The sequence below is a fragment of the Monodon monoceros genome, unplaced genomic scaffold, assembly GCF_005190385.1.
Source record: "Monodon monoceros isolate NGI ecotype Baffin Bay Population unplaced genomic scaffold, NGI_Narwhal_1 Super_Scaffold_5, whole genome shotgun sequence".
Taxonomy (NCBI): domain Eukaryota; kingdom Metazoa; phylum Chordata; class Mammalia; order Artiodactyla; family Monodontidae; genus Monodon; species Monodon monoceros.
Window position 1 is genome coordinate 43,104,041 of NW_021703782.1, and position 60,948 is coordinate 43,164,988.

General features: G+C 40.1%; 2 protein-coding genes across 3 annotated transcripts; both read left to right on the forward strand.

Annotated features, from left to right (window-relative positions):
- The first annotated feature begins 22,496 nt into the window (after window positions 1-22,496).
- Window positions 22,497-25,683, forward strand: CDKN2B (cyclin dependent kinase inhibitor 2B). Its single transcript, XM_029203372.1, has 2 exons — window positions 22,497-22,664; window positions 25,345-25,683. Exons 1-2 carry the CDS (start codon window positions 22,530-22,532, stop codon window positions 25,603-25,605), a joined length of 396 nt encoding a protein of 131 aa, XP_029059205.1. The 5' UTR covers window positions 22,497-22,529; the 3' UTR covers window positions 25,606-25,683.
- A 10,890-nt stretch (window positions 25,684-36,573) lies between these two features.
- On the forward strand, window positions 36,574-60,704 carry LOC114884304 (cyclin-dependent kinase inhibitor 2A-like). Of its 2 annotated transcripts, none has more exons than XM_029203210.1 (3): window positions 36,574-36,763; window positions 57,918-58,224; window positions 60,496-60,704. In XM_029203210.1, the coding sequence occupies exons 2-3, from the start codon at window positions 57,921-57,923 to the stop codon at window positions 60,519-60,521; spliced, it is 330 nt and encodes a 109-aa protein (XP_029059043.1). In that variant the 5' UTR covers window positions 36,574-36,763; window positions 57,918-57,920; the 3' UTR covers window positions 60,522-60,704. The 2 variants fall into 2 exon arrangements, with proteins under 2 accessions (XP_029059043.1, XP_029059044.1); XM_029203211.1 differs by lacking the exon at window positions 36,574-36,763 and adding an exon at window positions 54,543-54,671.
- The last annotated feature ends 244 nt before the right edge of the window (window positions 60,705-60,948 follow it).

The window sequence follows — 60,948 nt, forward strand, 5'->3', positions numbered from 1 at the left end:
AGTTTTTAATTAAAAATTTTTTTGAGTGTTTGGATTAGTTATTTTACCTACCAAAAAAAAATTTTGTCTTAAAGTATTGTCTTAAAGTGCAGTGTGTAAAGACTTTTAATATTATCCTTAAATATTACTAGGTTGTTTTAGACCCTTTCTCTGGAGCCACTTTTGCAATCTTTATCTTCATTAATGTTTAAAGCCTTCAATCTAATTAGCCAGTGCACACTATAATTTCAAGTCAAAAAGATAAAAGTGAACTTTGACCCAATTTCTGTTATTAAATGGATATCTTGCCTTCATACCAGCCCAAAGCACATTTGTTATCATTTGTCTTTAGTCTTCATTATAAGAAAGGCAAAAGAAAAGGAGAGGAGGGAAAAAAGCTCAAGAAAAAAGAGAAAGGAACTGACCATCTTTTCGATAGTGGGAAGTGAAAGTCATCTGTTAAATGTAGCCCCTACGTTTATGATAAGTCAACATCCCAGGCCCCATTCTGTGGCTTCTGCCTTACTGTACAATTCTCTCCTCTCACAAAACATTCTCTTTGAGTAAGTTCATGTCTACAATGACTCAAGACCTTCAGATGTGATCATAGCCTTCTTTCCTTCTAGGGAAATTCATAAAGATATAGAACTAGAGTCTCACTTTCATGAACCAAATTCACCTCTAGAAATGAGGCTGCATGCCACAAAGAGAAGGCCAGTACAGTATGTGGGACTCAGCCCAGCAGCTCAAATCAGCCAGTGAGGTTTCACAAAGAAGAAAAAGGCAAATACACAGAGAAGCAGCCACTACATTGATGCCCATGTTACACAAGTGGAACAGGTACATCCACCCTCTCCTGGTGCCAGAGCCCAAGCCAGACACACCCAGACTCTCCCACTCACAGGGCCACCAGGGCTGGTCTGAATTCAGTCAATAGAAGCTTATAGCATGGGGAGAGGTGAGAGCTGTGTTTGATGCCAATCAACATATGCATGGTTACCCAACAAGGAAAATGAAGAAAAGCAACACCTGTACCCGTTTCTATTAAATTCTTTTCAGAGTCCTTTTCAAAGGACTTGAGGTAGAGAAATTAGAACTAAGAGAGAATGGTATTAGCTCAGTAAGTATGAAATAAGCACCAACCCTCTCTAAAGCAACTTTCCAATTCCAGGAGAAGAATTTTCAATGATGAGCCAGCAAAACACAGTTCCAACTGCCCTCAGTAGCACTTATTGGTTTGCTGTAAATACATTAGACTGCTGAAACAACTGAAAAAAACTAAAAACTTAAAATAATAATACTGTGATGATGATAATAATAATTGTAGTTACTATTTATTAAGCACTTATTAGGCACCAGTTTGCTGTATTTAGCTACGCAGCTTAATCTTCATAACAGTCTGTGAAGTAGGTTTTATTGTTCCCATTTTACAGATAAGGAAGCTCCATCAAATGTAAATTAAATATCTTTCCCAAGAATACTAGCTAGAGTTAAAGAGCCATACTCGAACTCCACCTGAACTGTTTCCACTTATACCAGGGGTCAGCAAACTATGACCCTTGTGTCCAATCTATCCTGCTGCCTGTTTTTGTAAATAAAGTTGTACTGGAATGCAGACATTCTCATTCATTTATGTATTATCTATGGTTGCTTTGGTGCTATAACAGCAGAATTGAGTGACAGAAACCATATGGCCCACAAAGGGTAAAGAGTTTACTATCTGGCCCTTTAGAGAAAAAGTTTGCCACCTTCTGCAATGCATTATGCCATTAAGATTTTTTAAAAGGTTGAGTACAATAAATACTTTCAGAGAATTATGAAATTCTAAGAAAGGGGAGTACACTGCAATCAATTTCGTTGTTAGGGCATTCTGCCTGTGCATAGATCTTTCTTCCACTCCTTAAAAACTCCACTAGGGAAAGAATATTTGTTTCAAATGTTAGAATCTGAATTTTATCAGGTAATCCCAGTCCTGCTTCCAGCTCCTTCTCACTTTAAGTTCTCACAGGACATCTCATCAAACTAGGCACCTAAGAGAGAAAGAGAGGAAGTAACACAATGAAAAAATAGTGCTATAGTTTCAGGGAACTTCCATTCCATTCTCAGACCCTGACTGCCTGCCACAGGGGGACTCCGAAGGAACAGCATGCCAAATTGCAGGGTTTACTTAGCTTAGGCTTGTCAGATTGGTGCACCTGGGTGGATGAATTTATAGACTAGGATAATAGAATTTTAATATGGAAGGCACATTAGCTAATAACCAACTGAGATGATAGAGTTTATCAACTTGAAAAACAAAAACCCAGCAAAGCTGGGTAACTTGTCCAAGATTAAAAACATATCAACAGAGAAAAGGCCTCTCTTATCCATTCTACCACACATTCGACAGGATCTATCGAATCCTATTCACCAGTGTCCATATATTCACTAATTTCATGTCCTTTATCAAGGCCACAACTTCGATGGAAAGAGCACCTTTGGGGAATCAGGCAGACTTGTGTCCAAGCCCTGACTTTGTCGCTTACTACTTGTGTAAATTTAGGAAAATCAGTAAACCACTTTAAGCCTTAGTTTTATATAAGTAAAACATAGTTTATTGTTCCCTAACTTTAGAGAAGATAAACTGAGATAGCACATTCAATGCCTAACAATGTATCTGGCACATAGTAGGAACTTTCTCAGTAGATGGAAAACACTAGTATCGTTCTTACAAGATGAGTAAAACTGCATCACCTCAGTCTCCTTTTGGACCAAGGTCAGTAGGTATTAGCATTTGGACCAGGTAGCATCTCACTGTTCAAGTATAGATGATAACCTGCTAGCTGGTAGAGGTAAAGAATGCACCTGAGAAAGCTAACTTTTACGTTTCTAATCAAGACTTGTACCAGTTGCATATAATTGTTATTATATGTATAATTTATAGACAACCTTGTTTTTAATTACAAGGTTTTTATTGGAGAGACAGGTTTTGGGGTGAGTCTGCCATCTGACTTGCCAGCACTTGTTGGAAGTTTTTACGTTATTCATTTACTTGTGTGTGTATGTGTGTGTGTTTAGGAGTGCTATTATTAAATTTTGCTGGCATATAGTGAGGAATCTGTGATTCAAATTCATCCATATATACACCTCCCCTACAACCCACTCTATCCCTTCACATACTGCACCCCTCCCCCATTTATCAAGGTCTAGGTTCAGATTATTTTCAAGGTCGTATACAGATAGGCTCACTTGGAATGGTCCTTGCCTAATTCTCTTTAGCTACTTTTACATGTGAGATAGTAGCAAACACTGCTTAAAATTAAAAATCTTTTCAGTATGATGATGTAAAGCATGCATGTTATTTCTTCATGCTCAGTGTTGTGAATTTTGTAGAAAGAGTACCTGCAGAAAAAAACATCTTCCCATTGAAGTCAGCAAGTGGTACTGATAGATAAGTGCTATAAACTGCCTACAGAGGAAAAGAGAAAACATAATTATACAAAGCCCACAAGGAATAAAGACACCCTCACAAATAGAAAAATGAAAACAAAATAGAATGGACAGCAATGAAGCAACTCCATGATGACTAAATAATACCAACAGCCAAACCTTTGTTAAGTACCTCCTACATATGTACATGAAGCTTATATATGAAGACCAGGGCAGGACATTGTGGAAAAGTATACATGATAATGTTTTGCAGATGGAGGAGTTCTCTTTTGTGTTGTTATTGTCTTTAAGTTTCTAACTGCTCTATTAATTAAAAGCATAGGAAAGAGTAGAAGAAATGAAGAGAAAGAGGGATAGGAGGAAAGAATGGGAGAATGAGAAAGAAAAAGTGTCCAATGTTAGATATCACTGTCCATTAGAACTGCAAGCACTTGGGGCCCATGCACAGCCATGATCACTTGATCCCACCTCACTGAATCACTTCTTAAAATGACCACTGTGGACTTATGTTATATGTTTCTGAATAACAAATTAAATCACCTCCCTCCTAAAAATGAATGGCTTACAATGCCTGTGGGTCAGGATTCTGAGGTTGGTGTAACCAGGTCCTCTGCTTCACAGTCTCTCACCAGGCTGCAGTGAAAGTGTCCATCAGGGTTGGGGTCTCATCTGAAGGCTCACCTAGGGAAGGAGCTGCTTCCAAGTTAACACACATGATTGTTGGCAGGATTCATTTCCTTGAGGGACGTTGAACTAAGGGCTTCAGTTCCCTGCCAGCTTTGGCTGGAGACTGCGCCCAGCTCCTCTCTCCTATGGCAGCTTTGCTTCATCAGAATCAGCAAGAGAGAGAGTCTTCTAGCAAGATAGAAGTGATAATCTTTTGTAAACTAATCAGGGAAGTGATACCTCCTCTAAGTTGCCACATTCTATGGGCTAGAAGTACTAAGTTACTCAAGTGGAGGGGATTACACAGGCATGAATCCTAGGAGGTTGAGCTAATCAAGAGCTATCTGAGAAAATGCCGACCACAACTTGGCAATCTACTCTCAGTATTTTTGTTTGCTAATTTTTTTTTCTCTCTGATCGCTATTCAAATTACCACAAAAATTCCAAAACAGTCATGGCTAAATAAACAAAACTTTGCCTTTGGTTCTAAGTTTGTGTTCCTTAGAAGAGGTAGTAGTACATTAGAAGCATTAGGTTGATATAGAGAAAGCATGAGTACAGGCCCAGGCCCAGGCCCAGTTCTGGCTGTAAAATTTTATCCATGAACCTGATTTTCTCATCTTTGAAATGAGAATAATTATACCTTCTCTGTTTGCCGCATATAACTGTTATGAGGACCAAGGAAGATCACATGTGTCAATGTTTTCCAAAGTACAGTAACATAGCACTGGAGGTGCTTGAGATGATTATAGGTGGTACCTGGACTATAGGAGGAAATTTTTTCAAGTATTTGTTTTTAGAGTACATTAGGAAAAACATAACTTGCACAGCAAACCCATGATTTTACAGCTAATGTTGCTTAAATAAGACTTAAATGAAGTTGGGGAAAAGGTGAGTCAACTTGAAAAATATTAAGAAAATAATGTAATAGATAGTCTAAGAATAGGGCAAACATTGTGAAAGTGGTATACAAATGACTGCATAAATTTTAACATGCTCAATAAATGCATCAAATCTTATTCATTAACTTATGCCCCATGATTCTGGTTTAAGAAGGTAACTAGATATATTCTTTGTTACTAATGGAGCAAACCTAACTACACCTGATAAAAGAGACCACTGCTTGAAAATCCAATGCTAAATTTTTTGACTACAAATAATCCATCACCTTTTTTATTAATAAAACATTTGTTCCCTGTGCATTTTCTTTTCCTAGCAATGTATTAATAATAACTTCCATTTATTAGGAGCTTACTGTATGCTAAAACGTGCGTAAAAAATTTCAGTTAATACGTGTCCTATGAGGAAGATTGTATTATCATGTCTTTTGAATGAGGAAACTGAAGCTTAAAGAGATTAAACAACTTGGCCAAAATAACTCAGGAAGAAAATAGCAAAGCTAGAATTTAAACTCAGGTCTACCTATAGCTCCAAAGCCTGTTTTAATTCTACTCTGCCAGTAATGTCTTAAAGGATTGAACTTCTACTCACTATGCCCACACCTCATGTTTTTTTGACTTCTTACACTTTTACATTTCAGCATCCCAATTTTTTTTTCCTCTGGAATGTGGGAAAATATATCAACACCAGGGCATTCAAAACAAGGTCAAAGAACGAGTTTTGTTTTTTTTGTTTTTGCCAAATACCCAGACAGGACATACACATTAAACAGAATAAAAGAAGCAGTTGCTTCCTGGCCCAAACTCTTTCACCCAACTCACTCCAAAGGGTAGAGGAGCAAACAGAAAGATAAAGTTCAGGCACTTCCTAGGGCTCCTTCCAGGCAGGGATGTTGGTACTCACCACTTCCTCTGTATGTCCTTTCAACCAAGGACAAGTCTACAAACAAAGAAGAAGCACATTACCCATGGGCTCCAAACACCTAGTGAGCTATTTAACTGCAAAGAAGTCTTTCCTCAAGAAAAGACAGCATCTGCCTTTTGCTTTTTCAGTATGACATGTAAGTTCTGACTAAAACCAGATTTTCCAGGTAATAAGGGTAACTAAAATGTGTTTAATTCTCTTTTCAAGAAGAGCTTTGAGCTTTATGTCTTTAGATCAAGAAAAATAGACTTGAAAAACTACTTTGAGAAAACTGATTACTAAAGTTACAGCTCATGAACCAGTGGCAATTAGAATTCAGGAGATTACATAGAGTGGAAGGTCCTAGATGGGAAATATTACTTTCTATACTCAGATTATCCACTATCCATTTTGCAATAGGAAGCAAGTTTTTGCTTATTTGAATCATGGGGTATTAATACCACAATATTCAGACCTTAGTGATCACATACAAGGTAAAATGTACTTGTAAAAAGACAAAGTCAGAAGTAAATACATGAAAATGGAAAATTCTAAGTAAATATTTGAAAACAGGCCATTGAAATATTCTCTAATAATATACAGATTAAATTTAGAAGAGATGTCTTCCCATTGCTCTTCTCTGCCCTCATAGCCCTGGAAGATGACCACCACTAGCAGTAGGTGTGTGCCTCAGTGGCACATACCATACTGACTACCACAGTCTTGTGGGTTGGCGTATACACCAGATGAGAGGTGCCATCATAGCATGGCCACCAACATTCTCTATTCTCTGAATCCTTTAAAGAGTCCTGGCCAGTGTTCCTGCAGAACATCCAACAATCTGGATTGGTTAGACTGTCTCCTCTGTGATTAGATTCACATCAAACATTCCATCAAAAACACCACGTAGATGAACCTCAAACTGTACTAACAAAGTATACATCAAAATCAGTAACATTGTTTTATAAACATTATCTAATACTTCACTGTTAAATTTCAAGTGCTAATTTGAGATTAGGGTGCCAAATTTAAAATCCTAAAATTGCCTTTATATTGCTTATGTTTCTGCTATCTCTTTACGTGAATTTGTTTTGAAACTTTCATTTCAACACTGCCTTGATTATAACCACAACAAACACAATTTGAGACTAGAGTGTCAAAATTAAAATCCAAAAACTGCCATCATAGTGATACTGAATTTTGGCTTATGAGAATTTTTTTTTAAACTTTCATTTCAACTATGCCTTGGTTTATAACTGTATCTAGTTCTTCAACACTGAATTATGAGTACTCATTTAATATGGGAATAGCAAAATTAGAAACCCAAACCCAACATGCCTTATTCTGGTACCTAGGTCTGTTTCTTGAAGCTTTTATTTTAACTCTACCAAGGTTTCTCTAAGATGAATAATAATTTTGCCTTCTGTTTATGATTTTTGTGGAAATGGTTTTATTATTGATTCACTCATATAACAAAAATTAGTTTTAAAGTCTTTATATGATATGAGTATTGATTTCTCATAAGCCAGACCTTGTATGTTTGAGGGTGGAGTATAAAATATGAAGTATATTCAATTTTAAAATAACCTCTCTTAAGTATTATTTCTATAATTTGATTAACTTTACAACAAAAATTGCTAGAATATAAGAGCCATGAAGATGGGGATCTTTTACTATTTTGTCAGTGATGTATCTTAAGAGCCTAGAAGAGTGCCTAGCACATAACACTCAATAAATATTTGTTGAGTGACTATTAGATGAATTGAACAATCAAAACAAACTTGCACACAGAAATGAGCAACCATGAAGAAAAGCATTCCTCATTCAGAAAGGGCATTATTTTTAGATAATTTTCTAATAATATTGCCTTGCTCACTATTTTTTTCACTTAGTAAGAGTGCATATATAAAGAGAAACTTTAGAAGAAACTCTTATCAGGTATATTATGTGGTAAATGCCTTCTCCTGACATTGTTTCTGAGTGTTTTTCATGTAGTTCTCTGAATTTTCTCAATAGATTATTCCAAGTTTGAATTCAATAGATTATTCTAATATGAATTACAGGCCTCATTTTATTGCACTTCACTTTATTGTGCTTCACAGATATTGTGTTTTTTATAGATTGAAGCTTTTTGGCAACCCTGCATCAAGCAAATCTATTGGCACCAGTTTTCCAACAGCATATGTTCACTTCGTGTCTGTGTGTCATATTGTGGTAATTCTCACAATATTTCAAGCTTTTTTATTATTATTTTATTTGTTACGGTGATCTGTGATCAGTTTCTCTGATATTACTGTTGTAATTGTTTGAGGCCACCATGAACTGTACGCACAGAAAGAAGGCAAACTTAATGGATAAATGTGTGTGTTCTGACTGTTCCACTAACCTGAACTTCCCTGTCTCTCTCCCTCTCCTCAGGCCTCCCTATTCACTGAGACATGACAATATTAAAATTAGGCCTATTAATCACCCTACAATAGTATTCAAGTGGAAGGAAGAGTTGCAGTTCTCTCACTTTAAATCAAAAGCTAGAAATGATTAAACTTAGTGAGGAATGCAGGTCAAAAGCCAAGACAGGCCAAAAGCTAGGCCTCTGCACCAAACAATTAATTTGTGAATGAAAAGGAAAAGTTCTTGAAGGAAATTAAAAGTGCTACTTCAGGGCTTACCTGGTGGTGCAGTGGTTGAGAGTCCGCCTGCCGATGCAGGGGACGTGGGTTCGTGCCCCGGTCTGGGAGGATCCCACGTGCCGCGGAGCGGCTGGGCCCGTGAGCCATGGCCGCTGAGCCTGCGCGTCCGGAGCCTGTGCTCCGCAAACGGGAGAGGCCACAACAGTGAGAGGCCTGTGTACCGCAAAAAAAAAAAAAAAAATCCTAGGACCATTAAGAACTATGCTAAATCTACTCTGCCTATGCTCTATAAATGGAACAACAAAATCTGTATGACAGCACATCTGTTTACACGTCGTTTACTAAATAAATATTTTAAGCCTGCTACTGAGACCTACTGCTCAGAAGATTCTTTTCAAAATATTACTGCTCATTGACAATGCACCTGGTCACCCAAGAGCTCTGACAGAGACATACAATGAGATTAAGGTTGTTTTCATGCCTTCTAACACAGCATTTATTCTGCAGCCCATGCATCAAGGAGTAATTTTGACTTTAAAGTCTTATTACTTAAGAAATACATTTCATGAGGCTACAGCTACCATAGACAGTCATTCTTCTGATGGACCTGGGTAAAGTAAATTGAAAACCTTCTGGAAAGGATTCACCATTCTAGATGCCATTAAGAACATTCATGGGGCTTCCCTGGTGGCGCAGTGGTTGGGAGTCCGCCTGCCAATGCGGGGGACACGGGTTCGTGCCCTGGTCCGGGAGGATCCCACATGCCGCGGAGCGGCTGGGCCCATGAGCCATGGCCGCTGGGCCTGCGCGTCCGGAGCCTGTGCTCCGCAGCGGGAGAGGCCACGGCGGTGAGAGGCCCGCGTACCAAAAAAAAAAAAAAAAAAGAACATTCATGGTTTATGAGAAGAGACCCAAGTATCTACATTAACAAGAGTTTGGAAGAAATTGATTCCAACCTTCATAGATGACTTTGAAGGGTTCAAGACTTCAGTGGAGGAAGTAACTGCAGATTTGGTGGAAATAGCAAGAGAACTAGAATTAGAAGTGGAGCCTGAAGATGTAACTGAATTGCAGCAATCTCATGATAGATATAACTTTAACAGAGGAGGAGTTGCTTTTTATGGATGAGCAAAGAAAGTGGTTTCTTTTTTTTTTTTTAATTTATTTATTTGTTCATTTTTGGCTGCATTGGGTCTTTGTTGCTGCGCGCGGGCTTCCTCTACCTGTGGCGAGCGGGGGCTTCTCTTGTTGCGGAGCACGGGCTCCAGGCACACAGGCTTCAGCCGTTGTGGCTAGCGGGCCCTAGAGTGCAGGCTCAGCAGTTCTGGCGCACGGGCTTGGCCGCTCCGCGGCATGTGGGATCTTCCCGGACCAGGGCTCGAACCCATGTCCCCTGCACTGGCAGGCGGACTCCCAACCACTGCGCCACGAGAGGAGCCAAAAGTGGTTTCTTGAAATGGAATCTATTCCTGGTGAAGATGCTGTGAAGAGTGTTGAAATAACAGCAAAGAATTTCGAATATTACATAAACTTAGTTGATAAAGCAGCATCAAAGTTTGAGAAGACTGACTCCAGTCTTGAAAGGAATTCCACTGTGGGTAAAATGCTAGCAAACTCCATTGCATCTACAGAGAAATCTTTCGTGAAAGGAAGAGTCAATGGGCACAGCAAACTTCACTGTCGTCTTATTTTAAGGAATTGCCACATCCACTCCAATCTTCAGGAACCACCACCCTGATCAGTGAGCAGCCATCAACATGGAGGTAAGACCCTCCACCAGCAAAAAGATCATGACTTGCTGACGACTCAGATGATGGTTAGCATTTTTTAGTAATAAAGTATTTTTTAAATAAATTTATTTACTTTTGGCTGCGTTGGGTCTTTGTTGCTGCACACGGGCTTTCTCTAGTTGCGGTGAGCGGAGGATACTCTTCGTTGTGGTACACAGGCTTCTCATTACGGTGGTTTCTCTTGTTGCAGAGCACGGGCTCTAGGCGCGCGGGCTCCAGTAGTTGTGGCTCGCGGGCTCTAGAGTGCAGGCTCAGTAGTTGTGGCGCATGGGCTTAGCTGCTCCACGGCATGTGGGATTTTCCCGGACCAGGGCTCGAACCCGTGTCCCCTGCATTGGCAGGCAGATTCTTAACCACTGTGCCACCAGGGAAGTCCCTTTAGTAATAAAGTATTTTTAATTAAGGTATGCACTTTGTTTTTTTAGACATAAGGCAATTTAGCACTTAATAGACTACAGTGTAGTGTAAACATAATTTTTATATGCACTAGGAAACCAAAAAATTTGTGCAACTTGCTTTATTGCGATATTTGCTTTATTGCAGTGGTGTGGAACTGAACCTACAATATCTCCAAAGTCTGCCTGTATATTTATATCTTGGGAACATGTCCTTATATACAAATAATCAAAGAAAATGTTAAGACTACAATTTTTTAAATAAAAAAGAATTAACAGTGTAAAGAAGTGTAAAAAAATCTTCAGAGTGACTAAGCAAATTTAGGGATGGAAGAGGTGGTATCAACATATTTTATCAAATTTTTTTGCTGGACAAGTTTCAGAATTACTATAACATCTACTATTTTTTTCTGAAAAATAAATGAATCTTCCATGCTAAAATTGTGACATAAAATTTCATTTCTACACTTGTCAGTATAAATTAGTCTACATTTAAAATTTGCACTCCTCTCTGAGCTCTAGACTAATATTGAACATCTTTCAGCTCTTTCTAATATTGAACATCTCCACCCTGGATATATCACCATGTCTCAAGTTCAGGCTCTCTGAACTCAAACTTGTGATCTTTACCTCAAACTGCATCCTCATCCAGTGTTCCCTGTTTTGGTAACCATGATCACCAACCTCTTCAGCTATACAAACCTGCATAACATCTTCCTCTCCTTTATCTTCTATCTCAAGTTTATTGCTAAACACTGTTGAAGTTATTCCTTAATTATTAAATATATCTTAAAGCATTCTACTTCTCTCCATCTTGCATACAGACACTTTAGTTCAAACTACCAAAATCTCTCCTCTGAACTCCCAGCCTGCTAGTATCTGCTTTCGCTTCTCCAAACCATTCTCCAACGTTCATCTAAAGTGATTTTTTTCTTTTTTTATGTAACTGAAAATCTGATCACATCACTTCAATGGCTTCTCCTTTTCTTAAGATAAAGATAAAAATTCTCACCATGGCCTATACTGCCCTACAAGATCTTGCTGTGCTTCTTTTTCCAACCACAGTAGCCATACTCTCCTCCTCCACCCCTATGCTTAACCATAACTTCTTCAATACATCCATGCTTTCTCCCACCTCACAGCTTGCCAGATGCAGTTCTTTCAGCCTGGAATGCAACTACTGCCCCATTCCCTTGATTAGTTAATACCAACATAGTCTTGCAGATCTCACCTCAAATATCCCTTAATTTCCTCGAGCACCAGACTAAGTCAGTTCCCTCATTATGCATTCACAGAGCATCCAGGACATTTACCTAATGGCAGTTACCATGTTTTATAGCTAATACTCTCTGATTTGCTCATCACTTACACCTAGCACATAGTATCTGATATTTAGTATGGACTCAAATCAAATTTCTTAATGGATAAGTAAAAAATTTTACAGATAGCTAATAGTTCAAGATTTTATTTTAGCATTGTTACTGAAAATATGGTTGAATTAAGTGTGAATTAAGAATATATTTTTAGGAAGATATGAACATGTTGGTATTATTTACATCACACACATGACATATTGGTGATATATGAGAGGACGGCTTCATGAGAGGCAAGAAAGTTAAAAGCAGCAAGAAAAAAAGAGTCCATCGGGATACAAAGCTGCAGAAAGAAACTACAGTCAGATGAAGACTGAGATTATTGTATCTAGCAACAAGAAAATCATTGGTAACGACTTGCCAAGTGGTTACCTAGATTCTGAATGAAAGCCAGATTATAAAAGATGGAGGAGTGAATGGAAATAGAGATAACATTCCTCTTCCAAGGAGCTTAAATTCTGAATATGTAGCTTCTCTAGCAATGCATAAGGTAATTATTTAATTGTGTCTGTGCTGTGTGATTAGCTCTACAAGAGCAACAATTTCAGATGAGAAAAAAATCCACTTTTCATTTCACAGTAACTCATGAAGATGGAGGCTTGAATGTAGGGCTGGCTCCACAGCATATCATATTAATCAAATCTTCAAGCCAATTCATCCTGCTGAGATATTTGTATATGTGCTTGTACAGGCACATGCATTTTTTTAAACAAAGAAGCCTGGTAAAATTTTTTAAAACGTTCTAAAAAATTACTACATATTATAAAGAGGGTTTTATGCCAAGAGCCCTGGGGGGTAAATACTTTAACAGTTATGTATGAATCATGGATTTCCCTGGTGGCGCAGTGGTTAAGAATCCGCCTGCCAATGCAGGGGACACAGGTTCGAGCCTTGGTCCGGGAAGATCCCACATGCCGTGGAGCAGCTAAGCCCATGCGCCACAACTACTGAGCCTGCACTCTAGAGCCCGTGAGCCACAACTACTGAAGCCTGCCCGCCTGGAGCCTGTGCTCTGGAAAGAGAGAAGCCACCGAAATGAGAAGCCCACACACTACAATGAAGAGGAGCCCCTGCTCGCCCGTGCGCAGCAATGAAGACCCAACGCAGCCAAAAATAAATTTATAAAAATGAAAAAGAAATGTATGCATTATACCTAATGAAAGATTAGTACTAAACATAGCTCAGAAATAACATATCTCTGAGGAAAAAAAACACAAATTAAATATGTAATTTATGCCAAATAACAATCTTCAAAAGAAAACTAAGATAAAGTAAAATTCTCAATTCACTGATCTTTTTTAGCATATTTCAAGAAATTAAGTAACTATCTCTACTTTGAGAAAATGTTTTTCAGGTAACTCAACCTCTCATTCCCCCTCCTGATATTCCATCTACAATAGTAAGAGTTGTGAAATTCACCAGATCCTAACATTAAAACTAGACATCCAATATAAGAGAAAGACAGAGAACTTCATGTCACAAGTAATTACTGACTCCTATATTGCTGTATTATTCAACATGTCTAAGTTGAGCAGTAAGTCCTCTTCATGTAGGTGAAAATGTATGTAAGTCCTCATTCATGTAGGTGAAAATGTATGTAAATATTCTGATCTAAGAAACTATGTTTTATTTATAAACACAAAGGCTTAGAAATACTATGACCAACTGGGTAGCAATAAGGTCCCCAGCACTCAGGTTGTGCTTTTTAAATACCATTTCCCACTGAAAAATAATCAGTGCTCCTTTGAGAAATGGTTGATACCATGCGTAGTGCGGGAAATGTACCGGATAAGAGTGGAATATGTTGTCATACCAGAAATCAAGGATTCTGTCAAAGACTACTGAAGTCATGTTAAAAAGACTCAAGAGCCAACTTGCAGGAGCTCCCAGTGGCCAAAGATAGGGCTTGAGCATCAATAGGAATGATAATTATAGTAAATTGAAACACACCAATTATGTTTAAATGCATATGTTTACAATAATTTAAAAATCAGTAATCACCTTTGGAAGAGGCTAGGGACTCAACTCACCATTTTGAAAACTTTAAAATAAAGTATTCATTCTGTCTCTTATATATACCTGAGGGCAACCAAGCAGATAATAAAGAAAATTTTCTCTTTATAGAAGTATTCCAGCTAGTGGATGAAGAAGTGTTGATAGGATTAAAATATCACCATTTTGCAACCCCTAAGGAAATATTAGATCTAAGAAATAATTATCAGTGGCTGCTGAAGTCATAGAAAAAGAGATAATCGATTATGTGCCTCTTGGTGGAAGTTTACAATTCTACTTATGAAGTATTTTTGCCAAAATATCAAACCTGAGTCTCATCCAAACTCTAGATCTAAATACCACATGATAAGAAATACAAGTGACAGAGAAAAATGTTAAATATCATCATGAAGAAGCATTCTGTAAAGTCCAGACTTCAGAAAACCACAGAATTAACAACTCAATTCCTGCAACAAATCAATTGAAAGGGAGAAGAAGAAGGATGAGGAGGAGAAGGAGAAGGAGAAGGAGAAGGAGGAGGAGGAGAAGGAGAAGGAGAAGGAGAAGAAAGAAAGAAAGAGGGGAACTGATAGATTAGAAGAGACACAAGAGACTGGTAAAAATTTCAATCAATTTCAATGTGTTGATTTTATTTTCATCCTTATTCATATAAATAAATTATTAACAACAGTTTTTAAAAAGCAATGAAAAGTGATATGTGTAAAAATTGGAAGAGACTCCATATGGACTGAATTGTGTCCCCCAAGATTCATATGTTAAGTCTCTAACACCCAGTACCTCAGAATGACTGTATTTGAAGATAAGGCATTAAGGTGATTATGTTAAAATGAGGCTGGGGGGGGGCCCTAATCCAATCTGACTAGTGTCTTTATAAGGAGAGGAAATTTGGACACACAAAAGAGATAGCAGCAGCTTGCATGCTCACAGGGCGACTATGTAAAGCGGCAGCAGGAGAGAGACCATCTGCAAGCCAAGGAGAGAAAACCAAAACTGAAAAAATAAAATTCTGTTGTTAAAGCCACCCAGTCTGTGGAATTTTGTTATGGCAGCCCTAGAAAACTAATACAGATGCTAAAATGATGTATATGTCCATCATTCAATTAGACTTAGAACCATTTATGGGGATATAGAAGGAGCTATACTGTGGATCCTGGAGCAATAAATCTCAACTGATGAAATGGAGAGAATCAAGCCTCCTGGTGAGATGGGGGTCATATATAGCTTGAAAAAGCCACGAAAATGATTCTGAATTTCTTTCTCTCCCAACTTAGAATCACTGTCTTAGATCCAACCAAAACACACACACACACACACACACACACACACACACAAGTGAGGACATGATTATGGAACTACTTCTCTTGGTCACTCAGCTGATTTTATTCACACTTTTATAGTGAGTTCATATATAGTTTCACCAACTAGAATATAAACATTTTCACTAGGGATCTGAACTATTTATAATATTGAAACTGATTCTATCCCTTCCCTTCTATTAACCTCCTAAATTCTATGCCAATTTACTGTTTACTTTCTCTCCCTTCTCACTTGTAAATAATCCACCCTATTAAAAGGCAGAGCTGTGACTATTCCAAGTTTCAATTGCCCACTATGTTCTCATCCATTTCATCTCTTAAATGTGTCTAAAGCATTACCAACAGGTTGTGTTTCACCCTAGAGACAGCTGGGTTTCAGGAAGAGGTAAAACGTTTCATTATCTCACTCTATTGTCCAAGACAAATGTGCTATTGTATTATGTGTGAAAAGTCACCTTTGAAGTCTATTAAGGATATGTTGTGAGGGTGAGCCATCTGGAAAACACACTGTAGACTGAAAAATAATTATAAACTAGTTTATTGTGTTTTCTTTCCAGTTAAGCCTACAATGACAGCTGCTAAAAACCCTATGTAGTGCAAATGGTAGAGGATCTGAAGCCACACAGGTTAGACTACACCTCCAGCAATGATTAGCTAGTATGCCAGTGACTTAACTTCTCTTTTGTCTTGCCTGTAAAAGTGAGATACGAGTGCATGTTGCATAAGAGTTTTATGAGGATTAAATAAAATAATACTTCAAAACATTTGGAACAGAGTAGACAAGTGTAATTTCTCCTCTTATCTTTTAAGCATAGAGGATATTTAATATTCTTTACATAGAGAATATTAGAAAATCCAATAATATTTGGAAACCAGGTTGAGCAGGTTGGTTTTGTAAAGAAGTCCACTGAGCTTCCATGTGTTTCCTTTAAATTTCAGGGGAGAAAAAGGCCTTGGAAAATCAAGTTTGAAGCTTCCTCAGGAATTCTCAGTTTGGAGTGGGTTAGGACCACCCAGATTTTGCTTAATAGAGAAGCGCTGTCCGTGGTGCTAGTAACCACGCATACCCCTGGCAAAGTTTTTCCCTGCCCAAAGTTCTTTTCCAGCCAATTTGTCTAGTGCAGCTCACATATCTGCCTCTGGGAAGCTTATCAATATTTCCGCTCTTTGGGTTTTTTCCTGTCTTAACATTCTTTATCTATGTCTCCTTCAACAACAACAACCATTCTCTTCCATCTTATCAACTTCAAATAGTTTTTATTTCTTAGACACTTTGCCCATACCCACTACTTAAGAAGGTGGCTCAAATATTGGCTCAGGCTATATTTTACTAACCATTTTGTTAAGTTTTAAGGAAATCCGAGGCTCAAAGCAAGAACATAGGAAACAGTTGATTTTCAATGCATTCTTTAAAGACTCTCTTCAGCTGCAGCACCTCTAAGGAAATTCCCTGCACTTCTTAAGTTCCCCTCTTTCTTACTTCCAAGGTACCCTGTAGATGTATCTCTCAGTAAAGTTATCACATTAAATTGAAACTCTTGTTGTTAGTTTTGTTAGTTTTGAGCGTCACTAGAAAGAGTTTCTTAAAATCTAGGAGCCTTTTTTCTTTTAAGCACTGGCCAGCTTGTACCCACTCCACTCTTCCTCTCTTCTCCACCATGTCATATCTACCTATGCTGATGAAGCATGCAGTTTCAGAAGACTAGGCCAGGAAAATTCATTTCAGTTTAAGGAAAATTTATGATCTTAGCTTTCATGCTCACCTGGATTTGTAATTCATGCAGGCATATTTTTATGCAGTCATACAAGTATTCATTTTAGAGTTGTATACTTATATAGTAGTAGTAATAGTCATAGTAGTAGTAGTATATTCAAGCACTATTTTCATCTATCCCTACGTCTACCTTTTCAAAAAACAAATCTGCATGTAATCTGTTGTTTTACTGCTGAGTTCTTGAGTACCTTGATTATCCATCGCTAGTAGCCTTTCCTTCAGTTCCTCAATCCTAATGCTGTCTTGTCATAGGACAGAACTCTCATAAGAGTAAATTCTATCCTGAACTCATTTTGGTTGGGAAATCTGAAACTTTACCTAGGTTTCCTCTGTTGTTCTGATCATGAGCTAGGATTCTATTTCATCCTGGATGGCCCTCCTCTGGAACCCAGACATCGCTACCTCTCTGACCATTGCCAGGAGTGGCTCTATTTATCATATTTTGTAACCCACACGAGGAATTTATATTTTCCATCCTTACAATTCTAATATCTGTGGCCTGGAAATCTTGGTTCATATAGAGAGAACAATTTTACCATGAGATGTTGGAAGAGTCCCATTTAAGCTCTAGATGCTGCCCAATCACTTCAGGCTCTTCATGCTAAGAGACCAGTTAGGAAGTAAAGGGGTCATCTCTCCTAGAGAGGATAATTGATCATGTTTATCAGGAAAAGATAGGGCTTCTGAATCTAGAAGCATTCAGTAAAAAAGCATTTGATACCCAGGTAATCCACTGGAATATCTCGATATTTATCTGTCCAATTGTGATAGTAAATGGACAAGTATACCAGCCATGGTGTGAAAAGGGCATGGTTACTAGCTCACAACTCTCAGGAATGGGGGTCTACTTAACCTACTAAGTTAGACACCTAGATAACTAGATGTGCTAAGAGTGAGGGAATCTAGAAAGGGAATTGAAGAGGGAGACAAGGATTATTAGTAGTGGCTTTGTAACCAGCTGCCGTAGCAAGGGCTGTAGTTGTCTTCCTAACCTTCACAAGTATTCTGACTTGCTGTAGGGGTGAACTAGATTTCAAATTAGAATATACCAAAGGAGAAATTATAGAGCTGAGAAAGAGGAGACTGTTATTACAATAAAAGTGGGAAATGCGTTTTTTACATTTATTTAAACTAAAAAAGAGAGAAAGTTCAAACATTTTTCACACACTCCCACCCCCTGCCTCTGGTACCACCAATCTGTTTTCTGTATTAATGAGCTTGATTATTTTTCTTTTGTTTCTTGGGGGGTGGGGGATTGTTTTTGTTTAGATTCCACATATAAAAGAGATCATATGGTATTTGTCTTTCTCTGTCTGACTTATTTCACTTAGCATAATGCCCTCAAGGTCCATTCACATTGTCATGAATGGGAAGATTTCAGTCTTTTGCAGCAGATATATATATATCAAGTTCTTTATCCATTCGTCCATCAGTGGACACACAGGTTGTTTCCATATCTTGGCTATTGTAAATAATTTATATGTCTTTCTGAGTTAGTATTTTCATTTTCTTCAGATAAATACACAGAAGTGGAATTGCTGGATCATACAGTAGTTCTATTTTTAATTTTTTGAGGAAACTCCAACTGTTTTCCACAGTGGCTACATCAATTTACATCCCACGAACAGTACACAGGGGTTGCCTTTTCTCCACATCCTCACCAACACTTGTTATTTCTTGTCTTTTTGCTAATAGATATTTTAACAGGTGTGAGATATCTTACTGTGGTTTTGATTTGCATATCCATGGTGATTAGTGATGTTAAGCATCTTTTCATGTACCTGTTGGCCATCTGTATGTTCTTTGTAAAAATGTCTATTCAGACCTTCTGCCCATTTTCTAATTGGATTGCTTGTTTTTTTGCTACTGAGTTGTATGAGTTCTTTATATGTTTTGATATTAGTCCCTTATCAGATATATGGTTTGGAAATATTTTCTCCCATTCATAGGTTGCCTTTCATTTTGTTGATGGTTTCCTTTTCTGTGAAGAAGCTTTTTAGTATGATGTAGTCCCACTTACTTATTTTTGCTTTTGTTGTCAGAGTCAAAAAGTCATTGCCAAGTCCTATGTCGAGGAGCTTACTGCCTATGTTTTCTTCTAGGAGTTTTATGGTTTAAGGTCTTACATTCATGTATTTAATTCATCTTGAGTTAATTTTTGTATATGGTGTAAGATAGCTGTCAAGTGTCATTATTATGCATGTGGCTGTGCAGTTTTCCCAATACCATTTATTGAAGAGGCTTTCCTTTCCCCATTGTATATTCTTGGCTCCTTGGTCATAAATTAATTGACCACATAGTGTGGGTTTATTTCTGGGCTTCCAGTTCTGTTCCATTGATCTATGTATCTGTCTTTATGCCAATACCATACTGTTTTAATAACTGTAGTTTTGTAATGTAGTTTGAAATCAGAAAGTATGATGCCTCCAGCTTTGTTTTTCTTTCTCAAGATTGATTTGGCTATTTGGGGATTTTTGTGGTTCCATAGAAATTTTAGTACTATTTGTTCTATTTCTTTGAAAAATGCCATTGGAATTTTGATAGGGATTGCATTGATTCTGAAACTCTATTTGTTGGTTTAAATGCCACTAGGGAGAGTTTCTTAAAATCTAGGACCCATATCTTATCCAACTGTGAACTGTGTTATAGGATATGCTGAACTAAGTTTTGTTGAACTAAATTTAATTACTGAATCCATTAGAGGGCAGATCCAACAATACTCCTTTAAAAGGCAGCCTGCCTTGTTGCATTTGGCTGTGCACTAAATTTCAGAGTGATCAGGCTGTTCTGATGAAGATATTCTTGACTGAGCCCATTTGCCACCACACCCACCAATATCAGTCTAGTGACTCAGGCCCTCCAGGTAACTGGCAAAGAAGCAATGCCATTTATTTCAAAGGCCCTGGCTTCCTACCGTCCATCTTTTCTCTTCCTTCTCCCGTTCAACTGGCACACCTGTAATCCCCAATACACTGTGCATGGGAACTGGCCTCTAAGACTAGATGAAAACAGCTCATCCATGCTTTTCACCCAGCAGTAGACTTCTATTCTTCTGGCCAGACCATAATAGAATCATCATCAACAAATAAAAAGACAGTTTTTTGCTAGATAAGAGTGGAGGTTCAAATAAGAGTGAAAGGTAGAGGGAAGAGATATGGGGACATATGTATATGTATAACTGATTCACTTTGTTATAAAGCAGAAACTAACACACCATTGTAAAGCAATTATACTCCAATAAAGATGTTTAAAAAAAAAGAGTGAAAGGTAGAGGAATTAAGAACCTGAAGACTAAGAAATGTGGTGTGGTAAGAGAGAGAAAAATTGTTATTAATGCTGCCCCCTTCCATTCCCCATCCAGGTTAATTTCAACTCTGTTGAGGCTCAATCAGCAAATCTTTAGCCATAATCACCACTTCCATGCCACCCCCTACCCTGTCTGTAAAGAGCTCTTCTTTATTCTACAGTGGATTGGGAGGAGGGGAATCCAAGCTAAGATATGCTAGAAGAAACACGTGGAGTCTCTCATTTGTGAGTAACCAAGCAATTGCCCTCACTTTAAGATTGTGTTTCTCAGTACTCTAAACCAAAAATGACGTTATAGATAAGAGCTGTTAAATGTTAGGAGCATGAGAACTGCTCACCAAAGTTTTCAGGCAACAGATACATAACTTGTGGTTCTCTTCCTATTTCAGTAGAGCATCACCTGTAATTTTTTTTAACCTTAAAAGCAACGCATGGGCTTCCCTGGTGGCGCAGTGGTTGAGAGTCCGCCTGCCGATGCAGGGGACACGGGTTCGTGCCCCGGTCCGGGAGGATCCCACATGCCCTGGAGCGGCTGGGCCCGTGAGCCATGGCTGCTGAGCCTGTGTGTCCGGAGACTGTGCTCCTCAAGGGAGAGGCCGCAACAGTGAGAGGCCCACACCCGCAAAAAAAAAAAAAAAAAAAAAAAAGCAACGCATATGTTAATACAAACTCACTTAAAAAGATTAGGAAGAAAAGCAAAGCATTTGGCCTTTAAATCTTCAGAAGTGGGTTTAATGACAGTTTAATGACAGCCTGTTTAATGACAGGTCCAGAACCACATCCCTGTTTTATTATGTTTCATTATTACTGCATAATTTCCTTTATTACCTATGATAAATGGAAATCAAATACTTGCTGAGGTGGGTTTAAATAGGTAAGAGTGCAAAGAAAAATAGGTTGTTCAAATATCATGAAACTGGGATCTCAGATTCTTAAAATATATATTTATATTTTTAAGTGAGGTACCAAGCTATAACTCTCAATCTCAAACTAGCTGTGTGTGAGAGTTGTTTTTTCGTTTTTCTTGTTTTGTTTTGTTTTAGGATTGTATCCATAATTCAAAGATGAAAAGAATAAAAAGTACATTCAAAGCAGCATTCTCAGGATTTTTCACTTAGACTGATTTTTGGCTCATTCAAGTAGGAAGATACCCCCCCACACACACAAATTGCTAAGGTTGATGCAAGACGTGAAGCTAGTGAAGTTCAAGTACCGCCTGGGGATGAATTTCACCAGCATGACAGGTGCAGAGCTGTCACTTTAAGACATCTTAAGAGAGACGAGGTTATTTTAAATGCCTTTCTCTCAGCCTTTTGATTACACAGGGAGCGACTAACTTCTAGTGAAACCAGCTGGCCCGGGACGGAAGGAATAGAAATCCTCTGCTCCGCCTGCTGGAGGGAGGTGATTAAGAGCTGAGTGCACTGATTCGACCTTTCCAAAAAACTTAGCCTAGGATTGCTGGACACCCCGCAGCGAGTTGCGCAGCGGGCTCCGCTCTGCGGTGTCTGGCGCGTGCGGCCGGGCACCTTCTGGGCTGCTCTTCCTGGCCCCTACCCTCGCGGCTGTAACGTCAGCTGCCTGCCAGGCCTCTCAGCCAGCACAGTGGGACATGCCCGAACGGACAGGGGGCGGAGCCTAAGGAGGTGGGAAGCACCCAGCCCGACTGCCCAGCTGGAAACGAACTCAGTCCCTGCCGGCTCTCCACTCCGGCAGAGTGTAGCTCGGCGGTGAGGACGCTGCAACGCGCCCGCACTCTGCGGCCAGAGTGGATTCGCGCGACGTTGCGGCTGCGCGAGGAGCCTTTTCCTGGGAGCCATCCGGGAAAAGCCCGGCTTAACTACAGGCCTTTCGGCCATTGGACGGACCCCCCCAAGCCGCAGAAGGACGGCGAAAGGGGACTGAAGCTGAACTGAGCTCTTTCCGAATGGGGAGAGCCCGCTAGGGCGAGGTGGGAAGGAGGGGTGGGGCGTGTTGTGAAGCTCACGGCCAGCGGTGGATTATCCGGGACACTTTGCGCCTGGGGGCTGCGAAGTGAGCGAGGAGGACAAGGGCATGCTCAGTGGTGGCGGCGGTGATGCGGCCCTTTCCAACGCCGCGGCGCGGGGGCAAGTGGAGGCCGTGCGGCAGCTCCTGGAAGCCGGTGCTGATCCCAACAGACTCAACCGCTTCGGGAGGCGCCCTATCCAGGTAGCTGGGGGCCCCGGGCCTCGCCGTCAGGGGGCGCACAAACACGGCACCGCGGCCTCCGTGGGAAGCGGCTGGGGACTGAGATCTCCACCGACTTAGACCTCTGTCTCTCTTGCTCTAGTATTCAGCTCAGGTGTAAAGCAGGTTTTCACCCACAAAAAATTTTAAAGAAAGGTATTGGAAACCCCACTACTTGTTTGGTTTTCTTTTTAATGGGGGGAAAAAGACCAATATCCCCTCTCCCATTTCATAAGAGATGCAAGGGATAGGTTCAACTGGAGAGGAAAGGGGAAGAGGAGAGGTTATTTGGGGAGGAGAACTGTTTTGTCTTATCTGTTTGTCTTTCAACAAACAGCGATCAACTTTCAACGATAGAGATAATTAAATTACAAGGTACACAATTTGGACTGAATTTAAGGAATCATACAAAATCACAGCACATGAAAAAACAATCACCCTGAATCTTTAAGCTGTGATGTGAAATTTTGTATTCTTTCCTCATACAGACGAATTGAATACAAAGAAAAAAGACAGGATTCCTCAACCACAATACTTAATTCCTTTTATGTAAGCAGTGTCTCTTGAGTGTTACGTAAGAAAAAAATGTGCTTCTATATATTTTTATTTAGTTATACTGAATGCTTGGATTACATAAGCATTGCTGCAGCTTTGTTAAATGGCAAAGGGCCTTCATAAATAGTCTCTTCATTGTTAAAATTCATTTATTCAATATGTTTAACTATTAATCCCACTTTAATTAGTGCTAAATATATTTTTTAATTTCTTTAAAATATAAGGTAATGTTTTGTGTTTTATTGTTGACTATTATGGTCATATTTAGTATTCACCTCACAATCACCTTCCAGAACCAAGCCGTTATTAAGGAATCTTGTTAATTGTGTAGATTTTAAAGAAAATATGTATTCATTCATTTTGAATTCATAGAAAATATTGGAAGAAATGACGGATTGTTTAAAGCAGCAACAATATGTAAAGTAGCTCTTAAAGACTTCAAATTATATTAATTGTAGAAAGAGGTTTGTCGTTTTTAATTCAGCATATTCTGAGATATTAAGAACCACTTTTCCGCCTCTTCTCTATGTATGAAATGCCCTTTACTTCACTAATAGAAATCATATCATGGTTTCTAACGGAGGAAATAGATGTTTTTAATATCCATGAAACAAACAAAAAAATTTTACATACTATCTTTTGATTCCGTGGTACATTTTAAAACATAAACTCACAAGAACATATAACAACATTTTGTATATTTAATTATCAAAAATTATTTTATTATATATGGAATCTAAAAAAAATGGTTCTGAAGAACGTAGGGGCAGGACAGGAATAAAGACGCAGATGCAGAGAATGGACTTGAGGACACGGGGAGGGGGAAGGGGAAGCTGGGACGAAGTGAAAGAGTGGCATGGACATATATACACTACCAAATGTAAAATCGATAGCTAGTGGGAAGCAGCCACATAGCACAGGGAGATCAGCTCGTTGCTTTGGTGCTTTGTGACCACCTAGAGGGGTGGGATAGGGAGGGTGGGAGGGAGACGAAAGAAGGAGGAGATATGGGGATATGTGTATATATATAGCTGACTCATTTTGTTATAAAGCAGAAACTAACACCATTGTAAAGCAATTATACTCCAATAAAGATGTTTAAATAAATAAAATAATGGAAATCGGAAACTTGAATGGATAAACATTAAAAAATTTGTTTTATTGTTAAAATGGGAAAGTAAATACTTGCATAATGTACATGTACACAAATGGATACTATAGGATTACTGCTCCAAAACATCCTTTTTCTAAATTATGCATTGCTCTGATGTGACTGCTAAGATCCAAGCTCTTTTTTAGATAGCGAAATGTTTACTATTCAACATTATAAAATCCTGTACAATGTAAATATAGTGTTTATTTTACATTACCTCAAATATATTATCCTCTAAACGTTAGCCTTTATCTATAATGTTAAATATTAAAAGTGGTGAACCATTCATTAAAAACAATTTGTTTTCATCATCTTATAAAACTATGCATGACTTTACTTTTTCCCTTTTATCTCCAATTTTGGCTCCAATTGTGGGACTGTATTCCCTTTATGAGCAGAGACATATATAACAGTGAAAAGCAAACGTCTTCCACAGGGGATTTACTGCAAGAACTAAACAAAGTAAACCTTGTTTTAGACTTAGTTGTTTCTTATTTTCTCTCCTAAAGCACTGCTCTAACTTCTAAAATAAATATATCAGCTGACTGCCTAGTAAATTTTGTAGACTGGGATTATGGCTGGGGTAGAGGAAAGAAAAAGGAAAATAATTAAGACTTTAAAAGTCTTAACTCCGCCCATAAATCATTTAACAAAATAGACTCCCCTGTTTCAATGGAAATTTTAAACAAATCTCCCACAACGGCGATAAGCAGTTTATCATCAGCTCTTTCTTGTCTTCCCACGTTTGGAGAATAAAATGGAACTAATTAGGGCTGAGTAGAGTATAATTGGGGCTGGGGCCGGGGGTGGGGGGGGGGATGGTATTGCGTCAGCAAATGAAGCTTAACTAGACTCCTGAGGCTTTTAAGAGTCTCTGGATCATGAATAGGTATTTCTTTGAGAAGACTCTACCTGCCCCCACCCCGGTCCTGACCGCTCTGCTCTCTCCGACAGGTCATGATGATGGGCAGCGCCCGCGTGGCCGAGCTGCTGCTGCTCCACGGTGCGGACCCCAACTGCGCGGACCCCGCCACCCTCACCCGACCCGTGCACGACGCCGCCCGGGAGGGCTTCCTGGACACGTTGGTGGCGCTGCACCGAGCCGGGGCGCGGCTGGACGTGCGCGACGCTTGGGGCCGCCTGCCCGTGGACCTGGCTGAGGAGCGGGGCCACCGCGACGTCGCCCGCTACCTGCGCGCGGCCGAGGGAGACTGATGGCGCTTGCACACAGCCGCCCCAAACGATTTTTCTTTTCTCTCCAGTTCCTCACCCCAACTTAGTTCAATGAGGTCTGCAAACGTGGAGCGGCGGAAGTCTTCCTGGGCGACCTGATTCCCCGCAGGGAAGGAGGGGCAGACCGGGAAGAAATTTTTTTTCTCTTTTTTTCTCTGGATGCAGCCCTCGACACTCACCGTGAAGTGAAACGCAGAGAGGTGGGGCAAATGGATTTCCAGCGAGATTTAGGAGCCGAATGTGGAATTCCCAGGTTTATTTTTCAGGGTTTTCTGGCGAAAAGTGGCACATGAAGAAATCCGCGAAGGAACCCAAGCGCTGCGAATCTTCACACAAAAGATGCTGGGACGGAGTGGGAGGCGGCGGTGACTGGCATTCGGGTGGGAGGCAGGTGATAACGTTCGCCCCATTGACCTTGAAGGACCCCCCCCCCTTTAAGCCCCTACTTCAGGCGTTAGGCCCTGGGGATATGAGGGCAAAGCTGAAGACGGAGGACCAAGCAATGATGACGGTCGTCGTGGGCTCTTTCTTTACAAGCTGCACGGAGCAGAGCAGGTCACGTGCAAAACGCTCCATACTGGAAGCCTTGGGGACTCGCGCCCAGCTACACCGGATAGTGACGGAGAAGAGAGGACCCGGAAGCCACCTCGAACTTGCCTGCTTATTCTAAAGTCCCCAGGGCAAGGTGGTTCTGAACAGCTCTCCGAAAGGGGCGCTCGTTTGCTGTTGTTAAATCAAGGCGAGATTCTTGCGGCGTTCCAGCAGTCCGCGCACAGACTGAAGTCGGGGATTGTAGCGAGAGCAACTGTAGGTAGGCCGTTAACTGTAACGATTTGTTTAATCTATGAACGGTAGGATACAGAGAGCCCCCTGTAAATTGCCACTTGAAAAGATTTCGTGATATTTTGTACTTCTGGGTGGTTCTTCAATAGCAGTCTTACTTACGGAGACTTTAAATAACAAAGTAACTCGTGGCCCTTGGGAAAGAGGTGAGGAAGAACTACAGCTTTTACACGAAGCTATGGCACAGTAGCAACGGCCAGATTACTTTGATCCTTAACCTATTTATTTCTCTGTTAAATTTTCTGTTTCCTTTACTACAGCCTCAGGGGGTCAAACAATGAAATATTACAAATGTATTTTAGAAGATCCATGCACTTACCCAGTAAATTATCTCGGGATATTTCCCAAAGCGTTGCTAAAAGAGTAGATTGAATATAAAACTGTTGAAAATATATGATGATGGCTCGCGGAATGTCTTAATATCTGCTGAACAAACTAAAGGTGTACTGTTTGGGGATTTAATTTCCAGTGTTGCTTGATACATTACAGCATTGGAATAACTGATATTTCACTGTTTTAATGTAAAAAAAATTGAGATTGGACTCCAAGATTTTGGCTTAAAACATGATTCCATTCCTAATTTAAAGAAATTGTGGAATCTGATGACAACCTGATATTAAGGGAAACTAAATCAAGAAAATGTGGTTGGGTACTATAGGGTTCTGTGAGATCCACAGCCATATATATATTATATATATTATATATATATTTGGCAAATATATATATATTCGGCAAATATATATATATATTTGGCAAAACCAAAACATCATACATTATTGGAAAATCAAGTACCACGTGGTTGCACTGAAATAGTAATTTATGAATACATGTAAAAGTAAATTCAGATTTCAAATCCACCTGGTAGGCAGATTTGGTGAATGTGTTTTATCAGCAGCACAAGAAGTATATACTGTTAAATCTGTTTAAGATTTCACTTTGAAGGATACATGCAAGCAAATATAGCTCTATATACATGAGCCCTGCTTCTGGCTCTATTTTACAATTACAGAAAAATATACATGTTAATTTCTGTATCTAAATCTAAAATATTACCAAGGTTTGTACACATCTTACTACCTGACCTTCATTGCAAGATCTGGAAGTGAAATAAATTCAGAATTCAATAATGTATTCATTTGGCCTCATTTTTATATTTCCTTTTTCAGCCGAGTGAATGGATGAGAAAACAAGGATGATTTACTATGAAAGCAAAATCTATTTAAAATTTCCTGTGTTCTAATGGCTAAAATTAGTAATTTCAGATATAAGGAATGAAAAATAGATTCAAACAGAGAGCTCAAGATCCATACAGTTCCAAATGGCTTTGGGAAAGTGTGTTCATAGGAATGCTTTATTATATTTTATTTCTATATTATGACAAAAGCAATATGAATATGGTGTCCAGGACCAAATTAGTTCATTTTATGAAGCTAGGTAACTGACCTTCAGCAAATAAATAAAATTAATTTAACTTAGACCAACCACATTGAGATTCTATATTGTCCTTCCTTTTATGGGAAATGTTAAAAACAAACTATTTGTGTGTTAATATGTAGTAGTGAATAGGGATTTTTTTTTACCACCTCTGCAAGTATCAATTATTTTTTTAAAAAACAAAAGAAATGCTTATTTTCCTTTTATGCTTTATCAGAGGCTGATTATTTTTATGATAGGGTGTAATTTTTCCAACGTTCAAGACGTTGCCACTCTACCAAAAGAAAAGAAAAGAAAAAAGAGCAAGTAGAAGTAGTCATCTTCAAAAATGATAGAAATAATCTTGGAAGCACTCTTGTGGACTGCCTTCTGAAACAAATGCAAAAGCTGGTGTCATCTACAGTCATCTTCTTAGCAGACTAAGAAGTCTGCTTTGGTATTTATGTCAGCAGCTAATCATAACCAAAATCTGACATGACTACTAAGTTTTCACTATCAACAAACTATTTCATTATCTTGTGAAAACTTGAAAAATAAATTTTAGGTTGGCATAATTTCACAGTGTTCAATTACCAAGCTTAAAAAGATGGAAACGGGGAGAAATAAGTAAGAAAATAAGAACATTTTAATTTTAAAAATTACTTGAAGGAGCAACAAGAGTTGAATCACAATACTTTCAATATCTTCTCCTGTTCTATTTATAATCCCAGGGAAGAAAGAGGGAATGAAGCAGAGATAAATTAGGACTTGATTGGAAGGTAGAAAACCTGGGTTCTGGTATTAGTTCTTCAACTAATTCAATATATGACCTACCAAATCATGTGACATGATTAGCTCCAATTTCCTCATCTATAAAAGATGGGAGTTGGACTAGATTACTTTTAAGCTCCCTACCATCACTAAAGTTTTATCGCTTTATAAGTTTGTTGCATACATGACTGTAATGGGGTCTTATATTTTATTAGTAATGATTTTGCCACTTTGCTTGTCTGAGCCAAGAAAAGTTATATAAAGGAATAGAGAGAAGAGATGCATTTTTAAATTCTGGAGCCTTGAGGGGTGGGGGATCTCCATAAGCACCACCTCCACCAGTTAGCTGAGAAGTTACCAACAAGTTTGTGGAAACTAGCACAGAAAAGATGCTTTGCAAAATAAATATGTAGTTTAATTTTAAGCTCTTTCTTACTTTGTCTTACCTCTGATTTTTTTTTCTGTTGCATTTTGCATTTCTCTCATGTGACTCATAGCCACCAAAAGAATTCACTTCTTTAAGTGAGATAAGCAGGTAGACCCAATACATTTATTAAAATAATGCTGAAGTAGGTGTTTACAAACTAATGTAAATGCTCTGAAAGAAACAGTGTTTATTAAGTAAACATATAACAAGTGATACTGACCTAAATGGGGTTGGTATAGGAGTTGTAACCAAGAAAAAATGTTGGGGGCATTGGAAGGAATAGAAAGTGCAAAGGCACGAGAATGCTAAAATATGTAGAAAAGTCATTAGAAGATGAATAACTCTCTGTAAATAGCTGCTGTGGAGTTTACAGACCCATTTCTAAAGGTCCGTTCTTTCTGGTTTGTTTCCATTGGATTCCATGAAGTTTTAGGTCCCTAAATGTTACCTGGATGATAGTAGGAACCAGCTGGTCAGGGAAGAGCTCTGTATCACCTCAATATCAATACATGTTGATTTATATTACTGTGATTAATATGTAATCCATGCCAGTTACATATTATTTCATTAGTAGCACTGGCTTCAAAGCAGAATTTCCTGTATTACATAATTAACAAAGGGGTGATATATACAAGTTACCATTTCTATAAAGTATTTGTTTCCTTTATGCAAGGAATGCTATTAAAGTCTGAGTAAGGAATTCAAGAGGCCAAAAAGGACTCCTACCATTTGTAAAAGCTGATCCTGAGAAAAGTTTTATAGAAAATCAAGACAGTAGGGAATGAGCAGTTTCCCATTATTTCAGGCCTGGGAATATTTCACAAGCCCCACCAGTGTGTAGACCATAAGCAGTTTGTTTTGGTTTTATTTGATTAATTCTGTTAAACTACTGATCCATCTTCCATAAAACACCACCATGCCTCTCCTCCTTCTATTCCTTTTGTTACTTTCTTTTCATCTCATTCTCTGCCCTCCTGAAATGGCTGACTTGTATTATAATTTGAAGTTTGAAATCAATATAAACCAAAGATTTTTCTGGGGAAAAAAAACTATGAAGATGATACACAGACTGTCTCACAGACATCTACGTTTTATTGGAAATTTACAAAGGAACCCCAAACACCTGTTAATGCCCTTCTCATTCAGAAGCCCCTGACATTAGACCTCCAGTAGATCTATAGAGTCAGTGCTGGCACATAAAATGTTTTACAACAGAGTTAAAGTGAAAACTTTAAGACCAATTACAGTAATTAAACCATGGCTCATTTCCCTTTCAAATTTGGCCTTCTCCCAAAATGCATAATCTATTTGTCTATCTTCTCTTTGGAATACTCTATATTATGAAAGGATTGGTGCTACTTCCTTTGAACCCTTTCTTGTGTGACCTCAGGGTCTCCATTGCATTTTAACCAAACGCCACTCTACCTTCTTCTCACTTTACAAATTTCTTCATCTCCTTGCCTTAGCTGAAAACTGGGTCTCCCTGAGAATTCCACTTTCTTCTGACCAGATAATAGTTACTGAGCTGTGGATAAGAGTGGGAGTCAGAACCAGTCATGAGTGTCTGCTGTTTGGGTGGCTTTCAGTATAGTCCTAAACCAGATAGGTAAAGGTTATTCATTGTTCTTCAGTTTTCACTCATCTCATAGTATAAATAATTGCATTTTGTTTTCCTTATCAAATTAAGTTGTAAATAATTTCAGTGTGTGTCATTATTTTATAATATGTTTATAAGAGATAATATATAAACATAAAACAGTAAACATTTTTTCTGTTCACAAAGCCACAGATAGGTCAACAGATTATGACAACACACAGAGTTTTCTTCTGAAGGGTGAATGTTGGAAATATTTATATCCAATGGCTTCTCATTCTGTGGGTTATGAACACTAAGCTCTATCACCTTTCCTAGGGCACAGCAGTACCCTGTACAGTCTCCTATATCTGCTCCCAATATGCCACCTTAGAGTTATAAGCTATAAACTTGCCTAAAATATTTTGTCATCCTCTACTACTCTCTAATGTCTAGACTGCCTTGGACAGTTAGAGATATCATATATGGATCCATTCCAGAGCTGCAGGAGCCTTTTGGTCTGTTTAAATCCCACCTTGAACAGAAGAATTTAATGTCATCCCCTTTCTAGGGAAAAATTACATGACATTTCATTTTACATTCACCCTCAGGTATTTATTATGTCTGTACAATGATGGTGCTGTCCCCATCAGTCATTTGAGACCAACATATAGGGAAGTTGTTCTCAACCCTGGCTCTCAATCATTCATGTTCTAAATTCTGAATTCACTGACCAACTTCAGGACTACAAAATTAGAATCTCTAGTTTTGGAGCCAAAAATTTCCATAGTTGTTACTCTAAAATTCTTGTTCATGGTTAAACTTTCAAACAGTACAGAAAGTAAACAGAATTAATATCTCCTGAAACCTCCCTATCCACCATTCTCACTATCTAGGAGTAACCACTATTTTTGAAAACTTTTAATCAACTTCCCAGAAATATAGGTACACATAATTGTAAACAGCCCTGCCCCAACACACACATTTAGGAAACCATTCTGCAACTTGTTTTTTTTTTTTTTGATAGTAGATCTTTGACAACTTGCATTAGGAAATAAAGATGCACTTCATTTTTTGTATAGCTGCATAGTTTTGTATTTTATGGATAAACCCAAATTTTTTAAAACCAGTCTCTTATTAACAAACATAAAAATTATTTCCTTTTTTTTTGCTACTACATATGCTGCTATAAAGAAACTTTTTTTCATCCTTGTATGAGCAATCTGTATCAATTTATAGAAGTGATATTGCTGAGGCTAAAGGTACATCTGTCTCTTTTTTTCTCACACAAACACATACCATATATGTCTGCACATATGTGTGTGTAAAATCTTTACATACTTATGTGTGTATATATATGTGTGTATGTGTATATCTTCATTAATATATATACACGTATATGTGCATATATACTTTTCATACTTAGACGAGTTATAGGAGTGGAACTGCTGAGTCAAAGGGTAATACATATATACATGCATATGTAATACGTATTTTTTCCATACGTATATACACACTACATAAAAGTATACATATTTCCATACATCTATTTATGTATGTGTATATTTGCATACATAAACTCAGTGGAATTGCTGAGTCAAAGGGTATGTATATGCACATACAGTTTTAATAAATACTGTAAAGTTGCCTTCCAAAATGAATGTACCAAGTTACAATAGTATGTAAGAAGATTGTTTCCTGACAACTTTGCCAATGTTATCACTCTTTTTATTTTTGCCACACCTGTAGGTATATGTCAGTGTTTTTGTTACATTTCTTTACTAACCAGTAAAATTGAATATATTTTCATAATTTTTTAACCATTTGACTATTTGAATATCCTCTACTCTAAACTGCCCATTATATTATTTGCTAACTTTTCTACTGGGTTATTTTTTTACTCATTTATGTATTTATATATTCTAGAAGTTAATATTTTATATGTGTTCAAATAATAGTTTTAAAATCTTCTAGTGTTTTGTGTCTTATACCTTTGGGGTTTGTAGTTTGAGCATGTGCAATATTAGGGAAGTTTCTCACAGAATTTTGATAATCAAGAGATACCTGAGGGAAAAAGCTGGTGTCCTAGGACATCACAGCTAGAGGGTAGTTGGGTGGCATGGCACAGACAAGGTATTAGTAAAATGCCCTCTCCTATCTCTGCCTGTGGGATGAATTTGCTGATCCAAAATAGAAAATCATTTTAAAAAATAGAAAATAATTTTCCTCCATTCAAAAACTCAGCTGCCAAGTCAGTTTTTAGGCCAAAGGAAGAGAGCAAATAAAAGCTCTGACATTCAATGATCCTCTTTCTGCAAAAATGACCCATCAATATTTCACTTCCTATTGACTCTGTTTAGCACAATAGAAAGGGCACAAGGCTTTCAGTCCAAAGACCTTCTTAATGATTCCAGCCCTGGCACTTGCTGGCTATAAAGTATCTAAGATTTGAGTGCCTCTAGGCCTCAGTCTTCTCACCTGTAAAGTAGGGTAGTAATCCCAAATTCAAAGAGCCGCTGTGAGGATAAGTAATACAAGTGAAAGTGTGCACAAATAACACTGATCAGCTCTTGATCATACTCTTCTTGAAGAACACAAAGCCAAAGTCATCTGGAATTCCAAACGTGTTTGGAATGCCACAAATTAGTTGTGTTGCTAAAGATTCATCTTCATAATTGTATTTTGCTTAGTCTAATATTAAAATTAGATAGAATTCCCCTGCATACCACAACTAACAAAACACAGGTGTTGGGTAGCAGGGGAAAACCAAGATGGAATTTAAGTTTAAGTTTTAAATTTTATATTCATTGAACACAGAGCTTACTGTATAGTCATCTTACTCAGTGCTCTTACTCAAATGGCATTCCTCTGAAGTGGGTAACTACCCTTATCCCCAGAACAAGTTTGGGCGGAGAGGAAATGGTTATAGGTTAAGCTATACAGGCCCAATCAATACAGAAAGATCACAGAATGTAAACTTGGTTGGGAAACTGAGGCTCAGCAGACCTTTCAGGCATAATAGGATAATGTGAGGTTTAATCTTATGTGTCAACTTGGCTAGGCTGTGGTACCCAATTGTTTGGTCAAACACCAGTCAAGTTATTGCTGTAAAGGTATTTTTTAGATATAATTAACATTTAAATCCATAGACTTTAAATAAAGCAGATTATCCTCCATAATCTGTGTGGGCCTCATCCAATTAGTTGAAGGCCTTAAGTGAAAAGAGGTTGCCCAAGGAAGAAAGAATTGTCTCCAGGCTGCCTTCTGACTCAAAACTGCAACATCAACCCCTCCATGGGTCTCCAGCCTGCCTACTTGTCTTGCAGACTTCAGACTTGCCAGCCCCACAACTGGGTAAGCCAATTCCTTAAAATAAATCATACAAGCGCGTGCGCGTGCGCGCGCGCACACACACACACACACAATTGGTTTTGTCTCTAGAGAACCCTGACTAATAATTTCAAGAAATGTGTAATACAGGTTTTCTCACCCTCCCGCACCATGGTTTACTGCCACAGCTAGTAACTCTGCCTGGGTCCAGGAAACCCTTCTCTCTTCCACTTCTCCAGAGCCCTTAAATGATACTGTGCTGAAACTGGGCAGCATTTCCCCTCCAGGATGCTTTCTCTGATCCCCCACCTCCTAAAGTACCCCTCTTCTGTTTGCCATAAAATGAAATCCCCTCACTATAATTGTATGTTTTTACTAGTCCATCTCTCTCCTATGAGGTTTATTTTGGGGGTGGTGGTGGAGGAGGGGAATCATAGGTGTGGTGCAAGACAGAGCAAGACCGGCCTTCCACGGAGTTTACATACTAACTACTGACAGACAAACAAGTAAACAATTACTAATGACAACTTCTGTATGGTAAGTGCTTTAGGGGAAAAAAAAATACGGTGCCTGGAGGAAGAGTCTCTGAGGGGGGCGGGGGGGGCGGATATACCTGAGAAGCGCCCTGAAGGAGTAGGAGCTAGCCTTGTGAAGAGCCAGAAAGCGCATTCATTCTGTCACAGTGGAGCGGCAAGCAGCCTCAGCATGGAGCCTGGATGTTCCGTAAATTCTGAGGGAATCCTACAGGAGAGGGGAGAGGTGCATTTGTAAAATTTATTTAGAGTGGCTATTTAAGCCTGGTCCCTAAGTCTCACTTCAGCCGGCGGGTCAGGAGGCTACATCCTGTGCGGAGGTGAGGGACGGGAAGTGGGAGCAGCCTGCGTGCCGCTGGACCAGGTCTCTCAGTTACAGTACGGTGGCTTGCACCATCCAAGCCTCACTTGCCTCCTCCAGATAGTGAGAGGCTTGGCGTCTGTCTCGCTACGGATCCAGTCCTGCAGCTCGGCCAGTTGGCTCGGCCACAAGTAAAAGAAGCCACTTCGAGGCGGGCCACCTTTCAGGCCCCGAAGGCTGGGCCTAGTCCCACATCCTCTCTTACACGCCGGGCCGGCCAGGCCGCGCCTCCAGCCCGCGAGGCTCTCGGCCCATCGAGACTGACTTCAGGCCTGGGAAGTTGGGGCATCGGGTCAGCACCGCCCGCCTGAAAGGGGCGTCCTGGGCTCGACCACTCGCCTTCGGGGGAGCCGGCGAACCAGCGCCAAAGCTCCATCCAGCCCGACAGCCGGAACCCGTCAGTCTGCGCTCTGGAACCCGGCTCCTGCGTGTCCTCAGGCCGCCTCGGTGTCCTCGACTCACCCCTCCTTTATGCGGCTCTTCCCTTTCCTTCCCCCGCTTTTCCTGTGCCGAGTGGACCCCAGCAGCGCGGGGGGGCGGGGGGTATCCAGAAAGAAAGGGTCAGTGATGTGGAAGAAAAGAGGGGGAAGAGGGAGGAGGGGAGGAGAGAGGAAAGGGACCACGCTGAAGAGTCAGGCAGCAAGAGGGAAGGGTGTCGGAGCGCCGGGCGGAAGGAGGAGGAGGAGGCTGCGGGAGGAACGACCAGTGGACGCGGGGACAACGGGAGAGCGGGGAGCAGCCGTGGGGGAGGGGAGCACCGCGGCAGGAGGAAAGAGGAAGAAGCGTTCAGATGCTTCTCTGAGCGGGATGTTAAAACCGAAAATAAAAATTGCCTGGTGAATGGACTGCCGGCCTAGCCCAGAGCCCTCCGCAACGCGGGAGCAGGCAGGGGAAGGGGCGCGCCGATCCAGCAGGGGTTGGGGTTCGGCTCCGCCTACCTGGTCCGGCGCGGGGCCCGCCGCTCCAGCGGCGCCAGCGCCACGCAGTGTCCAGATGTCGCAGCAGTTTCCTTTAATTTCGCTCGTTTCCCAAATCGAGAAGTGGAGCATAGCGCCATTTCTTTAAAAACTGACATCCAGCCTCCTGAATGGCGGATAGACCCATGAGATAAATTTGCTTTTTTTTTTTTCTTTCTTTTTCTCTTTTAAATAATCCGGTTTGGAGAAAGGAAGAATCCCCAGCGTGGGGAGCGAGGAATAAAGGAAGGGGGACAGGGAAGCAGGGACGCGAGCTGGACCGCGGCGGTTCCTGATATGGCAGGGTCAGGTGACGGATGTTGCGAGGGGGCGGGCTGCCTGGAGATGCGTTGTGGCGTCAGGACCTTGAGCTGTCACCGCGTGGGGCGCCCGCGCGGAGGGTGGGAAGGTGGCGGCGCGGGCGGGGGGGGGGCGCGGACAGGGCGGGAAAGAGGAGGTGGGCGGGAGGGAGAGGAACCTAGGACGCTAGCTGCCCGCGCGCGCGCCTCCAGGCGCCTCAGCCCGCCTTTCCCGCGCGCGCTGGGCGCAGAACGGTTCTGGGCTCTGAGGAGGTGGGGGGCGAGCGGGCGCGCGCAGGGAAGGCGGGTGCGCGCGTGCGGGGCGGGGATGGGCTGGGGGCGGCGCGTGGGTCTCAGTTTGCTATCGGGGGGCGGGCGCCGAGCTGCCTACCTCTGAAGTCAAAAGGCGGCGCAGCGGCCGCCGAGCTCGGCGGCGGCAAGAACATGGTGCGCCGACTCTTGATCACAGTGCGGATTCGGCGCGCGTACGGCCCGCCGCGAGTCAGGGCTTTCGTCGTGCAGATCGCGCGGCCAGCGCGTGAGTGGGCAGCGCCGGTCGTGCGGGCCGCTGCGGACCTCGTGCTGATGCTAGTGAGGAGCCAGCGCAGAGCGCAGCAACCGCATCCTAGACCAGGTAGGAAAGGCCTCGAAAATCCCGGGCGCAGTCGGCCCTTGGGTGATTTTGTTTGATGTAAGCTAATACACAGATAAATCATCTCCAGACGAGGTTGGAGGAGGTTGTTTCGGCGTGGGTGGAGGTTCCTTCCACTTTCTCTCCATACGGGTTACAGTTACTTAGAGGTGCTGTTCTCCCAGTATGTGGAGCCCGGAGCCGCCTTCACACACCTCCTTAATCCCTTGAAACTCTGGGGGAAACCGGGAGATTCTAAACCCACTTTAGAAGTCAATCACTCCTGAATTTCCTGAGTGGGAATCAGTAAACACACACACACACACACACACACACACAAGGTGTATTTCTAAGGCACTTTATTGCGCCCTGGAGGAAAGTATCACTAACGGTCTTAGTTTTCTGGAGGCCGCCTTTTTCCTTCCCAGTCTTCCTGCCTCGTCAACCCTCCCTCCTTCCAGTAGTGGAGGACGTTTGAGGGTGCGGGCTCGCACAGAGTTTGACTTCACGAAATAGTAACATTGATCTTGATCGAAGGATCAGTAACTGCTAAGAGGAGCAATCACTTGCTTTTGCAGTCAGTGGAGAGTCAAACTTTCGCAGTGAGATGGAGGTTTCTTCTTTAGCGGCCTGGTGTATCTAAGTACTTGGGACAATGCCCGTATGTTTAGCAGAAGGCAGAACTACAGTGGGGAGTCTTAAGGATCGCACCGATCATATTTTAGTCATCTCAGGCCCCAATTAACAGGCCCCAAATGAGGCCTACTTCTTGAAAGACAGAATTCTAGGTAGTTTTGTCCTCACATAAGATAAATCTTTACATAGTCGATGTAATTTCCTATGACGAGGATAGTTGAAATATATATATATAGCTACAATATATAGAGTCCTAATTAGAACTTGGGTAATGAATCCAAAAACAATTTAATGGGGCTTAATTTTTGTGACCTTCCTTGTGGCATTATTTCCCCATGAATATGTGTTTTGAAAAAGCAAAGGTCAGCAGAGGGGGAATTATTTTTTATTGTAACGTTAATAGACTTTTTGACATGTAAATGTAAAACTGTTAACACTATCAGTGTTTAATCAGGTGCCTCAATTTCTATTGGCAAAAATCTACAAACAATTTATAGGAAAAATACACATTTTCTTTTTCATATTATTATTAAAGTTCAGGGGGTTTTTTGGAATTAGTAGAAGGAGCTTGTAAAGAATTTCAAGGCATGTTGCTGGTCTTGATTTCAGTTCATTTTAAAACATTAACAGGATCCTATTTTTTAAAACGGTGCTTTATCCGTACCAGCAAGCATTTAGCCACTATGATGTGTTTTTGAATACCTTAGTTTGTTAATATTATTCTCTATATAAAGTTATTTTATTTAAATTATTAAGTTGCATCCAAAACTCTATAGTAACAAAGTAGAAAAATTTAATCTATGTAAATACTGTAATTATGTGTTTTCTATTTTAGGAATACATAATATAATATTGTGATTATTTTAAGTTAGAGAAATATTCATTTTATAATATATTTATTGTATAAGTGTTAAAAATATAAAAATGATAGATTCATTGAAAATAGCCATTTATTTCTTGTTATTTAGGTATAAATCAATTTTCAGGAATGAAAGTTATTTTTAAATGCATTGACTATATGAAAAGCCCAATTTTCAGCAAATATCTGAAGACAGAACACATGACGTAGATAGAATAGAATATGTTTTGAAAATATGTGCAATTCTCCAACTTCATATATGAAATTTTACACATATACAAACATCTGGAAGTATTAATTATAAGTGACATGTAATTATATATTTCACATTAATATATATTATGTCTATGGTTATACTGATTTAAGAATATATATGGGTGGTAATTATGTTGGGACACATACAATTCCTTGAGAGCAATAGTGCTAAAAACTAACTTGTATGAATTATTTAATACTAATGCAGACCTGTAAGGTGTTATTATTTTAACATATTTTTAGAGTTTTGCAAACATGTTCATTATGACTTTTCTTATATAACTGGAAACTGTATATAATAAAATTCCACGTTACTAGTTTCTTATCCACACGTGCCTGATGAATTACGCTAATTGACTCGTTACTTCTACCTTGGTGTGTTTACAAACTAGTCATATTTTTCTGAAATTAAATATTTATTTGTTTACTGTTATGTGGGAACTCTTAGGGTTTTTCCCCTCCTTTAACAGCATAGTGTCCTCTCAAGGTAAGCACTATACGGTTAACATAAACCATTATTCCCAATGTGTACATGATCCCTAGCTTGTATTATGTTCTAAATGAACAATAATTCTTTCAGACATCAAGACTTAATATTCACTTACTTCTTTGGGGACTCTTGAATTTTAAAAAGTCCATTCTCATCCTAAGGTAACAACAACACAGCCTATTGCTGTCTATATCCAACAGTATTTTACAGGTCTACTAATTACGTGTTAGTTCATCACAAGTAACTAACACCGTAGGGTTAAGCTAAACCATTTTCCCAACATGTGAATGACACCTGATAGTAAAGTGATCTACATCATCTCAAAAATACCGTCTTAAAGGAAGGCTGAACATTTGGCCCAGTGTTTTTGCTCTTTTAAAACCTTTAGTACTTTTTGAGAAGTGTGACAATCTCACTTGCCCCAGTCCATCCTGAAACACCCTAGGCCAGAGAATCCTTCTCTCTGCTACAAAATCCAACCTCATAAAGAGTTTTTACGGTGCTTTATTTCTACAGTTTAAATAATGTAAACAATGGGTATAGTTTCATTTTCTAAACATAAAATTATAATATTGAATAGCTTTAAAAAAAACTACAGTTTTCTAAATTCTGATTTTCACATACCTGATGACTACTATTGTGTCTGTTTATTGACTGAAGATTAATGCACTTTCCTAAACACCTCACTGGCAAGAACATTTTTACATTATGTATCAAGAACTTGTAAAATATCCATATACTTTTATTCAGTTTTTCTATATGTAGGCATTATTTTAAGGAAAGAAAGATTCTGACAAAGAGCAATACAAACAGATAAATAGTAGCAGGAAATTGAAAATTGCCTAAAATTCTAGCAATCACATTGTTAAATTATGTTCAATTATACCTATACTCTGGAATTATGGTCTGAAATATTTCAGCTGGAATGTAACAGACAATCATCATGTTTTTGAAGAATATTTAATAGAATGTAAAATTATTACATTATAAAGTTAGGTGATTTCCTTTTTTTAAAAAAAAAAGTAAGATTTAAAGCAATAAACAATTCTTATTCTTGCTTTTCCTCTCCGTCTCTTTCTGTTTCTCTCGTTCTTTCTCTACACATACACATACATACACACACACACACAGCAATGTATCAGAATATCTATAGTGGCTTCCTCAGGATGGTTGGTGATCTTTATTTCTTCATTACACTTTTGTGTCTTCCAAAGTGCTATGACCATCACCAGTTTAAAAAAAAAAGTTATTTTCATACAGTACAGATGAACTAAGAGCTTACTTAGCGTTAGTTGGGGAAGGAGTGAGAAAGGGTGAGGAAAATAAGTTGTACACGTATCCTATATAAGAAGGTGGCTTTAAGGTCTGGAGAAAGCCTGAGAGGGTTCTGACTTCAGACTGTAGGGCACGCTGTGCCTATTCACAACGTAGTTCGTTTTAAATAAATGATAAATGCGTGGCTATACCTGTTTCCAAGGCGCCTGGGTGTTAGGCCTCTCTGGTCCCAGCACTTGCCCCTCCTCGGGATCCCCTTCTCCCAAGTCCTCCCTGGACGACTTCAGGGTGGGGCTCTCCACTTCCCAGAGCTGAGCTGGGGTCGCAGCGGGTGTCCCCAGGACCCCAGAGTAGGAAGTGAGACTCGAAGTTGCTCGGACCTCGCCTCCTTCACCTCTCAACTCCAACCACCCTCCTCGACTCATCCCTCACCCTCTCAATTCTTAGAGATGCTTCGGATGCCGGAGATTTTATTGGCCGCTGGGGTAGGACACAGGCCCACTTATCACCTAACTCCGCGAACGCACCCAGCCCTTCTATTTTTAACCTCCTCTGGACCTCGCCCCTCACCCCAACTATTTCCGCAGGTAATATTTCATTAGAGTAACAGAGCAGAGCAGGAGTTAAACGCAGAGCAGGATGGGGGCTGCCCTGGGTGAGGAAGGGGTGGGGACAGGCGGAGTCTGAGTGGGCTTCGTGGCTTCCAGGGGGGTGCAAGGTATGACAGGGGACATCTCTGTGTCACCTCCCCCAGCGTGAAACTGACTAGGCCTTTTTTTCTGGAAGGGAGGGAGCGGGATGGGACAGGTTCACTCCGAGGCACGGAACGGAACGAGAGATGGTGAGGGGCACTTCCAAGACTAGGCGGCTATTCCATTACCTTCCAGGCTAGGTGGTGACCAGAGTATTGAAAGGCCTCGTTTTCTTTGTTTCTCTGTCCGGGGTGCAAGGTGGTATAAAGAATGGCCCGTCATATTTTGCTAGTGATGATGTCTCTCAATAGTTTTCTTCTTATACTGAAGCTTTCCTCATGTTTGTAAACTTTCTCCTTTAGTCAAGACATTCAAATAAAATCATTTATTAGAATGAAAAAACATGAGTCAGTATTAAAATAAGGTCAACTTTTATGTCAGTAAGCCAACCGATGGAGAAAACCTTAGGAATAAATAAAGGCTTTGTTCATACGAGAAGGAAGGTCCTTTTAAAGACTGCTGCATCTTAGAAAATGCCCATCAATCTGGGGTCTCCGCAGAGCCACCATATCCTAATTCATGGTATTTCACTGTGTGTTCAGCAATCCCATGTGTATTGACAATTGTTGAATTTACTAAATGTCAATAACATTTGTTTTTTAAAGAAAGAAGGATTGAAGAAAATCTCTGCCTGTCAGTGCAGTTTTCTATTTCATAAACCCTGGAATGATTGTTGCAGTTGGGTAGAACTACATAATCAGAAAGAAGTAATAAAGGAGAAAAAATTAAAATGTCAACTACAAGATTTAAAATTACAGTGCCTCAGAGGTCCTTTGAAAAAGAATAAGTTGATTTTTATTTTTTATCACAAATGACTTTTTAATTCTTCTTCAACTAGCTCTCAATTTTCCCCTTTACCTTCAAAAAGAAAATCTCAGAATTTATTTACATGGTTGCGAAGCCAGTAGGAGTTTTTTCTCAGGGAAGAAAAGTTTTGTAGATTGTAGAGGTTCAGAACTATATGAACAAAGACATGTAATCTCTTAAACAAATTGCAGCTAATACAATTGTGCAATCAGAGTGGTGTTAATATATATGCCCTTACTTTCTTAATTTAAGCATGAGAATAATGTGACGTCAAAGAAGTAAGGCAAAGGTTATCAGCAGCATCCTTACCTGGGCTGCTGTTTAAAATACATATTTCTGGAGCTCATCCTCAGAATATGTGATTCAGCAGATTTGCTATGGGTCCCAAGAATCTGCATTTTAAAGCATTTAAGGGGGATTCTGTTAGGAGGTGGCTCCTTGGGACAAATATGGTCAACATTGCTTTTTTAAACCTTATTTTTGCTCATTTATTTTTGAATCGAGGTTCAGCCTTTTAGATAAGATTTAAAATTTTAGAATCACACTTTGGGTGCCAGGAAGGACACTGAGAATCTGAATAAATCATTGGAGGAGCTATTTTACCAAATGAAGGATACCCTTTATTATTATTATGTGATCCTTCATCTGAATTGGAAAAAATTATCTCTTAGATGCCAGATCTCTACAATCAGAACACATTTGGGGGCGAAGAATGTAACAGAATACACTTGTGCATTAAAGCTTGTAGCACCAGCCAGAAAATTTCCACAAAAGACATCACCTTTTTGAAACACTACATACACTTACTGTTGTTTACATAGGACGGATGGTCCTCGATAGATAGATAGATAGAGTAATAAGTAATAAGGGATTTCTTTTATTTTACTTTATCTTCCAAACCAGAAACCAGGCAGTAAACATAACAACATAAAATTATGTAAGAGAAGAAAAAGAAAACATAAAAGTATTCCACAGATTTAAATTGTATTTATTTATGATCAAGGCAAAATTGCAGTAGAACGTAGCCATAACAGAATAAAGCACTTATAGATAAAATGAGCAGTCTTTGTGTCTATAAAAGCACATTGATGAGGGGGAAATATGTAGAATAATGTAAGCTAAAGAATAATTTGCCATTATAAGTAAAACTAAAATATTATGCCTTCCAACTTATAATCATAATTTTTCTGCTTTTCAACTACATTTTTCTAATGTTACACCTATTACTTTGCTGATGTATCGGGGGAAAAGCTTACGTTTTACTTTCTTTTTTTGAGTGCCACCATTTTCTTGCTCTGAATCTCTCAGGCTGCCAGACCATCTGACTCAGCAATTGTACAACTCTTTCACCCAATTTAAAGAAACAGCAGCTATCCAAACACAATGAATCCCCCCAGTTGCAAATCTTTCCCAACCTGTAGAACTAGCAGTATATTTTAATTCTGAAATAATTGTTAAATATACATACAACATGGGACACTTTGAATTTTACTCCATTCAATTTACATGCTGAATAATTGAAACTGAATATATTTTATGTAACTCAATTTTTAAAAGAAGCTTATTGAAACTTTCTTCTAAAAGCATTATGGTCAAGTTTGCTTTCTCTTTTCCCTCAAAATAATTATGAGGAGCTTAACAGTAATAGAGCACGTCAACTTACATTATCTTAGTTAATTGTCACATTATCCTTATGTTTTAGGGATTTTATTGTCTCATTTCATGGGCTGGAGACTGAGGCTCTGATAGGTTGCATGGTCTGTCAAAAGTCATTGACAAAAAAAAAAAAAAAAAAAAAAAGTCATTGACTAGTAACTCGTGCCAATTTGAACTAGGCGTGCTTCTTGCCCCAAATGCCCTAACTTAGCCCTTTATAACTGCCTCTTGAGTGAATACATGTTATATATATATATACATGCACATATATATACCTATATGTGTGTATATATGTATATGGTTTCAGTTCCATCTCTTATAGTTAGTTGTTGTTTTGTAAATTGCTTAACTCCCTTGGATCTCTGTTTTACTCAGCATCAGCCACATATGTTCTAGCAAATATATATTTAATTAGGTGAATGAAAAGTTCTGAAAAATAAGGCAGTTTAATAACTGAAGTCCTAAAAGCCATTGAATCTCATAATAAAACAAGAAAATTAACTTCTTTCAGAAATTCATTTCTTGCCCAGAATAAAACTAATTCAAAACTCCCTTATAAATTAAGTATAAATTACTCACACTTCAATTTAAGAGCAGTAAATAGGAAACCTATGCACCAGCATAGGAATCACTTGAAGCACGAAGTAGAAATGTCACTTTCTTGGAATATATGATCTGTGATTAGATTCCATTTCCTTTACTTACTAGCTGTGTGGTATTAGGACTAAGTACTTAAAGCTCTCAATGCTTCCACTTTCTTATCTGTAAACCTAAGGTGGTACCCTATAGTACTCATCCATTAAGAACTATATAAAATAGTATATGTAAAGAGATGTTTGCATATACTATCACATACATTTGATATGTATGATACATACATACAAATGTATGTATCACATACATTTGTCAATTATTGTTAAAGTGCCTAATTAAACTAATCCTTAAAAGCACATTAGTTTACTTTTACAGTAAATGCCTTCTTAACTATAATTTAATTATTTAGAGTAGCTAGAAATTCCTCAACTCCATTTTAAAGAATATGCATATCATAATAAAAATATATTTATTCAAATCCCTGGCATATTCCAAGGTGTCAGGTAAAGTTGTACAAAAAATCATTGTAAACTTGTACAGAAGCCCAATATGATGGCCTTTACAGTGTGATTCTAAACTTTTCTAGTATTCGTAATTACTAAATAGCTATTAAACGATAGTCATGATCTTGTTTTCTAAGATAAGAAATTAACTTAGTTTTAGAAAACTGAAAAAAGTTATTAACTTGCCTTCAATTTATCAAAAAATTCAATAACCCCAAATAATAATTTCTGGGGGGAACACTGAGATAATGGGCTCTCGATTCCTTCAGAACAGTTGCTGCAGTCTGAATATCTGAATCAATAGCTTCGGCACAGAATTTTCTAAAAACTCTTTAGTGTGAAGAGTGTGCATGCGTGCGTGTGTGTGTGTGTGTGTGTGTGTGTGTGTGGTGGAAGGAAAGAGGGGAAGAAGCATTAAAGTCATCCTCAAAACCTCCAAAATGTCTGCTTTGGAAGGTGGCCTGCAGCTATTCTTATTCACATTTAGCAGGATATCAAAGAGACAAAATATGTTAAATATACTTCCTTAGGCAAAATTGACTTAGGTATATAAAATTAGTGCAGAGAAACATAAAGTATGCTCTGTTATCATTGCCTTTAAAAAATGAAGTCTGGGAGTTATCATCTTAACCATAAGAAAGAGAAATATAAAACTATACCCTCAACCCTGAGACTCAAAGGAAAACATGAGTGTGAATGTTAAATCTGTAAGTGAAAGGTGCTAAAACATGAATAGGAAGCATTTTCTGATTTATTCAGGATTGATGTATATCATCATGAAGTTGAAGTTGATTCCTTCCAGAGGAGTTTAATATTGGGTGAAGAATGTGACTCCAGGAAAAGTGATCCAACACAGAAAATTTTCTTATGATCTTTTACAATATCAGAGGATAGTTTGGCTTCAGAATTTTCAGAAGTCCAGGAAAGGCAAAAAAAAAAAAAAGGTAACAGTTAGACTCTAGAGCTCCAAGAAGGCAGGCTACTCTTAAGGGATATTTGTGGGGAGGGTGGTAACTAGGTCTCCCTTTGAAGAGGAAAGCTTCAATATAGATGTTTCCCCAAAATTAGAGTATCCTAAATCATCGTTAAACCCAGTCAATCAACCGTGAACACTCAACTTCCACCAAGAGTGAAAACTGAGCACAATATTACTGCTCTGTGAGTTTCACTTTCGCAAGGCAATAATAGCACATACAAGCATCAGCAGGATAGGCATAAATGGAATACTGTATGTGTTCAAGGTTAGCAATTAAGAGAGCAACACGTGTTTGAAAGGAGAAAATCTGTGCAATCAAGGAGGAAAACGAGGGAGGTTGGGAATAGAGGTTTAGAGAAGGTAAACTTTATAATTTCTCAGTTTTGCCTATAGCTTCCCCATTGTACTTTCTACTTGAACTGCACTCCAAGGACTGGTTGTGGGTAGCAATGAACGCAGAGGAAACATTGAACACAGTGACACACTCCATCATCACTTCCCATGATTTCATGAAAGTTTTTGTGGAAGTACTTTTATTATATCACAGCCAACTTTATTACAAAGAAGCTCTGTTTTCATGGGGTTAGAATCAAAGAAGACAGAGTTAATCACACTTTCTGGAAGGGAGTTTGCTTGTTCAAACCACAGATACCTGCCAGAATGTATAGTAATGAGAAAAAAATACCCAAGAGGAAATTGACTTTGATGGCCTAAATGAATAAGAAGATAGTAAATGTCATATCCTTAAAAAAAAAAAAAGTAAGTTCCATTTATTGAGAGCCCACTGTGTGCCTAGATTTTTCTATATCTGACATTCTTTATTCCTTATAATAACCCTATGAATTATGTTTTATTCCCCACTTTGAGAGGTGAGGAAATGGAGGCTCAGAAAGTTTATGTAATTTACTCAAGTCGGCAGAACTGGTAAATGAGGGATGAGGGCTACCTGAGTATGAAGACTGAGATTGTCCCATTACCTATGCTGCATTTGTGTCTTCTCCAAGATTATTATTTAAGGCTGTGGTTGACATCCTCACCAACCACATTTGTCGCAGTCAGTGTAAGTAGCTGTGGCCATAGAAAGAACATGAAGAGAGGACTGGGTTTAAGACCTGCAGGAAACACTTATTTGCTGGGTAACCATGGCAATGCACACCCTTCCATTTCCTTATCTATAAATCATAGGGGTAGCTTTTTGAAAAACAATTTTTCAATATGTGTCACAAGACTTAGACTCTTTGAAAACCTGCAGTACTATTTGTTGTAGCAATTAGAAACACCTTAAATATATGGCAACAGGAGCATCAGTAGGTAAACTGGAGCTTTTTTTCCCCAGTGGAGTATGTTGTAGCTATTAAAAATAGTGTTTATAAAGCAATTTTGGAGAGTTTGGGAAAATGCTCTAATGATAAGTGAAAGGAAAAACTCATTTCAAAATTGTATTATATCCACAAGCACTGAGCAAGGATAAAAGACAGGAAGGAAATATTTCAAAATGTTATTGTTTCCATGTAGTATAATTTTTCATTTTCTTTATGAAGCTCATTTCTTACATTTTTTTACATATGTGAACTATAATCAAGAAAAAATCATTCAAAAATGAGAGGACTGGATTAAGTCACTTTGAGGGACTTCAAGATCCAAATTTCTATTACTATGTGTATGATTATCCAAGAATAATCACACAGAAGCACAGTAATTCCTGAAGGTGGAAATCCTGTCACCCTGGGTCCAGAATTTACAACCTGCCTGATGGCACAGTTCTCAAAGAAAAGAAAGCATTGCTGAGTTGTCCACCAAGTCCTGTACAAATCAATCAGCAGGGAAACATAGTGGGGAGAGTGTGCACCTCTCAGACAGAACTGGGAACCTTGAGCTTGGACTCCATCTCCTTGTACCTTATGACTTAAGAACTCTGGGCGTCTTCTTTTCTAATTAATGAAGAAAAGATACTACTCTGTATTCCACAGGACAGTCATGGGATTACAAATGACGTATGTAAAGCTGCTTAATGCTTATCACATAGTTGGGGTTCAATAAATGGTAGCCATTATGATTTTGCTGGCAACTTTGAATGAATTTTCTATTGTTTCTGTTTCTGTCTGTCTCTCTCTCCTGTAATTATATGCTTTACTTATTTTTTCCCTCAGGATGAGGCTAATTCTAATTCTCCATATCTGTGCATGTAAACAAATTATGCACGTATGCACACAAATACATACTGTATCTATTGATATATATGTATACATACCATATATACATAAAGAGAGAGAGAGAGAGAGAGAGAGAGAGAGACACACACACACACACACACACACACACACACACTGCTAGTCTTTTAGTTTTTTTCAACTGGCCAAGTAGCCACAAATAGGCATAAGTAATTCAACAAAAGAAACTTCTCAACAAACAAAAACAGACATTTACAAAACAATTGAGTTAGGGAGTGATTGTTTTCATGAGCTTCAAAGGTTCCTCATTTCACAAGACTCCACTCTAGAGATATTTTTAACAGTAAACTCCTTACATAGATTTAAAATTACATTTGTTTTGCACACAATTTAGAAAAGACATCTGCTATATAACAGGTTATCCTCAAAATGATCTTGGGAAGATGATGATAGATACTACAGGTTCTATACCCAGTTAATACTTTGGAAAATAAGACTGAAAAATTAGGACTTACCTATAATTATATATCAGGTTTATAATAAGTTAAAGGGATTTTGAGTTTTGTGCTCTTTGCCCAAATCGTGTTTGAGCAGGAAGATAAATTTTACAATAACTCTGAGTGAAAGTGAAAAGAGCTATCATAGAGTCCCTAAAAGAGTGCCTTATTCGTAGCAGATACTCAATAATTGTGCTGTATTAAGTTTAGTTAGAGAATAGTAAAAAGGTAAAGAAAATATCCTCCATCTTGAATTTTCCAAAGATCTAATCCCTGGGGGCACATTCCTGTGTCTTAACTAACCTGTGACAGAGGTCTGCTCTTTTTCTCAGAGGTCTCCCTTTTTGTTAAAGTTACCTTTTATCCTTGCGGAAAAATAAATAATTAAAGGAAAACCTTGCATTCGTTGCCATTTTTCACCCAAGAAAGTCCTTCCTTCCCATTTAAAATACCCAGATCGGACACTGAGCCCTTAGAATTCTTACCCAGGGGCACTTTGAGGGGCACTTTTCTTAGCTGAACAGCTATCTCTCGAGGCACAGTTGTTATTATGCCCACTTTGTAGATGCAGATATCAAAGCCAGAATAAAGTATTACTTTCTCAAGGTAATAAAGTCGGTGGTGGAGCTAGGCCTGTGGTCTTTACTTTGATAACTCTTTCCATATTAAAAGGGGTACATGAAATTATTCTTCCATTGCTTTAGTCTTCAAATAATCCTCTACCGCACCCAGCATTCCACCCTAGAGCCCATCTATTCAGGCTTAACCCAGCGATGTCCAGAAGCTCCATTAACAGAGCATACCTGCTCTGATAAGCTGTTTCCTAAGGAGGTCTTGTTAATTACTGGATCCTCTCCAAAAGAAATGCAACATCTTTTTCCTGGTAACACAGGTCTGAATTGTCAGTTGTCAGAGTGCATCCTCCTTCTCCTATACTGTTAATGTAGGCTCCCCTAAAGCGTGCATTCCAATTCTGGACCAACTTCCTCCTCCAGAGAATCAAACATGTCGATGGTTGCTACCAATTTACCCTCTTGACTAAGGACCCTTCTTTTTTTGTATACACAACTTAAAGCCAAGTGCCTGACATATAGTATGAACTCAGTTACTCTTTGTCAAATAAGGTTATGAATGATGGTTTTCAGAAAAGCAATGCTCAATGCTTATTTGTCTAATAAAATGTATTATGTTTACTTAATTAATTATATGGCTAATATATGCATATAGTACAAAATCCAAACAATACAAGTTGTAGAGTGTGACAAGAAAATCACATGCCCATCCCAGTTCCCCATTTCTTCTCCCCACAGTTAACAGACTTTTCTATATCTGTCCAGAGGTATTCTATATATATTTTATTTTTAACCTCAAACTATATTTTGAACAATTCTTTTATAACAATACTAATATTAAATATGGTAAACAGATGTGTGCTTTTGTGTGTATTGCCTCACTTGATATAATAACCTCATGAGATATAAAGGTAGAGCAAGATAGAGTCCATTTTAAGGATATGGACGCTGAAGCTAAGAATAGCCTCAAAGGATTTCACAATCAAAAAGCATGTTGATAGACAGTCAAATCAGGACTGTCACTTGGTCCCAGTTCAGAGCTGTTTATCCAATACCCTTTATCTTCCTCATAAAATGACGTTAGTTTACATATGATGTATTTGCATATTATGCATATCATACCTTGCCAATCCTGCAGTGCCTTGTAAGAACCAGAACCTAATTTCAGAATACTACCTTCTCAAATGTCTTTCTTTCTCTTTCTGGTGATGTGTTGAATTAATGTTCACATCTAGAATACTATTCTTGGATTTGTAGGGTCACAGGAGCACCATCATTGCAAGGCTTCCTTTAATTTAAAGAGTCAGGTGCCCCTCTAGTGTCACCTACCCTCAGCTGGGTTCTCCAGGCTGATGAAAAGCCTTCTAAGTCCGACTTAGCCCATCCCTCTTTCCTCATAACATTTCCTAAACCTTCAGCACTCTCACTTCCTAGCCCACCATCTTATCATCACTGAAAACAAGCCAGCCTCTTTGTTCATGGAAGGAAGTGTTTCAACTTCCTCCCTGCCCTGACCTTTTCTCCCTTCTCAAATCTAGCTGAATCTCCTGCATCCAAATTTGTGATGACTCCCTGTGCCTTATATTCCTTTGCTTCCTTACTTTTTAGGTGGCTCAGGTCCTCAGAAATACCCTATCTTGCCTATGTCCTCAGTTTCTCTTTTTTTTCTCTCTCCTAACTGTTCTTCCTGTCAGCTGGCACTTTTACTTTAGGGTACGTGTGTGCTCAGGCCTCTTGCACCTTCCCTCTGCCTCCCCTCACCACTCACTGCCTTGAGCTATCACAGCTAACCTGTGAAAGAGTAGCCTGCACAGAGCATCCCCACTTCCTCGGCATCCCATTCACTCCTGGTTTTCCTCCTGACAATCTGAGCAGCACTTAGCAGACGCCTTTGCAGGCTTTTCTTCCAGAAGTTTATTTTTCCGGTTTCTCACCATGCATCCCAGTTAATTACTTTCAGTTTTCCCAAACTTCTTTGCTCTCACTTCTGCCTGGAACATCTTTCTTCTTCTTTTCCATCTTTATACTCCTACACTTTTCAAGACTAAGGTGAGCTTCCAGCATCCATGAAGACTTTGCCTAAGCCACCAGAATGAGTTTGGTTCCATTTGCATTTTCTTGTGTCATCCTCTGTTTCCCTTTGCTCTTCTACACACATTACACATAATGCATCATTTAATCCCTACAACAACTCTTTGAGGCGAGTACTATTATCCCAGTTATACAAATGAAAAAACTGAGGTCCAGGTACATTAAGTTACTTTGTTATAGAGCAATTAAGTGAAAAGTCTAGATCTGAACCCAGGCATTCCAACTCAAGCCCATATGTTTAACATCTTCTACCCACCCCCTGCACTCTACCTTTAACCTGTGAGCTTGTTGAATGCACATTCATTTTTTAAATGAATAATCTTAAAAAACTGATCAGAATTGAGACAGGTTTTTATTTCATAGTATAGATTTTCAAAACTGCCAACACAGCACAAACCTAAATAAGGCCATGACATCCTCAGGGAAGAAGAGAAGAAAGAAATTTTGAGGAGGGTAATGGAAATAACCAACAAACTTTAGAATTTTTGAAGCTTTTTGACATATATCGTCTTATTTTGTCATTCCATGAAATATATTATGACTCCATTTTACACATGGGGAATCTGAGACTGGGATAGCCAGCACCAGGATCCTGGGCTTTATATTTTATTTCTTCTGAGGGTTTTCCCCTCAGGTCTGAGCTGATATACATGAGTAAATTGGGAGTTTGGTAGTTCTTTAAAAGAAAAACTAGGAAAGCTTTCATACTATTATTAACTACTTATTTACACAAGATTTCCAGTGGAGTATGGGATCAACTTCCAGAACAAAGGGGCCATACTCAAGGATACCATAATCTTTGGGGAACTCAACTGTAAGTGCTGGAGCTAATGCATACATGTCTAAAACCTGCTCTCGAAGAAAGTCAATCTCCATGTCTGTATATAACGCATCCAAGGGATGTTTTTATATGGTTTTATCACCCATTTCCTCCAGTAACCGTCCAATATATTGTATGAGAGTTTAAAGAGTTCCTGATGTAGGGATCTATAGTTGAGTTTTAGAAGAATTTCTGAATTCCCTAAAAGTTATATGTGCCAGTGAACACACTTTTTAAATAAAATTGCATACTTTATTTTTTGAGGAAAGGATATATAGCTTTCAACAGGTTCTCCAAAGGGCCTACTCTCCCTGCCCTAAGATTAGGAACCATCATTTTAGTGATGAGAACTAATTTTGATATTAGTCCAAAAAGCCGGACATATTACAAAGGAAATCTGTTCCCTCCATCCCATCACCACAACGGCTATTTTCACCTCCCCCATGATACAATACCTTAAGCTACATTAAAAGAATTTTATGTTCTCTACCACAGTTTGAATTTTCCACACCATTGTTGCCCTAATGATTGAGAGGTGCCTGGAGGAAAATATAAATGGCACAGTGATGGATTTTTATAATGGATTTGATGCCCCATAAGTGTTTTAATTGGCATCACTTAAAACTTCATGTGTTGCCTAATCTAACAGCAACTGAAAGTACAGTCAGGTATTCTGGGTCTTCAGGAGGAGTCAAGTCTGTCATACGGAGTGAAGTCAGAAAGAGAAAAACGAATACCGTATGCTAACGCATATATATGGGATCTTAAAAAAAGGTTCTGAAGAACCTAGGGGCAGGAAAGGAATAAAGACGCAGACGTAGAGAATGGACTTGAGGACACGGGGAAGGGGAAGGGTAAGCTGGGACGAAGTGAGAGAGTGGCATGGACATATATACACTACCAAACGTAAAATAGATAGCTAGTGGGAAGCAGCCGCAAAGCACAGGGAGATCAGCTCGGTGCTTTGTGACCACCTAGAGGGGCGGGATAGGGAGGGTGGGAGGGAGAAGCAAGAGGGAGGAGATATAGGGATATATGTATATGTATAGCTGATTCACTTTGTTATAAAGCAGAAACTAACACACCATTGTAAAGCAATTATACTCCAATAAGGATGTTAAAAAAAAAAGTCAAGCAGGTACTGAAACATAACTTTTAAAATAGAGCTGGGTTATGTAGTAGACAGACGAAGCATGTGATTAAGGCATCTGCAAAGCCTGAGCAACCCAGTCTTTTAAAAAAGTATATATATGTGTGTGTGTGGTGTGTGTGTGTATATATATATGTATATATATATATATGTGTGTGTGTGTGTAATAACCATAGGATAAATTAGAAACTTGGATTTTCTTTTGCTTATTATCCTCTTCATTCTGTTAAACTTTTCATTAAATATGTCGGCTTTTGGAGGATGTCTATCATTGTTTCGGTGATTAAGGTCTTCTTGCCTTCCCTTTTATATAATATTGATAATTCTACCCAAAGCATTTTCTTCTTTGTGTCTCATAACAGGATTGCAAAAGAATCCTCAAAATGGATAATTTAAGAGCTAACATGCATTAGCTTAGGATGTGTGACACTGTTCTAAATACTTATGGGTATATCAATTCATTTAAAACTCAGAACAGTCCTATGAAGTAGGGACGACTCTTATTCCCCCCCCCCGCATTTTATAACTAAGAAAATTTTAAGGTTTTTCCAGTAGGAAGGAGAGGTGTAGGGGGCGGGACAGAAGCGGCGCCAGGACAGTGTGTGAGCCTGGTCTCTGAATCAACTCTGAATGCAACTCTGCCCCTAGAGCGCTGAGCACTTTTTCTGGTCTAGGAGGAATTATTTATTAAGAACGGAGCCTATCAGCCCAGTGACTCCCTTGCCACTTTCCTATCTGCTTATAGGCAGAAATCTCCACCATCCCTGTTAAATAGACCTCATCTTCTCGGAGCCAGCCCGTATACTAGGCACTAGTACCAGGCATTGTGTAAGCCTCGGAAACGCTCTCTCCCGACATCCGTTTTCTTGTGTGTGGAGGGAGGGAGGCACAGGCTGGCGGGTGAGCCCACTCTCCAAAATGAACGTTTGAGCTAGAATTTATGGCATAGCAGAGCCAGCGCGCGATATCCAAGTGCTGAGTGTTGGAGGGGGAGTGTGTCGTCTGAAAGAAGGGAAGCCTCATGGTGGCATGGGTGATACCGATCCTCGGCTCTTACCGCGAGGACAGGCTGGCCGTTTCTTCTGATTAAAAGAGGAAGCAATACTTTGCCTAGGACACCAAACACACTGGTTCGAACTTGGCAGTTAGGAATCCCGTGCAGCTCTCTAATGCCAGGAAGGGTGTACACGAAAGGAATTTCGCTTTGGAGGAACGAACTCGCTCAGAGCTGCGCGTGCGCCTCTGCTGGGGGTGGGGGCGCAGCGCTGGGAGGAGGGCACGGGGAACGCGGGGAGGGGGCAGGTGGGAGGGCCCTGGGCTCCCTCCAGCCGGGGCTCCGCCGCGCTCCAGGGGCGGACCGCTTCCGGCCGGTGCCCCCAGGCGGGCGGGCGGAGGACTCGTGACTGCGGAGGCATGAACTGGGGCCCGTTCAGCGGTGTCTCATTTGCAGCGCGTTGGGAGCAAAAGGCGCGTCCTGGAAGAACGCGTGGAGGGCGCTCTCCGGGGTGGAAAGAGTCCGCGGGAGGAGTCGAGGAGCGGAGTCTGGGGGCCGCTTCCGCGGGCCCTGGAGGAGGAGAAAGGAGGGGCGGGCTGCTCCCGGGCGGCCGGGGCGGGCCGCCTGCGCTCCAAGGAGGCGGGAGAGGGAGAGTGAGGGAGCGAGGGGCGAGCGTTGGGGAGCAGCATGGAGACCTCGGCTGACTGGCTGGCTACCGCCGCCGCCCGGGGCCAGGCTGATGAGGTGCGAGCGCTGCTCGAGGCGGGGGCGCCGGCCCACGCGCCGAACCGTTACGGTCGGAGCCCGATTCAGGTAGGTCGGCAGGCCTGCCGCGGGAAGGTGGAGGGGGAGCGGGGCGGGGGGATGGCGGGTGACTTAGAAGGACGAGGTTGGCCAGTGGATCGGAACCAGGTAAGCGTTTCTTGGTAAAGAGGAGACTTCCTGGGAAGTTTTCAGACGGAGGTCGGAGTCGGAGACCTCCTCTCGGCGACGCCCCGGGGGCTCAGGAAGCCACCGGAGGACTGAAAGGCACATGGGGTTCAGATCTCTAGACTGGTATGAAGATCTAGAGGGGAGAGCCTATTTGTGTTCATATAAACCGAGGTATGTTCTTCATCAGATGCGAAATTGACGAACATTTGGGGTAAGAGTTTAAAGAAATGGAAGATTTGCTGGACCACTTAACCCCGAACTCACTGAATGGGGAATGGAGCTGATCATCTTCTTTGTTGGGAGTGGGGGGAGGGATTTCAGTGGAAATCTCCTGCTGTGTATGTTGGAATAAAGGTCGATTGAAATTTTTCAGAAGTAACTACACGTCGTGTTTATTTTTTTTAACCGAGTAAGGAAAATATATGCTTGTTAGGAAATAGACATATCTGAAGAAAAACGTTAATGTAACCTTGCCTGAAATAATGCTGTCAATTTAGTTAACCACTTGGGGAGTATCTCCTATCATTTTGGGTATTTTAAACTTACTTGATATAGGTTAATTTATTTGAGAGTTTTCAATTCCTCAGAGTTTAAAAATGTCATTTCTCCCCTCCCCACTCTAGTTTTGTGTGTGCGAGGGTGTGTTGAGTTCATTTTTCTGTTGTTTTTCGCCTTCACTAACTTCCTAAATCTGAGGCTAAAGACACATTCTTCTTGGCAGTCACTACCCTTGTTGTACGCCCAGTTTTGACAATGATTTCTGATTCTGAAAAACAAAATTTATATGAAGCAAATGCACATTGCAAAAACTGCAGCCTAACAAGACAAAGGAAAAGTAACTCCACTTGGAACCTAACAGATTTCACAAGTGAATCTTCCTTTCCTGAAACTATGCTACACAGGATAAATTTTACACACTTTTAGATACAGACATAAAAATAAAACTAAAATGCCTTCAAATTTGAGATTATTTGGGATTTGAAATGTGGAGAGATTTGGGGAGAGAAAGGTTGTAGAAGAGAAGCATTGAGTCCTTTTTAAAAAATGCATGCCTGAGTCATAATTAGATATCTCTAAAATTTTGCCAGCACCTTGCAGACTGGGCGTTCAGCCTTCGAGTTCTAGAAGGTGTTAGATGAGACCTTATTGTTTAAATACAAAAAGAAAGTTGGATAATTAATTTTAAATCATTTTTAAAATAGGATGAAAGCATAAACAAAAGGGGGTATGATTTTAGTTTTGAACCCTAACCAAATTTGTGTTTAATAGAAAAATACTTAGTTTATAGAAAAATTTTAATTACTAAATTAATTTAGGTCATCAAGTTAACTTAGGCACCCTATAAATATTAGTTTGTTTGATTAAGTTTCTTTTTGCTTTGGATTGCTATTTTTTAAGTATTTAAATGTTATGTTACTGTGGCATATAATAAAACATTTAAAACCAGTTTTATGACTAAGATGAAGGACTTTATTTATCCAACCCAACTAATATATTTTCACTTGCATTATATACGGGAATGGAAGTGTACAGACATGTACTAGCTCTGGCACTTGCAGTAGAGCTTCCAAAACATTATGACATCATCCTTGGGTGTGGCCCCTTTGTTTTGGAAATTAACCCATAATCTATTAGAAATCTAATAGTGTAAATAAGTAGTTAATAATATTGTGACAGTTTCACCAGTTTTTCTTTTAAAACAATTCTTTCTTCTAATGCACTGCATTAGTTTTTCTTTCTTTTTGTAGCTGTAAGTTGGTTCACTTATATTTTCTCTCTCTTTTTGAAAATTAAATCAGTTTCACTTTCTCCAGGACATGAATCAACAAACATACTGTAACTTGGTATGATTCTGTTATGATTGGTTTGGACAGATTAATTTGTGTTTAATACAAAATGTAACTAAAAATAAGTAATTCCTCTTTATACAGTTACTATGGTCTAGCTAATATAACCAAATAATGGTTACCCTAAAAAAAGAATAGTCTGCCACCACCACCCACCATGTAACACTCAAACTGTAAGGTTGCCGTGATTGTGAACACCATTTCAAAATTCCTCTTTAGTAATGGCTTTGTATCAAAGATTATTTAGGAGCCAAATGAGGCGAGCACTCCCTACTTAGTGAACTCTCAGAGTGTAATCTTGGAAGGTGTCTGAGTTTCCTATTTCTGCTATAACAAATTACCACAAATTTAGTATCAACATAAATTTACTATTTTATGTTTCTGGAAGTCAGAAGTCTAAAATGGATCCACGGGGTTGCACTCCTGTTGGGAGTTCTAAGGAAAAATCCATTTCCTTGTCTTTTCTAACGTCTAGTGACAGTCAACTTTCCTTGGCTCTTGGCCCCTGCATCTTCTCTCTGACCTCTGCTTCCATTCTTATATCTTCTCTCTGACTGTGTCCTTTTTATAAGGAAACTTGTAATTAAGTTGAGCCCACCCTGACAATACAAGTTAATCTCCCTCAAAATCCTTAATTTAACCACATCTGCAAAGTCCCCTTTGCCATATAAGGTAATATATTCACAGCTTTTGAGTGTTAGCAAGTGGACATCTTTGGGGGGCATTATTTAGTTTACCAGAAGAAGGAATTTTAGGGCTGGTTAGACAAACTTTCTCATTTTATTCTTAAAGAAATTGAAGTTTAACGTTCAGGGAAACCAAGGGTAGCTTAAAGTTTTGCAAGAATTAAGTTTTTGTCATTTTTTTTCTTTTTCATTTTTGCTTTTAAACAATTACCACGTTCTGGGCTTGGATATACAGCAGTGAACCATAGAAAATCTCCAAGCCTTACATAATTTCATATCAAAATGAGGAAGAAAATAGAGGAGGTTAGGCTGTAGTAAAAGCCAGCTTGTTCCTCACCCTTTTGCTGTTGTCTGTGACTCTGGCAGTTTTCTGTGCGTGGCTGGAACCCTGCAGAACGTTGGAGAATAGAATGTGTACAGAAAAATGGAATAGGTAGGAGAACTGGCTAAGCGAGCTGGTAACTGAAAGAAAGTAGTAACTAGACACCTGTGGCTTGTAAGGGCGTCTGCACGGGCTGGGGGCTCCGCAAATAGTTTCTTTAATCCTGCCCTTGTCCCCACCCCGGTCCTGACCGCTCTGCTCTCTCCGGCAGGTCATGATGATGGGCAGCGCCCGCGTGGCCGAGCTGCTGCTGCTCCACGGTGCGGACCCCAACTGCGCGGACCCCGCCACCCTCACCCGACCCGTGCACGACGCCGCCCGGGAGGGCTTCCTGGACACGTTGGTGGCGCTGCACCGAGCCGGGGCGCAGCTGGACGTGCGCGACGCCTGGGGCCGCCTGCCCGTGGACCTGGCTGAGGAGCGGGGCCACCGCGACGTCGCCCGCTACCTGCGCGCGGCTGCAGGGGGCACCGAAGGCGGGAGCCACGCCCGCGCAGACTCCGCGGAAGGTCCCGCAGGTGAGGTGGCTGATCCACGAGTTTGAACTCAGCTTCCGCAGCCCAAAGCACTCACTTTTCGGAAAAGAAAGTTGGGCCCAGGAGACTAGGGTATTTGGTCCTACCTCAGCTCACCCTGCCAACCCGCGGGACAACTCCAGTCTCCCGATCGCGCTGCCTCGTTAGGACTGCAGACGGGAAATAGCCCAAGATGGACTGTCGCACGCTAAAGCCCATCCCATAAACCGTGCCTCCCATCCCCTAAACACTTGAGAACCAGACGGTGGAAAATTGAGCCCTCCGGAGGCTAGAGGTCTAGTGGCCCCTCTTCCTGCAAATTAGCTGGCTAGCTGCATCCTTTCAACGGCCCCCAGTTTCCCCACTAGTTTAACAAGGTCGCTGAACCAACCCTGGAATTTCCAAAGCCAACTGCGCGTGGCATCATCTGGCAGAGATCTATCATTCCTGGCTCTATTGCAAAACTTTGCTAAATCCGACCTTCCGCTCTATGCGGTGGAGTTTTTCAGAGCTCCCCCAGTGGGTTCTGAGGGCGACTGGGATGGAGACCTCGCCAACTCTCGCAGTCTGCACACTGGGATTCGCTGCACTCCCTGAGAAACAGAGACTCTCTTAAGCTTTTCCCTCTCTTAAGCATTCTGTTATGATGGATATGTGGACCTCCTTGCCTTTTCCTACGACCACGAGGACTTCTTTTCCCTTGGCCCATTTCCCCCACCTCACTCCTACCTGCTTAAAGTACCAACTTTACTCTGACTTTTTTCTGAAGGGGGAGTCATTTTATCTACCTATCTATCTATCTACCTACCTACCTACCTATCTATAGCAATATACGAAATTACGCGAAAATTTAAGGTAAACCATGACTTCGAAGAGACTGAAATCTATGGTATTTTGGCTCAGACATGGGGCACTAGGCTCCCCGTGCCTTAGGCGAGCCTAGGAGGACGGAGTAGAAAGGCTTGCTCTGGACCTTTGGGAGATGTCTTGAGTGCTAGGCATTGGGTGTGAGAGGCACCCATATCTCCTTTAGCCTGCCACCCTCTCTCTCCTCCAATTGAAGCTTCCGTATGGAATGCGGCATAGGACTAGGGGCCAATCACAGGGCTGTTGGGCGGAGCAAGAACTGGGAAGAGCTGAAGAGGAGGATTTAGATGATCGAGTTGGGCCACAGGCAAATGAATAATCAAACCTAAGATATTTAACCCAGGTACACACGATCCCTCCCTCCTTCCCTTCCTCCCTCCCTCCCTTCCTTCCTATTTTTTAAGTTCCTACTTGCCTGATCAGCCCCGCTCTAGATCAGACACAAAAGTGAATAGGACAAAATGGGAATCCTGCCCTCATAGAGCTTACATTCTGAGAAGTAGATTTTTAAGCAATATAACTGTATTTCGAAGAGTGAGTTTGTAAAACCGATGTGGTGGATAAGAGTGAAGTGTGAATAGGCGGGGAGACTATCTTAAGAGTGGTCAGAGAACCTGAGTCATGAGAAGAGATTAGCCACGGGAGGCAGAGAAACTCGAGTGCAAAAACTTACATGAAAAAGAGCGTGGCAGTTTAAGAGGACCCAAAGGCCAGCTGGAGCGAGTACACAACGAGATCAAAGAGGAGGGCAGAGGCCAGATAACGTAGTAATGGCCCTGTAAGTCAAAAAAAAAAAAAAAAAAAAAAAAAGGATGTTAGGTCAAACCATGGATTTTGTTCTAGAAACGTTAGGAAGCCATTAGCAGGTTTGGGAGATAGGGTCTGGGAAAGAAGATACGACTGGAACGAAAGGTTCTCACACTGCGGAGCGCCCCTGAGACTGAGGTGCTCTCTGGTTATGCGAGTTCGCCGAATCGCTGTGCGTCAGGTGCAAGAGATACCTGGGGACGTTCGAAGGGCAAGGCGACCCCTTCACCTCCAGTCGCCTGGCATTGTGTGTGGCAAACAACTTGGCACTCGTTATAGACCTGCTTGGTTCTCGCAAACCCGCAGGTTGCGCGGCTGCTCTCTCCCTGCCCTCGTCGGGCGGGTCCCGAGAGCGGGAGCGGCCTGGCGAGCCCGGAGCAGCCCGGCGGGTCAAGCGGACGCGCTGCGAGATCGGGAAGGCTCGAGAGTGCGGCGGAGGCTGGGAGGGTCCAGACTCCCTAGACAGACGCTGTGCTGAGGGTTGGTGGATGTTAAGAAGCTGTGTCTGCATAGCCAGTGGGGGGCTGCGAGAGAGGAGGGAGGAGTCGCACGTCTTTGACTTCTGGTTTCTAATGTCTTTTTTCTTTCTGCCGTCTACAGACAGTCCCGCCCTAAAGAATCCTTGAAATCTAGAGACACTTCGACTACGTATTTGATCTTCAGTCGTCGAAATTTGAATACAAGAACTACCCCCACCATATCTGTCTTCCCTGCGTAGTTCCAATTCATCAAATAACGCTTTTAAAAAATTGGAACTGCCTCCCCCTTCCTTCCCTTAAATTTTGCTATAAAATTAAAAAAAAAAAAAAACCCCGACACTGTTCTTGTCTTTTCATCGTGTTGGAGTTTTCGGGAGTCAGTACTCAGGCTCTGGGCACACATCTAAGCGGGCACTTCCTCTTTCGAGCCTCGCACCCGCCAGGCGCTGAGGTTATTACAGCCATTTTGTGAACTAGAAAACGAAGCTTAAATGGATTACGTGACGCTTCTTGTGTCAAACTGCCCGCAAGGGGCGGAGCCAAGGCGCAACAAAATTTAAAACAAATAGGGTTC

Coding starts and splice junctions, on each gene's coding strand:
- CDKN2B (XM_029203372.1), top strand. CDS start 22,530: ATGCTCAGTGGTGGCGGCGGTGATGCGGCCCTTTCCAACGCCGCGGCG. Junction 22,665..25,344: donor TCGGGAGGCGCCCTATCCAG/GTAGCTGGGGGC, acceptor TCTCTCCGACAG/GTCATGATGATGGGCAGCGC.
- LOC114884304 (XM_029203211.1), top strand. CDS start 54,546: ATGGAGACCTCGGCTGACTGGCTGGCTACCGCCGCCGCCCGGGGCCAG. Junction 54,672..57,917: donor ACGGTCGGAGCCCGATTCAG/GTAGGTCGGCAG, acceptor TCTCTCCGGCAG/GTCATGATGATGGGCAGCGC. Junction 58,225..60,495: donor CTCCGCGGAAGGTCCCGCAG/GTGAGGTGGCTG, acceptor TGCCGTCTACAG/ACAGTCCCGCCCTAAAGAAT.